This window comes from Petaurus breviceps, unplaced genomic scaffold, assembly GCF_028583685.1.
Source record: "Petaurus breviceps papuanus isolate PSGF00001 unplaced genomic scaffold, PetGlider_PUasm1.0 551, whole genome shotgun sequence".
NCBI classification, from domain to species: domain Eukaryota; kingdom Metazoa; phylum Chordata; class Mammalia; order Diprotodontia; family Petauridae; genus Petaurus; species Petaurus breviceps.
This window is the reverse complement of record NW_027186372.1, coordinates 11,379,507-11,441,912: the sequence shown is the minus strand read 5'-3', so window position 1 is coordinate 11,441,912 and position 62,406 is coordinate 11,379,507. Positions and strand designations below refer to the sequence as shown.

The 62,406-nt window shown below is 38.7% G+C and overlaps 2 protein-coding genes across 5 annotated transcripts in view; both read left to right on the top strand.

The window, feature by feature from the left end:
* The first annotated feature begins 3,140 nt into the window (after nucleotides 1-3,140).
* On the top strand, nucleotides 3,141-20,335 carry SPDL1 (spindle apparatus coiled-coil protein 1). 4 transcript variants are annotated; one of them, XM_069102396.1, is made up of 12 exons: nucleotides 3,828-4,343; nucleotides 4,926-5,100; nucleotides 6,953-7,129; nucleotides 9,217-9,411; nucleotides 11,862-12,011; nucleotides 12,099-12,197; nucleotides 12,290-12,400; nucleotides 13,702-13,842; nucleotides 14,211-14,314; nucleotides 14,940-15,127; nucleotides 16,292-16,622; nucleotides 19,330-20,335. In XM_069102396.1, the coding sequence occupies exons 1-12, from the start codon at nucleotides 4,330-4,332 to the stop codon at nucleotides 19,475-19,477; spliced, it is 1,833 nt and encodes a 610-aa protein (XP_068958497.1). In that variant the 5' UTR covers nucleotides 3,828-4,329; the 3' UTR covers nucleotides 19,478-20,335. The 4 variants fall into 4 exon arrangements, with proteins under 4 accessions (XP_068958496.1, XP_068958495.1, XP_068958497.1 ...); XM_069102397.1 differs by lacking the exon at nucleotides 19,330-20,335 and adding an exon at nucleotides 18,875-19,320 and having other exon boundaries at nucleotides 3,831-4,343; XM_069102395.1 differs by lacking the exons at nucleotides 3,828-4,343; nucleotides 19,330-20,335 and adding an exon at nucleotides 3,141-3,296 and having other exon boundaries at nucleotides 16,292-18,850.
* A 25,246-nt stretch (nucleotides 20,336-45,581) lies between these two features.
* Nucleotides 45,582-62,406, top strand: part of DOCK2 (dedicator of cytokinesis 2) — a 500,381-nt gene continuing 483,556 nt past the window's right edge. Inside the window, exon 1 of the mRNA XM_069102392.1 lies at nucleotides 45,582-45,881. Coding sequence (XP_068958493.1) covers nucleotides 45,839-45,881 — 43 coding nt within the window. The 5' untranslated portion in view covers nucleotides 45,582-45,838. The remainder of the gene's footprint in view (nucleotides 45,882-62,406) is intronic.

Genomic DNA, 62,406 nt, shown 5'->3' with positions numbered 1-62,406 from the left:
AAAAGATCCCAAAAAGAAAACTCCTAGGAATATTATAGCCAGGTTCCAGAATTCCCAGATTAAGGAGAGAATATTACAAGCAGCCAGGAAGAAACAATTTGAATATTGTGGAAACAATCAGGATAACCCAGGATCTGGCAGCTTCTACACTGAGGGATCGAAGGGCTTGGAATATGATATTCCAGAGGTCCAAGGAACTGGGATTAAAACCGAGAGTCACCTACCCAGCAAAACAGTATTATGTTTCAGGGGAAAATATGGTCATTCAGTGGAATAGAGGACTTTCAAACATTCTTGTTGAAAAAACCAGAGTTGAATAGAAAATTTGACATTCAGATACAAGAAGCAAGAGAAGCATGAGAAGGTAAACAGGGAAAAGAAATCATAAGGAACTTATCAAAGTTGAACTATTAACATTCCTACATGGAAAAACAATAATTGTAACTTATGAAACCTTTCTCAGCAGTTGAAGGGAATGGAAATATATATATGAGGGTTTATGGGCATGTTTACAGGTATACATAGATAGAGGGCACAGGACCAATTTAACAGGAAGGGATGATACTTAAAAGGTGAAATTAAGAGGTGAGAGGGGAATATAATGAGAGGAGATGGGGAGAGACAGAATGGGGTAAACTATCTCATAAGGAAGAGGCAAGGGAAAGTGGTTACAATGGAGGGGAAGAATAGGAAGGCAAAAGGGAATGGGTCAACCTTATTCTCACTGAATTTGGCTTGGGGAAGGAATGAAATATACACTAAATAGGGTATCTCACCCTACAGGAGAGAAGGGGAGGAAGGGGATGAGAGGGAGGATGATGGAAGGGAGGGCAGGCTAGGGGGGAGGGAAGTTGGAAGCACCCACTTCTGAAAAGGGACAGGATCAAAGTAGAGAACAAAACAAGTGGGAGGTGGGATAGGAGGGAGGGAAATATAGTCCATCTTTTACCCTATATCTACTATGTTATTGTTTTGCATTAGCTACATATGTACAACCTATATTGAACTGCTCATCTACCCAGTAAGGGTGGGTGACAAGGGAGGAAGGGAATGAATCTGGAATTCAAAGTTTTAAAATAAAATGTTTAAATATATATATACTATTCTTAATACTATTTTACATGTAATTGAGAAATAAGATATACAAGCTCTGGGGCATAGAGATCCACCATGCCCCACTGGAAAAGTCAAAAGGGGTATGGGAGAGGGAAGATTGGAGGAGGGGACATCCTGTGGGACTGCTATTTTGGGGCGGTGGGTAGTGGAAAAAGGGAAAGAAAATTTGTAACTCAAGATCTGGTAGAAATGAATGATATAAATCAGAAGTTAATAAAGCATTGGAAAAATGAAGAAAAAAAGAATTTCTCAAGATGAGATGCCATAAAGGGGTTATGATCCACCTTGGCAAAGGAAATATACCTAGTCTCCCACTGAATTTTCTTGGTTCATGCAATCTCAGCTTATCAAAATCCTACCTATGTTTGAAGATCTTGCTCAAAAGCCCTAATTGTTGCTGCTGAGTCATTTCAATTGTGTCTGACTCTGTGTGACCCTATCTGGGGTTTTCTTGACAAGATACTAGAGTAACTTGCCATTTCTTTTTCCAGTTCATTTTACAGATGAGGAACTAAGACAGAGTTAAATGACTTGCCCAGGATCACACAGCTAGAAAGTGTCTGGGGCCAAATTTGAATTTAGGTACCCCTGACTAGAGATGGTGCTCTATCCTGTGCCACCTAGCTGCTCCCAAATCCCTGGCAGAAATGAGTTTTCCGTACTCTGAATCTGTACAATATTCTGCTCATACTACTGATATGCCATGTTAGAGAGAGAGAGACTCATTCTGCTGGTTCCCATAAATGCAAGCCCCACAAGGACAAGAACCATGTATAGCTCTTAATGCTTTGCACACAGTATATTGATACAGTCCCTAGATCTTACCCAGAAACATCCCAAGTGAGAATGCTTAGTTAATGGGGGGGGGGGGGGGAAATACTGTCATAGCATGTCAGAGCTGAAAAAGCGCTTAGGATCACCTAGTCCAATGTCCCAATTTTACAGGACAGAAAACAGTCCAAAGACAGGAAATGACTGGCCTAAGGAGAAAAGGGATTAGAAATAGAAGATTAAGAGTTCACTTAATCCAACCTTCTCATTTTACACTATGCTTTTCCTTTTTAAGAGGCTTTATAACACATTGCATCCAGTGCTGGGCTTGGAATTAGATCTGAATCCAAATTCTGCCTAAGATACCTACTAGAAACTGCCTGTGGATCACTGAGTCAGTAAACATTATAAAGCACCTACTATATGTCAATCACATGGCCCCTCAGGGCTTGGGTTCTTCCATCTGTAGAATGGGGATATTTACTACATACACTTGGAAAAAAAAAGTGCTACCTAGACATTATTATTGCAGACGTGAAAACTGAAGTCCAGAGACTGAGCCCAGGGTACAAGGGTGGTAATACAACTGGCATTCAAAGACAGGTTTTTGAATTCCCTATCCATGGTTCACTCCACCACAAGAAGCGGGATGAAATTACAGGGGGATTCAGTAGCTCTCTGCACCACAACCCAGGTGTCCTGACTCCCAGTCCAGTACTGACTCATTTCTGAATGGATGGGTTAAAATTCCATTTGGCGAAGTGTGCCAACTCAATCTGACCACCCAAATAATTGTAGCAAGACCTGGCGGCTGCTTTTGATTGGGGACGATTACACACATCAACACTGATTATATGAGAAACGGCGGATAGAATCCTCGGAGTCAGGCGGCACGCGGCTCAAGCCCGGTCTGAGTCACGCGGAGGATGCCGTGGATACGTCTGGGCCTGGAGTCACGTAGACCTGGGTTCCCATTCTGCTTCGAGTGCTTACTAGATGAGTGATCCTGAGCGAGTCACTTCACCTCGGCTCGCCTGAGTGTCCTCCTATGGGGACCAGCACCTACCCCCCAAGGCTGTGGCGGGGGTCGCTAATCGGAAGGCACTTACTCCTGCGCCCGGAGTGTTAGATGCTGTCATCAATACAGTTCCGAGTCTTTAAGTAAAAAAACCAAGAGGAAACGGAGACCGGCACCGCCCGGCCCTCCCAGACGAGCGGCAGACGGCGGCGCAGGCGCAGCACGCCCACAGCGGCGGTTCCTCGGAGGTGTCTGGGCCCCACTGCGCTTGCGCAGTCTCGCGGCGACTTCCGGCAGCCGGGGCTCTCGCGAGAAAGGCGAGTCATCACGGGAGCTGAATTCAAATAGACTTGGCGGTGTCCCAACGGTGGCTTGCAGGGGCGGCTGCTAGGTGAGTCCGGAGCGGAGCGGGGGGGCCGGACACCTCCCGCCTTAGCTGGGGGGGCTGTGATGGCGGTGATGGGGCGCAGGCGGGGAGGAGGAGGGGGCCTGCGTGGGGAGGGGTCGAGGTTAAGGGGGCGCTAGCTAAGAGGCGAGCGCGGGGGGGCGGGCCGCTTTACAGCCGGAGGCCCCTCCCAGGCCGCCGGGCTCCACCCCTTCCTTTTACAGATGGGGAAACTGAGGCTCAGAAAGATAAAAATGATTTGCTGAGTCGTCGTTCGGCGTCACGGGTGGTCCTTAAAATCCTGATCCAGCTGTGGGGGTGGGGGGGGAAGCCTTTTTTTTAAGAGTCTCCAGGCCTTAGGGTTGGACGGTGCAGTGGGTGGAGCCTCGGACCCGGGAGTGCGGAGGACCTGGGTTCCGATGCCGCCGCCCTGTGACCTTGGGCAAGTCACTTAGCCCTGCCTCAGTGTCTCCCTCTGTAAAATGAGTCGTCTTCCCTCCAGGCCCCTTGGATGAGTTCAACCCAATCTTGGAGGGTTCTCAAGGACGGCGAAGACCGACTTAGTGCGCGGTCACCCGCCCCGACCCCCTGGAGACTCTTGGTGAAGGCAGGGGGTCCGCATCCCCGCTTTAGCCCCGCGCTGCTCCCCGACACCTCAGGACAATTGCTGTCTCCCCCGCCCCCCAAAAAGACACTCACAGAGGCCTCAGAAGTCACCCGGACATTGTGCACCCGAAGAAAAAGAGGTTTTACCGGGAGGACCCAGGACGGGCGCACACCAGAGAATCAGCTGGAGCGTCTTCACTCAAGCCTACTCAGGCAGTTTCTGTCTAGCTGGGAGCCAAGCCTCTCAAGCAGTATGTCAGGAGGCTATGCATTTCCTTGGCCCAGTCCTGAGAACGAACGTTTTAGAGCCTCGTGGGCAGACTTGAAACCTAGAAAAGCAAACGGGGGAGGGAAGGGGAGTTTATTTGGTGATCTGCACCCTTTGCTCCAAAGCAAAAGCTGCCCAGCGGTTACAGTTTTTAAAACATAGCGAATGAAATTTGAAAGGTGAGAGACTTCCAAGTTGAAACAACATTTAATAAATAAAGATGTAAGCTTAAACCTTAGACAGAGCTGTGCTGCCATTCCCTAAATAGGTTATGTACCTCTTTCATAAAATCTTTTTTTGGAAGGATCTAACCCTCTAGTGGTTCTGTTTTTAATGAAGTAAACTTATACTTCTGGAAAGTTAACATTTTATGTTCTGAAACTATTAAGAGTATAAGGTTTCTTGAGTTACAATGTAAATTGTTTTCAAATTAAGTAGCAAGTTCTCTATTTTAATATGAAAGTTTTTTGATTCTCATTGTTTCCTCCTTAATTATGTTACTTAATGAATGTAATAACATCTAATCAGCTTTTCTTATTAAATTTTGTAAGACCACTTTCAAGTTTATTCAGCTAATTTAAGCTTGAATTTGAGCCCAAATCACAAGTAATAAAAACTAATTTTGGGGGGTAAAGGAACTAAATTTGATTACTAACAGTTGAGAAAATGATATCTTCAGTTTTTACATGGAAACTATAATTTCACATTGCCATTTTTTTTTGTATGAGCTCTAACTTTTTGTGCTTGTTTTCTCCTTATAGACTGAAAGCAGAGACAATGGAGTCTGAGTTAGTTTTGAATCTTCGACGTCAGCTCAAAGAGGCAGAAGAAGAACGAATGAAAGCAGCACAGTATGGTTTACTGCTATTAGATAGCCAAAATAAGCTGCAGAACCAGTTGGATAAAATGAGAAGTGAAAAAATGATCACCACAGAGGTAGGAGTCTTTCCTTGAACCACCTCGCCCCTGAGGTCCTTTCCAGCTGTGAAAGTCTGTGATTTACAAGAAAGACTTTTGCTGGGAAAGATTTTATTTCCTGGTAATGAAATTAGTTGTTGGTTTTTACCTTTAAAGATTAATTTCGTTTTTATGATAGGACCATTCCACTTAGGAAAACTCAGACAGAAAAGGACAGAGTTAAAAAATGAACTTTGAAAAGTGCCTGCATAGGGGGCGGCCAGGTGACAGTGGATACCGCACCAGCCCTGGAGTCACAAGGACCTGAGTTCAAATCCTACCCCAGACACTTAACATTAGCAGTGTGATCCTGGGCAAGTCATTTAACCCCAATTGTCTTGTGAAAAATCAGAACAAACAAACAAAAAACCCCAAAATACCTGTACTTAGGTTGGAAGTTTGAATCAGATTTAGAGTTTTTTACACGTGTAGTTTGGTTTCTTATATTAAAAAATTCAATTTTCAGACTGCTGTTTAAATAGCTCCATTATTTCTAGTCATTTATTGAGGTTTATTCTTTTTTAAGGGAAAGTGATTACCTTTTTCCCTGTCATTTGGGAAATTAATCCAGGTAGAAAGGAGAGATGAGTGTACAAGTGAGTGAAGTGAAAAATGGGAATTACGACAAGGTCTTTCCTGATTTCCTATTCTTTTTCTCAGTCTGTAACTGTTGGTATTTACCAAAATTAGGTCCTTGGCCCTGTGCTGTTCTATTTCTACAATTTTTTTCATTAACCAGGTGCTTTGTTACAATGTCACCTACTTTCCTTTCTGTCTTCCTGCAGTTTTTTTGTTTTGTTTTGTTTTGTTTTGTTTTTGGAGGGGTGGGATAAAATACTGGTCCTGTGGGGTTTTTTTATTTTTGTTTTTGTTGTAGGTGATCACCATAGAAAACTCTCTCTAGGAATTCAGATTAGCAGCTGCTCTATCACTTAGAGAGTTAGAGTTACTTGGGGTACTGAGAAGTCAAGTGACTCGCCTGCCTATTGTGAAAGCAGTAATGGGAGAGATGGCTCTTAAACCCAGGTTGGCATGACTGTGGCTGACCCTCCAAGTCCTACTGCCTCTCACATCTTTATCTCTAGTTCAGGTCTTTTGCCATCTCTCACATTCTGAATGTCTGAGAACATAACTTCTTATTTACCCAGTTAGGTAGAGGGTCTGCATTCCAGTCCCATTATTGATTTTACTTCATGTGTGACCTGACTTTCATTAGGAAGAAAGGACATTACACTGAGTGATTGCTGAGTGCCTTTGTAACTCTCAATGTTTACCTCTCACATTCTATGAATCAAATTTGAGAAGTCCAAAATGAAATTAGTTTGCCTTTCCAGGTCTAAATTGATGATTTTTCCTCTATTTCCTGCGTAAGTCAGCGATGCTGCCATCTTTTAGTCACAGACATTTTTTTCTTGATTTTTTTTTTTTTGCAGAACACTTTTCTTTCCCTCGTTTTCTGTTCTTTTGTCACTAACCTTATCTAGGTTCTCATAGACTCACACCTCACCTATCATAATAGCCGGCATCTTCTATAGATAGAGCTTTACAACTTAGACAATGCTTAACATACATTGTATTCCATCCTTAAAACAATTCTGGTGAGGCAAATGATGCAAATACCATTTTTATCCCACAGATGAGAAAATTGAGGCATAGCAAAGTAGAGTAATTTGTAACAGCCAGAATTTGAACCTAGGTCCTATTTACTATATAAAACTGCATCCTAATTGGTTTTGCAATTACTGAGCAGTGACTGTAGGTGAGAAATATATCTATGTGATAACTTAAATTAGTTTGACTGTATTTGTATTGTAATTGAATCTTTCCCTAGAATTATGAACAAGAAAAATTTACTCTTCAGCGAGAAGTTGAACTTAAAAACCGAATGTTGGAAAGTTTGAACTCTGAATGTGATGCCATTAGACAGCAGCAAAAATTTCAGCTGGATAAACTGGAAGAACAGCTATCAAGGAGTCATGGACAAGAAGTGAATGAACTTAAAAACAAGGTTTGGGGTGTCGTTTTTTTTCAGACTTTTATTTTTATCTTGATATATCACATTCATTTCCAAGTTTATCCCTCTCTTCCCATTTGCATCCCGCTGTGCCTTCCTTGTAACAAGAAGAGAGAAAGAGAAAAAAAGCTCCTCAGAAAAACTAATAAACACAACAGCTGACTGACTGTATATACAATGTTCCTTACCTATTGTCTTATACCTCTGTGCAAAGAAGGAAGGGAGGTATATGAGGTACATTCATCCTTGTCTGGAGGCCAGCTTTGGTCATTATAATTAAATGGTGTTTAGGGTTTTGGTTTTTTTCTTGTTCTTTACATTTTTTTTTTGAAGTTCTTGTGCATGTTATTTTCCTGTTTCTAACTTTACTCTGCATCAGTTCATGTCTTCAAACTTCCCAGAATTTTTCATATTCATTGTTTCTTATGGATGCAATAATAATGTGCCACAATTTGTTTTGCCATTCTCGAGTTGATTTTTTTTTTTTTTGCAGAACACTTTTCTTTCCCTCGTTTTCTGTTCTTTTGTCACTAACCTTATCTAGGTTCTCATAGACTCATACCTCACCTATCATAATGGCCGGCATCTTCTATAGATAGAGCTTTACAACTTAGACAATGCTTAACATACATTATATTCCATCCTTAAAACAACTCTGGTGAGGTGAATGATGCAAATACCATTTTTATCCCACAGATGAGAAAATTGAGGCATATTGACTTTGCTTGCAGTTTTTTATTACTACAAAACATGTTGCTTAGGAATGTTTTGATGTGCATGGGACCCTTCAGTTGTGGCCCTCTGTGGATGTTTGCATCACTTTTTAACATAATTTCGAAATACTTTCCATAATGGTTGTATCGATTTGCAGCTCCACCGTTAGTATTAGTGCACCTGTCTTTCCATACCTCATGTAACATTGACTTATTTCCGTTTTTTATCATTTCAAGCTTGCTGGGTGTGAAGTGAAACCTTAAGAGTTATTTTTATTTGTATTTCTATTGTAGTCATTTGGGTCTATCTTTCACTTGGTTTTTAGTATTTTGCCATTTTTCTTTTGAGAATTGTTTGGGGGTCAGATTTTTTAAAACAACAACAAAATGCTTTATGTTTATGCGTTGTTTAAAGCAAGTAATAACAAGGCTATAAAGGAGCATATGTCATTTAACATAACACAATCAACATAATATAACATAGTCTTTTTCTCTTGGGGGAAAAATCATCTAAATGATTATGTTTGATTGACTCAGCTATTGGTCAGACTATCCTCTTACCCTACACTTTGCAGAAGAAATCTGTAGCCATTCTGGGAAGCAGTTAGTGACCCAAAATGTCACTAAACTGTATATGCCCTTTGACCCAGTGAATACCTCTATTAGGCTATCCCCCAAAGACATCAAGGAAATAGATTAAAGACTTATGTGTAAAAAATAACTGTAGCAGCTTTTTTTGTAGTGTTAAAGAATTGTAAACAAAAGGGACACCCCTCAGTTGGGGAGTGGCAGAACATATTATGGTATATAAATGTGATGGAATGAAGGGGATAGTTTCACAGAATCCTGGACAGACTTGTATGAACTGGTACATAGTGAAATGAGCAGAACCAGGAGAAATTTATGCAATAATACTATAAGGACAAACTACTCTGAGAACTCTTATCAATTCATTGACCAAACATGATTCCAGAGGACTCATGATGGAACATCCTATTTACCTCTTGATGGAAATGGTGGACTCAGGGTATAGAATTGTTTTTTGGCATGGCCAGTGTAGAGATTTGTTTAGCTTGACTATGCATATTTGATATAAGAGTCGTTTCCCCAAATTGGGAGAGAATAGGAGGGAGAGAAAACAGATTTTTGTTAATTGAAAAAAATTAAATTTAAAAAATGTTAAATTATGTCCAGTGCATTCTCTTTCCTAAAACTTGCAATTGTGTGATATATTTTGGAAGGATTTCATTCCAAAATTATTACATTAATCTTTAACTATCTAGATATAATGCTTTTCCCACTATAGATCCCCACAATTACCTATAGTGACTTGGTTACTTTTTATATCAATTGTGTATTTTTTTTAAGCTGGAAAAGTTGAAAGCTGAGTTAGATGAAGCCCGACTAAGTGAAAAACAATTGAAACACAAAATAGAACATCAGAAGGAAATCTTGTCTGCTAAATCTGAGGAATTACGGATAATGTCTGAGCGTGTACATGAAACCATGTCTTCAGAAATGCTGAGTCTTCAAATTGAGATAACTGAGTTGGAAAGTGTAAAGGTATGGATTTATAGCATACAATTTCCTGATTCTTTGTTTGAGTTATCTTTTATAGTATGATAGTTCTTTTCTCTTAAAGTAAATGAGCTAGCTTTCAAGATGAAATGGTTATTGATCTCACTTTTATTAATCTTGTTAGAAAATGCTGTATCATCTTTTTAGAGATGTAGGGCATATTTTAATTTTAAATTTAATGCAGTGCTTATGCTATAGTGGCTAGTCCCTCATGAAATAATACAGAGTTATTTAATACTGGTAGATGATGAATATTATGACAAAGATTAGATTCATATTTCCAGTCTAAAACAGAAATTGAAAACTGTTCTGCATAAAGTTTGCATTCCTATGATCCTACCCTGTGATTTGTTACCAGCAGGAAACCTAAACTTTCAGGGAGACAAAATGCATAGAATGTCTGTGAGTTAACCCACTAACACATGTGCAAGATTTATGTACCTACAGCTATAAAATACTTTACAGAAATAAAGAGAGACTTTAGTAATTGGAGAGCAATTCATGGTTGGGGCTATGCCAATATTAAAATGACTTTTCTACTTAAATTAACTTGTAGAACTGGACAAAATAAAATTCATCTAAAACAAAAGGCCTAAAATCTCAAGTGTAATATTGAAAAAAAGCATAAAGGAGAAATAATATTAACAGGCTTCAAATTGTATTATAAAGTAGCCATCATCAAAACTACTTTGGTAGAACTGGGGAAAATTGAGAGGATTTTGATAGACATTAAGTTTAGACCAATATCTTATACTAAAATGGTTACATAAACCAAAATAAGAAGTCACACAGCAAAAATAAATAATAAGATCAGGTTCCTCTCACACTTTTTTTTTTTTAAGCAATTGGGTTTAAGTAACTTGCTCAAGGTTATGTGGCCAGTTATTTCTGGGTGTGGTGCTAAGTATCTGCACCTGGATTTGATCCCCAGGTCATCCCGACACTGGGGCTGGTGCTCTTACTCGCTGAGCCACCTGGCTGCCCCTAGCCTCTCACACTTTTTAAAATTCTCTTTAAAATTTTATTGTTTTTGCATTTTTTTAAAACATCGCTTTCACTTATGAACCTATCTTTTCCCCTTTACTCTTTCTCAGTAAGCCATCCCCAATAAAAAAGAAATAAGATCACGGTGGCCAGGTGGCTCAGCGAGTAAGAGCACCAGCTCCAGTGTCGGGATGACCTGGGGATCAAATCCGGGCTCAGATACTTAGCACCCACCCAGAAATAACTGGCCATGTAACCTTGAGCAAGTTACTTAACCCTGATTGCTTAAAAAAAAAAAAATGATACTCCAGAACAACCCATATCAGTGCCAGATTTGATATATTTCACACTACTAAACTGAGAAATTTTTAAGCAAGAGAGAGGTGATCAATAAAAAAATAAATCATTTTTGACCACATAAAATTAAACTGCTTTTGTGCAAATCATTTGCAGAGATAGAGTGAGGAAAAATATTTTTATCTTATATCTTTGATAAAATTCTGATAGTTAATATATTGAGTATTGACAAAAATCTATTATCACTAGGAACCAATCCCAAATAGAAAAGTGGTCAAAGGATATGAACAAGCAATTTTAAAAGAAAACTGAAAAATATAAATGACTGTTTGGAAACATACTCCAAATCACTGCTGTAAGAGAAATGTGAATTAAAATAGCTATGAGGTTTTACCTTATACCCAGGAAATCAGGAAAGATGACAAATGCTAGCGTAGAACCAAGAGAACCTAGAACACAATGGCTACAATAACGTATAAATGAAAGGATCTCTTAAAAAATCAGTTGTAATCTGAGTAACTGACAGTGCTGAAGAACAAAGAAATCTCTCCCAACAGTGACAGAGAGGAGGGTAATATCTAAGACAGTAGATTGTATTAAATTACCATTATATCAGATGTTATTGCCTAATTATTCTTTGTCAGAAGGTAAGGTCCAGTGCGGGGGTGGGGGGGGAAGGGTCTTGAATTGACTCTGATATAATAAAAGGTATCAATAAAACTTGTTTGTTTTGTAAAAGGAAAAACAAAGTCTCAGACGACCTACCATTGGTTTCCAGCCAGGAAATTAACCTGCTTTTGGTCACATACATTATATATTTTCCTTTTCGTATCTTCATATAATCGTCAGTTTAGCGATGGAAGAGACCTTCTAGAGGCCATTGAGTCCAACTTCTTTATTTCACAGATGAGGAAACTGAAGCTGCGAGAGATTAAAGGACTTATTCAGTGTCACAGAGCTATTAAGTGTCTGAAGTATGATTGGAATGAGGTCTTCATGGATCTGAACCCATCGGTCTATCCATGTTCCCTTGTAGCCCCATGTGTGTATTTTTTTAAAGAAATGTTACAGGGATAATCTGAGGAGCAGCGAACTGACGAGTTCTTTATGGAAGTGGCTTTATATGTGTTTGGGTTTTTTTCCATTTTGAACAGGCTGGTCTTGAAGAAAGAGTGAATGAGCTGCAGTATAGACAAGAACAACTAGAACTTATTAATAACAACTTACAGCACCAACTAGAATGTGTTCAAGGGGAAAAAGAAGACAGAGAGAAAGAAGCTGTTTCATACTTTAATGCATTAGAGGTATTATATTTTCACTGATCTATATCTCTAGCTTTTGGTTGTTTTTTGAAATTACAGATACTATTTAGGTTTTCTTCTTTAATTTAGAAAGCTCGTGTAACTAATCAGGATCTACAAACACAATTGGACCATGCATTGCAGCAGGCCTTGGACCCCAACAGTAAAGGCAACTCTTTGTTTGCAGAGGTACTTAAAATTTGAATAGTGAGCTAACAAACAGAGAATTATTACATCTTTTCTGCTACTTAATAAAGTATTTAAAAAGTTATGTTTTCTAGGTGGAAGATCGAAGGGCAGAAATGGAGCGACAGTTGATCAGTATGAAAGTCAAGTATCAATCTCTTCAAAAACAACACTTATTTAATAGAGAACAGATGCAGCAAATGAAGGTCTGGAATAATTGTCAAGCATTTATTTGTAATTGTGCATGGTGCTGATGTAGAGAAATTTAAACAAATATACTCTCTCAAGAAAAAAGGCCCCAAACTGTAGGTCATCACATAGAAAACATATATCACACCTCTTCCCTCTCATCCTCCCTCCCCCCACCCCCATTCAGGAAATTTCTAACTTTTAAATGAGTAGCATTCCAAAGTTTTAACACAATGTTAAATTTATTTATGAAATTGTATATAGTTGTTGTACTCCTGAAGCTGATCAGCAAAAGTCTGTTTAGCCATTATTATTCTTCATTTATAATATGTATAGCCCAGTAGGAACTAGTAGTATACATATACATACATGTGTGGGGGTAGTCATTTATGATGCAATATGCTGGTGTTTACAATACAAGTCTTCATGGCGCATAACTATTTTTGATAAATCAGATTGCAAGTGTTAAACTAAAGACTCATGGTTAGATGGATGGCAGTATACAGGTATATAATGTTCAAATAGCCTGAGATGCCTTGATCCTGTTCTTGTTCGGGGATCTTATCATCCCTACCTGTTGATTAATGACTCTTGAAACTCTTCTTTTTTAAAGTAGTACTGACTCCCGGGGCCTGGGGCAGAAGAGGAAGAGTAGGAACAGGGGAAAGGGAGTAGGTAAGAACTTGTAGAGGGCAAAATAGATATTCTTACCAACCTAGACCAGCCCACATTATCCCTGGGGTTACTCAAATCTTATGGATGCTTTAAAAAAATTTCTTTTGAGGGGCGGCCAGGTGGCGCAGTGAGTAAGAGCACCGGCCCTGGCGTCAGGAGACCCTGGATCGGTTCTGGCCTCAGATACTTGGCACCCACACAAAATAACTGGCCGTGTAACCTTGAGCAAGTTACTTAACCCCAATTGCTTTAAAAAAATTTTCTTTTGATAGAATAACTTAGTTTCTATGTGATAGCTCACCTTTAATTAAAATTTTAATAATTTCTTAAGTCATTAGCCTTATTTGCTTAAAAAAAGAGAAAAATGGCACATTGACATGAAAATACTATGGATTCCTTTGCTCTGTTTTCCTTTCCATTTTAAATATGTTTTTTGTCTTTTAGGCATATTTTAAAACAAAAGATGTTGGCAGATGCATTTTATATTAAACCACAAACATATGATATGCTACTGTAGTCACTTTCACAAATGAACTGAAGCAATGCCATTAGAACAAATATATGTGCCAATAAGTCCTGGTTATCCAATTCTTTTTTCTGGATTTTTTTTATTTAGCTTATGAAGACTATTTCATTTTTCTAGTTACAAATTGCCACACTGCTACAGATGAAAGGGTCACAAACAGAATTTGAGCAGTTGGAACGTTTGCAGGCTATGTTAGAGCAGAAGAATGGTGAAATAGAATATCTTTTACTGAAAATAAAGCAGTTAGAAAAATTTAAGGTATGTATAACCTTTTGAATAGTTTTCTATAGCTGAAAAATGTTAAAATATTTTGATCTTTTACATATAAAGCTTTAATGTAGAAATTTATTGGCTTGGAATATTTTCACATGGTTTCAACTAAGTATTTGCATTAATTCTACAATAACCTTTTAATCATCAGATGAAATTAATTCAGTTTTTAAAATCATGCAAGTTCTTTTCTACTTCTAATTATTCCATGTGTGTGTACCATGAAGAAAAAAAAATCAAAATCCCTAAAACATATTTCTATCCAATTTTAGAAACATGTTTTTGTCTAATTTTAGAAGTCAGCATTGCAAATTATTTGTTGTATGTTTTATGGTGATTGTAATTCTTTTCTTCAGCATTTATATGAAAACATGGAATCCAAGCCCTCTAACAACTCATACACTCCTGAGGATAATACCTATTATATTGATTTACTTCAAATGAAGCTGCAAAACTCAAAGTAAGTATTAGAGGTAGGTAGGATATAGAGAAATAACAATTTTTTTTCATTTGTTTCTGTAAAGTGTATTTCATTACAATTTTTTTTCCTGATGTTGACAGTTTAAAATTAAGAATGAAAGTTGTAAAAAAAAAAAAAAAGGTAAACAGTAATACGATCAAAGTAATGTTTTTGTTTCTCTACATCAGTTTTATAAATTTATGTCACAATGAAATATACTTTAATTTTCATATATAGAATATCAAAAACATCTTTCTAAATTATTTTATGTTTCCCAAAGGGTAACTTTACTTCATTCTAAACCTCAAGGAATTTACAGAGTAAAAATAGATATGACACATTGTGTCTTCCCCTTCTCTGCTCCCAGTTTTGATTTTAAGCAGTGTTTCTTACTAAGAAATTTTCATGAGGACTCTTGCAATTTAAGTTTATTTGACTTCTAATGATATTTTATTAAGTACTCTGTGGAAAAGTAGCAGCTGTTTTAATGAGGAGTTAAAGTAAACTAATTTTTTTAATGGCACATAATTTGATGCTGTGTGACATTTGTTATTTTAAAACATTGGGTGCATTCCCTAAAAACACTGACTTGTTTTAACAGCAATTAGTCATTTTTTTCCCATAGCAAAGAGATTGAAAAGCTTAGAGATGAACTATCCTTACAGCGAATGAAGGCATTATATGAGAGCCAGCGAGTCTTGGAGGTAGAGAGAAAGCTTTTTGCAAATGAAAGGCATCTCCAGCTTTTCCAAAGTGAAAATATGAACCTGAGAGTTAAACTAGATGAACTGAAAATGAAATATGAACCTGAAGGTATGTAAATCATAAAATTTAAAAGAAACTATATACACTGAGTAGACTTGAAAATACTGATTTTTAACTATAGCCCTACTAATGACTATGTGAACACTTTTACACAAATTAGACTACATAGAGTTGATACAGTTTTGTAAGACTGTGATCAGAAGGTACTCATTTAAAAATGTCTTTACTTTTTTTTTTGTTTCTCTTACTATAGTCTCCTTATAAGGTTATGCTTTAAATTAAGTTTATTTTAAAACAAGCACATGCCATTGCATCAAGGACTTAGAGATTTTATGTGAATTCTTTGATGATGAATTTATTGTATAGTGGTATATGGTTATTTGTTAAAAACTGTAGTGAAGAAGCATGGGAATAATTCTACTTCTCTGAATTTTTGAATTATATTCAGATTTTTCCAAAGACTTTCATTATTTTCAAAAGGCATTTTCCTTTAAAAAGCCATACTACATTACTTTTCAAGTTCACACAAATTGGATATGTATTTAAAAACAAAATAGCTATTTCTTCTGATATGTCAGCTTCTTTGTTCTGCCTGTAATTTTAACAGGTGGCTCACCGGGTATACTGGTAGCTTTCTTCAAGATCTCTTAGCACTGTTTAGATACCTGTGACATATGTAGCTGTTTATTGGTTATTCCTCACTCTCACTTTATGACTGGCCTGTTTCTATTTTCAGCTATACATATCTCTGATACGGTTTTTGCCACTTTTGTACAGTTCTTTACTAGTCTATCTGATGTCGTCTTCATGCTTACCCTGCATACATTTTTTCCTTCCCTTTTGATTTGCTTTAATTAACCTGAAGATGTGGTATTCCTTCTCTGGGAGTTAGGTTACAGCATACCCAGAAAGTTAGCACTTGGAACAGATCTAAGAAATCAGAATTTGAAGCCATGGAAAAAGGCAACAAGATGATGAAGTTCTCTTTCAGACTCTGCACTCTCTACAGGGGGATTGTGATGTTTGTAAGGCTTTGAGGGTAGGAATTATGTCACACTTGTCTTTGTATCGTCCCAGTGCCCATCTCAGAGCTTAACTCATAGTAGGTTTTTAATAAACATAGTGAGAATACTAGAAAAAATGCACATTCGTGGTGTCTGGCACTTTTTTAAGCTTGTTATTTTAACCTGTTTGAAATCTTTTTCTTCTCAGAAACAGTTGAAATGCCTATACATAAAATAAAGCGTGAGAAGTTGCCCCTGGATGTACCTCTTTCTAAAGATGAAGCTGCTGCCAGAACTGTCCTAAAAGACCCTTCTGATTTAACTTCCAACAGTGAGACCAACCACTCTGCCAGTAGTCTAGGAGGAGAAAACCAAATCCCAGAGAATTCTGGGAACTCAGATGTGACTCTCTCTCTCCCCCAAAGCCCACGTGTGAATAACCAACCTCTGAAGGAAAAGAAGTATGTGAAAATTCTTGGCGTTCCATCCAGCCCCAAAGCCTTATGTGGAAGAAATGGCAACGCAGCTAATCCTTCCAGGTCAGTGGCCTCTCTAGTGTCTCCTCAAGGCAGTGGGCAGGCACATCTGTCTGTTTTCTTTCGCTGCATGACCTGTACTGTTCGTTTCTTTGTCTGTTTTCTTAGTATTGCATGCGGCGTGATCCTTCAGCTTCACCTGCCTCCCTTCAACTTTCCCAGAACTCTAAAAAAGACTAAAATGATCTCAGATAGAAAGGACTCATAAGCAGTGGAGCTCTGCTCTCATAAACTTAGAATTGCCTTTTTCATGTGGCGAGAGTATTTTGTCTCTAAAACAGAAATGTCACAGTGAATTTACTGACCTGTTCTTTGAATGAATATGCTACTTTTCCTAGTTCAGTAGTAGTCACGAGAGGAAATCTGGCTTCTTTCTACAAGAGCATGGTCTCAGAAACCAGGAGAAAATTGTTTTAGCCTTTGATTTGATCCTGAATAAGTTGTCAGTTTTTGAAGCTTAAGAGCCTTCAAGAATATACTTTGATAGATATGTATTCTGATTCTACCAATCAAAGCCAGTCTGCTTTAGTTTTATCATTTAAAATTGTCCCTGTAAAGCATTTAGGCTTTACATAATTAAATGTGGGTGTTACTGTGGCATTACAACATGTATGTGAAGGAAATATCTTTTTAAGGGCCTAGTTACCTTAAGAGGCAAAAAGAGATTGGCTTGGGTAAAGGAGTTTCTGAAAAGAAGTAAGAACAACTTAGTGGAAGGAGTTGATAGCATAAAATAGTGAACTAAGGAAGTTTGGATGATCGAGTCTGTGTGAGCAGAGAAGAATAGAAGTGTCAAATTAGCGGAAAGGAACTGTGTCCGACAGAGGCCATTGACTTCTATAGTTTGACCTGTGGTGTGAAAGTTAGGCTCTGCCTAAGGCTGGACCAAGGTGTAACCCAGAAGAAAAAGGAGAGACTTAATGGAAGGAAACAAGAGAAGAAGGGATTATGGAAGGAGAAGAAAAGGGAGAAAAGGTTTATAATGAGGAAATGGTAGAGTTGACTTTGCTACACGGTTACCTATTCAGGAATTTTAAAGTATTTTATAAAAGTGAAATAAGACACTCCACCTGGTAGTAAGGGCTACTTTATACACTTAGCCTTCATCTTCTTTTAATTAGCAGGCAGTGTCTATTGAATATAGAGTAGGATAGATCCCAACACTGTAGGAAAGAGAAGGTAAAAATTAGGCTGTCTTTGGCTTCAATAAAAAAAAAAAATCTAAAGTTATTTATTTTGCCATGAAATTAGTTTAATGTTAAAGGATAGAAAACACAACATAAATTTAGCAGTTTTGAAACACATGACCAATGCTTCATTGTTCTGCAACTGTGTAATCTCAGGGTTAGTAATTTTTTTATTAGTATGTCTCTTATTACATTTACAAGATGAAGTGTTGTAATATTAATTCCTTTCTCAGAATGTTTCACAAAGCACGTACAAGTTGCTTTACTGGCAATGTTACCTATAAGGTGCATAATTTGTAACTTTGACAATTGCCAAGCCAGAATTTTAAGAAACAATATCTGAGATGTCATGTTCTAGATATTGCTAAAGTCAAGTCATTGAATTACGTTTAACTTTTCTGTGTCTGTGCTTCATTGTATAAGTATGCTTGGTTTCTGTATGTTTGTGTTGGGGTCTCTTAGAATTGAATAATGCAATCTTTACTGTTTTTCCTTATTGCTTTTTTTGTCAATCCTTTATGAGTTTGGTAAATTTATTTAAGCAAATAGCTGCTTAACGTTAGATGGGCTGCATATTTATGTAGCACACTAACATTTTTCAAGTTCACAAAAAATTCCAAAATACTACCATTTGGGGGAGCACTCGCCAAATTAGGACTTTCTCAGGTCTTTTAAAACGATTATTATACTTAACATGATAATAAAGCAATTTCAGTGCATTTTAAATCAATATAAAATTTGGGTTTATTTGATATTTCTTGTCTTGCATGCTTGACTCATAAAATTGGCAAACTTGTTAAAAAGAATCAATATGGTGCTAATGGTGTTTATAATCTACAAATTCTAAAATCCACTAATCATGGCTTTCTTTGCATGTATATATAATTGTCAGAAGCTTTTATCTGTATACTCAGTGCTATTCATTGGTCACATAGCACAGAGGTTTAACATTTCTGTCATTCTTGGCTTTTTTGCTTAGTGAATAAGCATTTAAATCTCTTCTGTACAGTGTATTATTGTGAATATCCTTATCATTAAGATATTTTCCTTTTTTGTTGTTCTTTACAGCCTGATTCTTAGACTTGTTCATGGCTGATAAATTATTGGTTTATAAAAAGGAAATAATGCTGGATTTGAAATCAGAGGACCTGGGTTTGAATCCTGACTTTGCTACCTGATGGTTTTGTGGCCTTATGGCTCATTTAACTTGTAGGGCTTCCTTTCCTCATCTGTAAAATTAGTGGATTGAGTTAAGTAACTTCTAAAGAGGTCCCTTTCAGCTTTCTATCTAGTATGATATCTAAAATAAAAAAGCTAATAGCCTTTTAAATGAGAAGTATAAATGTGAAAATGTTCCTGTAAGTGAAACAATGACTGTACCTTTTTAATGGTCTGAGAATACTTTTTTATTTGTGAGGGGGTATATCGGCTGAGTCATCGCAGTCCTTTATAGTAGAATTTTTATTTCAAACTTTCTTTTCATCAATAATTGGAATTTAGAATGGATGCTTTGCTGCCTGTAGGTTATTAGCTGCTGAATCGAAGTTCCAAACAGAAGCTAAAGAGGGGAAAGAAACTGCAAGCAAACCTGAGAGAAAAACTTTTAAGAAAACATACACTACTCTTTATGTGTCTTCCAAACCAACTCAGACACAGTGTCCTCAACAATAAAGCTGTTTTGTTTGCTCAGTAATAATAAAGTACAATTTGCAACCTCCCCCCAAGACAGGCTGTTGAGCACTGCCATTATTTCTGATAAGCATCAGTTTGTGGATGGAATATGATTCATTGTGCCATTACTTCATTTATACTTCTGTGACAGAATAGTCCATAATTACTTTTGGCATTTAGACTTTGACACTATTAATTCCATGAGTAATTCTAGGTATTCCAAAAGTTTTAATGAATTTTTTTTTTGGTTTTTTGTTGTTTTTTTTTTTTTTAAAGCAATAGGGGTTAAGTAACTTGCTCAAGGTTACACGGCCAGTTATTTCTGAGTGTGGTGCTAAGTGTCTGAGCCCAGATTCGATTCCCAGGTCATCCCGACACTGGAGCCGGTGCTCTTACTCGCTGAGCCACCTGGCTGCCCCTTTAATGATGTTTTAAGGCTTAATAACTTAAAACTGCACTGAAATTTTGGTACACTCAGTACTTCAAAGACTTGTAATTGTTATAACTTAAGCTGCCATAATAACACAAAGTATTGATGAATGTACATATACATATAGTTCCAGTTGTGTGTATTTTTTTTTGTTTGTGAAATTAGTGTGGGCAACACATTGAAATATGGGAACCCTTTGTAAAGAAAGTAATGTCTGTTTTTGCAGTAACTTGTGTTTTGGATTCACATGTGTATACATTATATTTTTTCAAATGCATTTTGAGTAGATGCTTTTGAAATCTGTAAAGTATGCAGATATGTGGGGAAATTTTTTGTTTCATTTTTAAACAGCATGGGGTAGATATTAATCATGTAAAAAATCAAGAAATTTTTGTATTAATATTATGATTAAACTTTTGAATTATTGATCTAGTGTGCAACTTATTTTTATGTGTTTGCTTTTGGAAGTCACCCTGTTTAGATAAACTACCAGCTAAAATTTACCATGTAACAATGACTACATTTTCCTCACTTTCAGCCTCTGACTGAACAAATGAGAAATGTTAATCTGAGCATATAGAGGATTTGAGGGATCAGAGATAATTTACAACCTGAGAAGCTCATTAATTGTCAAGTCCTGTAGGTTTCATGAAGTCATTTTGATTAATAAGTAGTGTCCATTATGTGCAAAGCACTCTGATAGGCATTGAGGTGGGGTAAATATATATATATATATATATATATATATATATATTTATATCAATCACTTCTGACTGAGCTTTTGGTGGAAGGTTCCTTGAACAGAATCACAGAATCTCTGAGTTAGAATAGCCCTCAGAATTTCCTCATATTAAGTGCCTTCCTTCTTGACCTCTTGATTGCTCTGTCATCCTGGATGATCACTCCTCTGGGTTTTCGTGACAATGCTCTCTTGGTCTTCCTGAATTCCCTTTCTCAGTCTCCTTTACTGGGGCAAGTCCAGTAAAATTAATAAGCATTTATTAAGCCCCTACTATGTGCCAGGTACAATACTAATTGCTGGAAATACAAAGACCAAAAAAAATTTCTTTTCTGTCCCTACAGAGTTTATAATGTAGTGGAGGAGACAATGTATAAACCAGAGAGGTAAGTAGATAGAGAGATAGATCATATACATATGATAAATTGTGGATAATTCCATTGGGAAGGCATTAACATTAAGGGGGAAATTGGGAAAGGTTTCTTGCAGAAAATGGAATTTTGGATGAAATTTAAAACTAGGAGGTGAAGGTGAGGAGGGAGAGCATTCCAGGTACAGAGGATGCCCTGTGAAATTGCTGAACTGGGACATAGAATGACCTGTGTGAGGAGGCCAGTGTCATCTAAATCAAAGAGTTTGTGTAGAGGAGTAAGGTGAAAGAAGATTGGAAAGGTAGGAAGGGGCTGCATTATGAAGGACCTTAAACAAGCAAGATTTTATATTTGATTTTGGGAACAGTAGTGAGCCATAAGAGTTTATAGAATGGGGGTGTAGGTGAAGTGGTGAGACCTGTGCTTTAGAAAGATCATTTTGACAGCTGTGTGGAGGATGGACTAGAGAGGAGAGAGATGAGAACAAGGAGAAGGCTGTTGAAATAGTCCAAACATGAGATGAGGGCCTGCACCAAGGTGATTGTAAAATTAGAGGAAAGGAGGAATATATGAAATATATTGAGGAGGTAGAAGAATGAGCAGTTTAGGATGATAGGTTTTGAGCCTTTGTGCATTTGAAGGCATTGGAGTCCTTGACAGTAAAAGGGAAATTAGGAAGAAAGGGTTTTGGAGGGAAAATAATGAGTTTTCTTTTTGACATAGTGAGTTTAAATTGCCTATGGAACATCCAGTTAGAGATGTGCAATTGGTAGTGGGAAATGAAAGACTAGAGGTCGAGTGAGAGGTTAGGACTGGATCAATAGATCAGAGAATCATCTGCATAGAGATGACAGTTGAAGCTGGGAACTGATGAGATCGAGCAAATCAGTATAAGGGAGACATGGCCTCAGACAGAACCTTGGGAGCAGTCCCATGGTTAGCTTGTTACAACCTGGATGAAGACCGGGCAAAAGAGACTGAAAAGAAGCTGTCTGATAGGCAGGAGGAGAATCAGGAGAGAGAAGTATCATCAAAAACATAAAGAGAAAATAATATTAAGGTGAAGGTGATTGAGTCAAAGGCTATAGAAGTCTAGAAGATGAAGATTGAGAAAAGGCCATTATATTTGGCAATTAATAGATTTGTTGCTAACCTTGAGGATAGCAGTTTCAGTTGAATGATGAATTACTAGTTACTCCCTATTCTAGAATCAAATACAAATTCCTGAGGCATTTAAAACTTTTTGCAACCTGTCCCCAACCTCAGAGTTGTTTTAATTTGCATTTCTCTATTCAGTAGTGATTTAGAGTATTTTTAGATGACTATAGATAGATTCAAAAACAATATATTAATAACCATATGAAAGAATGCTCCAAACTACTAATAATAAAATAAATGCAAATTAAAACAATTCTGAGACTTCAGTTCACACCCTTCAAGTTAGCCAAGATGACAAACAATGGGAATAGTATCAGGAGTTGTAAGAAGAGAGGCACACTGGTGTACTTTTGGAGCTATGAATCAATGCAACCACTTTGGAGAGCAATTATGCAAATAAAGTGACTGAAACGGCCATGCCCCTCAATGCAGAGATTCTGCTTCTAGGCATGTGCCCCAGAGAGGTCATTAATAAGAAGAAAGTCCTCACATATACCCAAATAGAATAGCTCTTTTTGTGGTAGCAAAGAATTGAAAACAAAGTTGATGCCCATCATATAGTGAATGGCTAAACAAATTATGGCATGTGAATGTAGTGGAATAAATATCAGACAGCTAGGTGACACAGTGGATAGATAACAGCACCGGGCCTGCAGTCCTTCCAGAGTTCAAATCTGACCTCAGATAATTACTAGCCGTGTGACCCTGGGCAAGTCACTTAACCCTATTTGCCTCAGTTTTCTCATCTATAAAATGAGCTGGAGAAGGAAATGGCAAACCCCTCCAGTATGTCTGCCAAGAAAACCCCAAATGGCGTCTCAACTAGTTAGACATGACTGAATCGACTTAACAACTAATGAACACAGAGGAGCAAGGAGAGCTTTACACAGTCTGATGCAAAGTAAAGTACGTAAAGCCAAGAAAACAATATACACAATTACTACAACAATATAAATGGGAAGAACAACCACAAAACCATTAAAAGTGAATGTTGCAAATTGCAGAAAAAGAGCATGACTCCAAAGAAGAGATGTGATAAGATGTGAGAAACCCCATCCCATTCCTTTGCAGAGGATAGAGGGGCCACAGAAATGCTACATTGCAAGTAATTTTAGATTTTTTAAATTCGTTTTGCTGATTTTTTTCCCTTTGTTTTCTTAAAAAAATATTTGTTATATGGGATGGCTTTCTGGAAAGGGGAGGGAAGAATGATATGGAGAGAAATTTTGGTGATATAAGAAATAAGACATCAATAAAAATGATTTTTAAAATATTCCTCTCAAATAATATAATGCTTTAGATATGGTCTGTCCAGGGCATAGCACAGAGAGACTCTCACTTCAGTAATTTTAGACACTGTGCCTGTGTGCTGTTTGCACTGCTAAATCATATTTGAACTTACAGTTCACAGTAACCCTAGCCATCCAGCCAAGCCTTCTCATACTGAACACGGGCAATTGAATTCTGGGGACTTAGTTTTTATGGATTGAGATTTGGGAGGAGGGGGGTCTATTTTACATTGGTAGAATGGTGTAAGCAAAGGCATGGGGATGGGAGAGCAATAATGTCACTCGTGCATATCAAGTGTCATATGTGAAAGATCAAAAAGGTAAATTTTTGAGTACTTCATTTTCCAGGCCTGTTCTGCAAGGAATGGGAGGAAGGCACTAGAGGTTTTTTAATGTAAAGATGTGATCAGAGCTGTGAAATTGGAAGATTAATCTGATAATGGTAGGCAGGGGTGTACAGGCTTGACAGAGCCAATTGTTAAATTTTCAGTGTGAGCATTTATAATTTAGAAATTGACAAATGCTACAAATTAGGCTTGATTTATTGTTTTATTGGCTTCTAGACTTAAGGAAGTGACATAGAAAATGTTAGTAATGCAGATTTAATTTTAAAATGTGTTCTATAATTATTTTGGGTGGTGAGAGGTGGCTGTCAAACACTATCATACTATTGTATGTAGGATGACTTAGAAGGAGTGGCATGGTAGGATGGTACAAGAGAGCACTGGTTGTAGAATCAGAGAACATTGCTTCAAATCCTGCCTCTGATTCTTACTACCTAGGTAATAATGTTGGGTAAACCAGTCAATTGAGAAGCATTTACTAAGTGCCTATCATGTGCCAAGCACTGGGGATACAAAGAAAGGTTAAAAAAAAAAGGCATTTCACTTCCCTGGACCTCAGTTTCCTCAACTATAAAATGAGGGGTTAGATAAGATTGCCTCCATGATTATTCATCTTTTGTCCTTTAATTCCAGAAAGACCAGTTAGGAATGAAGCTATTGCAGTAGCCTTTGAAAGATAATTGCCCTTTAATAAACCCTAAAGCCAACGGTCAGCTAACATTTGATCATACCTTTGGTCAAGGCAACCCATGGAACAAAAGTATAAATGGTTCTCCGTCCTGTGCATCCCCGCCTATGCCCTTCCACCTTCGCACTGACCCTGGCAATGGGTGCTAGGAGTTGTTCTATCATCTATTAACAAGAACTGTTGGTTGTCCTTTAAATGTCCTGTGACTGAATGAACATACTAGTGGAGTAAATGAATCATAGCAATTTTGACATTTTTCTTAAAAATGAAACCAGAAAATGAAAGGAAATTAATAAAAGATTTATACTCTTGTTCTCCTTGGAGAAACAAAGGAGTTGGCAAAATTGTTTTTATTGTGCATCCAAAGACAACAAGATACATTCCGTGGAATATTTGTTCATCTCTTATTATAGTGCTTATGATAAAACATTTGCAACAAGACTACCAAAAAATATAATTGTAGCCTATGTGCCAATGTTTATTGCAGAGTGTGATGTTGTAGCACCAGCGCAATATTCACAGCACCAATGGTGACTATAAATATGTCGGCATAGTTCTGAATCACAAAATATAACAGACTCTCTATATAGAAAACAGAAGCAAAAACATTTATTCAGACAGCAGAAATCCAAATCCCAAAAGAAATCTATACCCAATAACACTGCCTAGAGCAACAGCATACCTAGTTGTCTCCTTGCCTGCATCCTCTCCTCCCTCCTTTCTAACTGCTCTGACTCCCAGCTTCCTGCTTCACCTGTTCAGCTTACTCCTCCCACCACAGGCTCCATGTGAGTACATTTGGCTTATTAGGAGCAGGGAAGATCTTCAAGTTCCCATTGCCATTACAGATGTAAAGGATGACTCTTAATAAAGCCCTCCAAATTCCATAATCATTTGATACTTAGGGGTTTCATTATAAATGTGGACATAAAAGAAGACAACAAAAATATGTTGGAAAACATGGTTTAGGAGTAAGAAATATGGGACCAAGGACTCATGTTTCTTTATCGTGTGCAAACTTAATTAAGTTCCTACTATGTGTAAGGCCCTGGGGTTACAAAGGCAAAAAACGAAACAGCCCCTTCCAGAAAATTACATTTTATGTTAGAGATACTGATATGTATGTCTGTATATATTATATGAAGTATATCTATTGTATAGATATATATGTCAGTATATCCATATGTATATTTATGCAGAAATCTATACATGCATTTTGTATTTTGTATATATGTAATATATTGGGGCCACTACGTGGTGCCATAATGCACATAGTGAACTGTCCCAGAGTCAGGAAGACATCTCCCTGAGTTCAAATCCAGCCTCAGACACTTACTGTGTGACAGCAGGCAAAGTCACTTAATTCCGTTTGCCTCAATCTCCTCATCTGTAAAATGAGGTGGAGACAGAAACGGCAAACTAATATCTTTGCCAAGAAATGTCACGAAAGGTTAGACACGACTGAACAACTACAAATGTACCTAACGATGATTCTCTGGCCTCCACTGCTTGAAGATCTGATTTGTTACATTTCACCCTTTGCCTATGGTTCTTTGCTATTCTTAAGGAGTTCAGGGGGCCCTTATTCCTGCTATTGGCATAAGCCCTCACCAAATATGTTCCCCTAATTTATGGGCAACCCCAGTTCCATTCTAGCAAATTAGGGATGTTTACTTCTAAGATATAGCAAGAACAAATATTTCCCTTCAACCCTGCAGGGAGGGCCATAATCCTTTCTAGATCACCTTGGCGTCTGGGGAGGCGAGGAGTGTCATTTTCATGGCTTTAGCTCAGTTTCTATATAGCATTAGTCATGCTAAGTTCAAATCCAAAGCCCCCTCTTTGAACTTCAATTCCACTTAATCAATAAACATTTGCTGAGCACCCACTATGTGCCAGGCAATGTTCTAAGGGCTGGAGATGCAAAACAAGGCAAAAAACTCCCTGCTTTTAAGGAGCTCATAGTCTAATAGGGGAGTCAATATCAATCAATCGATCAACGTCAAATATCTTCTATGTGCCAGGGACTTTGCTAAGTACTGGGGATACAAAAAGAGGCAAAAATACCCTGCCCTCAAGGAACTTACTCTAAAGGGATGGGAAAACACGTAAGCAAATATATACAAAGTAGCCTATATGCAGGATAAATAGGACATGGTTAACAGAAGACCCCAGAACTGAGGGCTTGGGGAAGACTTCCTGTAGAAGATAGAATCTTAGTTGGCACTTAAGGAAAGGCAGAGAGGTCAGTAGGTGGAATTGAGTAGGGAGAGCTTTTCAAGAATGATGGGCAGTCAGAGAAGATGCCCTTAGCTAAGAGATAGAGTGTCTTGTTTTGGAACAGCCAAGAAGTCAGTGTCACTGGATCAAAGAGGATGTGTAGGGCACTGGAAAGGGAGGAGGCAGTTAAATTATGAAAGGTTTGAATACTAAACAGATCATTTTGAATTGTGCCTAGAGGCAATAGAGAACCACTGGAATTTTATTTTATTTTTTGTCCTTTATCAGTCCTTTATTTTTCCCCCAATTACATAGTTTTCAACATTCACTTTTATAAGATTGTGTTCTAAATTTTTTCTCCCTACCCCTGCTTCCTCCTGACAGCAAGCATTCTGATTTAGGCTATTGTGCAATCATATCAAGCATATTTCCACATTAGTCATGGTGTAAAAGAAGAATCAGAACAAAAGGTAAAAGCCATGAGAATGAAAAAACCAAAAAAGAGAGAAAAAATAGTCTTCTTCAATCTGCATTCAGACTCCATAGCTCTTTCTCTGGATATAGATAGCATTTTCCATCATGAATCTTTTGGAATTGTCATAGATCACTGTATTTCTGAGAAGAACTAAATATATCAAAGTCAGTCATCACACACTGTGGCTTTTACTGTGTACAATGTTCCCCTGGTTCTGTTTACTTCACTCAGCGTCAGTTCATATAAGTGTTGCCAGGTTTTTCTGAAATCCTCATGTTCATCATTTTTTATAGAACATTAGCATTCCATTACATACATATACCACAGCCTGTTCAGCCATTCTGCTTTAGGAAAATCACTTTAGTGACTGAATGGAGAATGGTTTGAAGTGGGGAGAGACTTGAGGCAGGCTGACCCACCAGCAGGCTATTGCAATAATCCAGGCACGAGGTGATGAAGGCCTGCATCAGAGAGGTGGCAGTGTCAGAGGAGAAAAGGGGAAGTATTCAAGAGATGTTGCAAAGGTGAAATCAAAAGGTCTTGGCAACAACTTGGATATGGGGAGTGAGAGATAATGAGGAGCCCAGGATGACACCTATGTTGTGAGCCTGGGGGATTAGGAGAATGGTGCTACTCTCTATAGTAACAGGGAAGGTAGGAGTCGGGAAGACCTAATGGGAAAGATAATATTGAACTTAAGATATCTACTAGACATTCAGTTTGAGATGTTTGAAAGGCAATTGGAAATGTGAGACTGGAAATCAGCAGAGAGATTGAGATAGAAAAGGTGGATTTGAGAATCATCAGCACAGATGTGGTAATTAAATCCATGGGAGCTGCTGAGATCACCAAGTGAAATAATATAGAAGGAAAAGAGAAGAGGACCCAGAACAGAAGCCTGAGGGGCACCCACCATTATAGGATATTATCAGGAAGAGGATCCAGTGAAGGACACCGAGGAGTGATCAGATAGGTAGGAGGAGAACCGGAAGTGAATGGTGTCTCAAAAACCTAGAGAGAAGAGAACATCGAGGAGAGACTGATCCACAGTGCCAAAAGCTACAGAGAGGTCAAAAAGAAAGAAGATTGTAAAAAGGTAGTTGAATTTGGCAACGAAGAGATCATTTGTAATTTTGGAGAGAGCAGTTTTGGTGGAATGAAGAGGTCAGAAGCCAGATTGTAAAGGATTAAGAAGAGATGAGAGAAAGTGCAGACATCTATGGTAGACAGTCTTTTTTGAGAAATTAGTTACAAAGGGCAGAAAAAAATATAGTGTGATTGTAGGGATGGAAGAATCAAGTGAGAGTCTTTTTCAGGATGGGGGAGACATGGGTATGTTTGTATGAAGTAGAAAATGAGCCAGTGAAAATGAAGATTGAGATTGAAAAATGAGATTGAAAATAAGGGAAAGAGTGAGGACAGAGGGAACAATCTGGTGGAGAAGATAGGATGGAATGGGAACCCTTGAAAAGGAAGATGGGTTAGACTTGATAAGGAGTAAAGGAGTTTGCCATGGGAGGTTTGAAGAGGGATGAAAAGTGTTGGAAGAGTCACTGAGGAGAGTGGGATAGTGAGTTGATAAGGGAGGTAGAGTAGGATTGCCTAACAACAGTGAGGACCCAGTTGAGGTTGTGTAACATAATTCTGTAGTGAACCCAGTCACACAAGCCAAAATGGTTGTGTGATTTTCCCCACCTTTATTCAACAGTACATGTTTAAGAGCTTAGGTGATGAATGGTGAGAGTGATCCAAGGATGAGGCTTGGTTGGGTGTAATCAGCAGTATGATAAGGGGGCTAGGGATTCAAGGGAGAAGGGCTGTATAGAGCTGAATTGGTTTATTGAAGAGTCAAGATGGGTGGCTAATGTTGGGGAGATTGACTGGAAGAGAACTGAGAGGTCTAGGAATTGAAAGTCACAGTATGAATAAAAAGTAGGGTAATGGAAGGGAAGATAGAGGGAAGGGTGAAAAACCAATAGATTATAGTTGGACAGTGGGATTTCACAATTCTTGAACATAGACATGGTACATCTGTGGGTGTTGGCAAGATCAAGGGTAAGACCATCTTTAGGTGTGGCTGAAGTGGGGTGGAGGAATAACTCATGGGAGGAAAATAGGTCGAGGAAATGTGTGGTTAGGGTGTTTAAGGGAGAATCATTATGTATCTCTATTATAAGTCCTCTAGTATGAGAACAGGGATTTGGGATAAAAGAAAGATTGTAGGCGCAGTATCTAACTTATTGAGGAAGAAAGGAGAGTGATGTGGGGAGGTCTGCAGATAACAGCCAGAGTTTTGATTGGGTGGTAGATATGAATATCATGAACCTCAGGGGAGGTACTACTGAGTGATGGAGGAAAGCGAAGAACCTGGAAGTGGCAATGGGGAACAAGGATTATTCCAACACCTTGCCTTGACCAATGAACTGAAAAGAATGAGTGAAGTACAGCCAGTTCAAGGGGTGGCTAGGTGGTGTAGTGAATAGAACACCAGCCCTGGAGTCAGGAGGACCTGAGTTCAAATCCAGCCTCAGACACTTAACACAAAAACTATCCGTGTGACCTTGGGCAAGTCACTTAACCCCACTTGCCCTACCTCCAAAAAGCAAAAAAAAGTGCCGCCATTTCTAAAAAGAGTGACCAGGGTAGGCTGTATCTTCAAGAAGAAACAAAGTTTCAGTGCAAATAACTATGCATAAACAAGCTATATATAGGGCAAATTGGAAGGCACTAGAATTAAAGATGATTAGGAAAGGCTTCTTGGAGAAGGTGAGGTTTTAGCTGGGACTTGAAAGAAGTCAGGGAACCCAGGAGGTAGAGTTGAGGGGGAAGAGCATTCCAAATATGGGGGGCACCCAGTGAAAATTCTGTCAGGAGATGGAGTGGTTAGTTCTAGAAATAGCAAGAAGGCCGGTGTCATTAGACTGAAGAGTATGTTGTGGGGGAGAAGAGGAAGAAATAAAACCAGAAGGGGGAAGGTAGGGTAGGTTATGAAGAGCTTTGAATGACAAATCTGATCTTCTCAGAACTCCTCTGCCCCCATGGCTGGAGCTATTAGATTGGGTCTCCACTTCCTGCACCTTGAATTGAAATGGACAAACAAAACAGACCAAAATTCCAAGCCTGTTTCTTGGGCACAGACCCTGGGGTTGTGAGGGAGGCAGAAAGGGGACAGAAAGATAGCCCTCAGATCCTTACCCCTTACTGCATGGTGTCCATTCTGTACCTCCTGTGAGTGATTTACCTCTGTACACTGCATGAAAGACAGAGCAACTGTGACTCTATCAGGTAGATTTAAAGCACAGACATTCTGGATATCTTGTCAATGGAAACAGGCTGCTTTCAGCCCCAGGGTAGGATGATTTACAGTGTCTGTGCCTGAACCAATCTTCCTCTCAGAAATAGGCCTCTAGTCTCCCATATGGATTCTTCCATCTTAGATAATGTGAGTAGGCGCTAAACACCTGTTACTCTCTCCCTTGTTTGTAAAACTTACCACTGCTGACAAATAAGCAGAAATACATTTTGAACACAGTCCTTGTCCCCAATTTGTACAAGTTCTCTGGGGTTTTTGGGAAAGCATGAACATTGTCTTTTCACTTGCTTCTCTAGTATCATACAACAAAAATTCTCAAAACGGTCTATGTTGCATGGTCATGTATAGTCCCACGTGTACAAAACTCACAATTATCCTCAAATATAAACCTTTGCAGATTCAACAAAAAAGGAACATTTCACGAGGCAAGTAATCTTATCAAAGATTACTGCTTGCTAAGTACTTATCAGGAACCTTAATTGGTGCTCAAATGACCTTTCTCAGCTCACAAAGGTAAAGAAAAATGGCTTCTTGTTCGTGGTTGAAAACCTGATTCACCCAGACTGATCTTTCCAAACTACATTTAATCTCCCAAAAGGGATTTAGGATTTGGGGTCAACTAGGTATTATCCTTTCAGCTGAGAAAATTAACCCAGGTGGAAACCCTCCCATGACTCCCTCAGTGCATTGGCCATCCAAGTAGGGTCTGGACAAAATTTTCAAGCATTCTTATATCTATGGGGCACATCAAATCCTCTAGGGGACCCTGTACATAGTTAACTGATCCTCTTAGAGATCTAAGCAAATTTCCTCTGGGACTTTATTCCAAAGAGCATTTGAAATTCCTTCAAAGGATTTCTATCACTGCAAGGGTAAATCAATAGAGTTGCAAACTCACCTTATAAGAAAAGAAGTATCAGACACAGTCAACTACTGTAGTTTCTAAACCTAGGTAACCTTATCATAGGCTGCAAGATATATTACTCTCACAATAAGGCATACAGTCTAGGTTGGTTTAAATGCATAAAAGAACAAAATCAATATTTCTACTAAGCAGCAGCATTCTAGCGATACAAACTCTACATTTCTTACATTAAACTCAATGTCAATATTTATAAGGATTTGATTATACGGAAAGTATAAGTACCTTAAATACTCAAAGAATCAACAAATGAAAATTTTGCAAAAGTACATCAATGTAACTCGTTTGTTCTGGAGCACACACTGGAAAAAAAACTATACAATAATAATCTTAATTTTTTGACCCATTATGTATATGTTTTATTGTTCTAAGTTAGAACAAAAAAGATGTGATTAGTCAGAAAATAAAGAACTGGAGGATTCCTTAGAAATCATCTTCCAAACCATCTTGTTTTACAAATGAGGAAGCCCAAGGCCATACAGGTGAAGTGAATTACTCAAAGTTACCCAAGTAGTAAGCAGCAGCAGAACTATGTGAGCCAAGGTCCTCTAGCTCCAAATACCATGCTTTTTATGCCCTACCATGCTGCCTCATGTTTATCTCAGCTATGAAGATGAATTATCTTTCTCTTGTGGCATAAATGCATTCACAAAATAGAAAAGGCATAAAAGAAAATAATAGACTGGGAAAATTTTTGCACTAAATATATATGATAAAAAAAATCTTGACATTGAGAATCTATAAGGAGCTAATAGAAATTTATGAAGGATCACTGAATGAATACCTAAATAATCCAAGAACATTTAAAGACATTTGATAGGGAATATTATAAATCTGAAAGCTGTTCAACCTCACTTGTAATCAGATAGAAATTTAAATAACCATAAGGTAATAATAATTGCTCTTAAGTTTATATAGCACTTTAAGTTTTAGAAAGTACTTTCTTAGCAATAATCCTATAAAGTAAGAGGTACACATATAAGTATGCTTAAAATCTGCAAAGTCCTAGGTTTTTCTGACTCTCTTGTGGGACCGGAACAGCAGGAGATACGAGGTAGGAGACCAATCTGGAGTCAGTTTCAATAATTGAGGCAAGAGGTGATGAGGGCATGAACTATGGCTGTAGTTGTGAGATTAGAAAGGAGACATGTGAGAGATATCATAGAGATAGAAATCACAAGATTTGACATTTATTGGATTTATAGGGTGAGGGAGAGTGGAAAGTTGAGTATGAAGTTGAGATTACCATCCTGAGACATTGGAAGAAGAATGGTGGTGCTTTTATTAGAAAGAAGAAGGCTTTGAAGAGGAAATGGTTTTAGATGAAAGATAATGAGTTTACTTTGGGGTATGCTGAGTTTGAGACATCTCTGAAACAAATAACTTGAAATGTCCAATGGGCAAAAGTGATGATGTAAGATAGAAGCTCCAGGGAGAGTGCCTAGGACTGGATATATAGATCAGTGAGTATATAAGGTCAATCATGACAGCTCTCCTGAAGACTGCTGCTGTCAATAATTTTAAAGGTCTAATCACATAGTATAATGAATTTTCTATTTATTCAGCAAAAAAACTGAAGTATAACATTCCCAACAACATAACATAACAACTTATTACTAAGGTGGTTACATAGTCTTAAACAAAACATATCATTTAGTATATCTTATAGTCTTTAAGGGGTAGCAGAAAACACAAGCACCATACACCCTTAGGTCACAGTAAGTTACAAATCTTATCAGTCAATACAGAGTCCAAAGTAAAGTCCTCTTTTATCTTGACTGGAGGCTCCTGGAGACCAATGGCTCCTCCTCCATGGGCTGACCACTCCCAACTCTTGACTGTATTCACACATAGGCAGCTCTCTGCTCCTGTTCCATATCTCAGCTCACAGGGACTGCTCCTTTCCAAGCTCTTCATGGTTTCTGTTTCTAGGAAAATAAAGCTTAACAGGGCTACAACAATATTTACACACATTACCAGTGGCATCATCTCAATTCACTTTCTGTCTGACAAACCAATACAGGACAATAGACATGACTTCTCTCTGGGGAGTTAACATAGATCAACAGAGAGGGCTTCTGTCTGAGAAACCAACACAGAACAACAAACAGAGGGCTGACATCCCAAACGTTTTCTCTCTCAGTTCTTTCTGCTCCTAGCTCTGCTTTGCTCTTATCTGCTCCTTCCTGTTCCTCCCTTTTTACAGTGGGCTCCCATGTGATTACATTCAGCCTATTAAGGGTCAGGGAAGATCTTCAAACTCCCTTAGGCCTATTAAAGGCAATACAATGTATATTGTTTCCAATCAAAGACTCTTAATACAATCAAAGGCAAGGCTCAAAGATACTTGATTAGCTAAAACTCAATCCAGAAAAACAGTAAAAAATCCTATTTTGCTCACCATTACAGTGAATCATTTACTTAAAGGTGTTAGGTAAACCCGTGGTAGCTGATTAAGTTACAAAGAAAGTATAAAGAGAGAAGGGAAAAGAGCTAGAACAGAAACTTGAGGTCCACCCACAGTTAGATATGTATGAGATGGATGATGAGACAGGTGTGAGGAGAACCAGGGGTGAACAGTAGAGTCAGGAAAACCTAGAAAAGAGAGAGTATCCAGGAAGAGAGGGTGATGAACAGTGTCAAATGCAGCAGAGACTGAGAAAGAAAGACTGAAAAATGGCAATCAGTTTGGCCATTAAGAGATTGTTGGTAGCTTAGTTGATGAGGTCATAAGTCAAATTGTAAAGGGTTGAGGGGTGAGTGGAAGTGAAAGTAGTAAGGATCTATAGTGACTCTTTTTGGAGGGTGAGGGAGGGAGTTTGGTTGAGAGAGAGGAGAGATGTAGGATGATAGTCTGAGGGAATAGTAGGATCTAGAGAAGGTTTTAAAAAAAATTCTTATTTTATTCTGAACTTAAGTAATAAAATAAGCATTTCCATAACTGGAAAAAAATATGATTGTACATGAAACTGCAAATCTATTTTGTACAAATTGCTATTCCTTTTAAATTTATAATGAAGTTTATCATGTAACTTTCTTTTCTTTCTTCCCTCCCCCCTAACCTAGAGATGGCTACCATTAGACACAAATACCGTGTTTCCCCAATAATAAGACCTATCCCGAAAATAAGCCCTCCCCTTACTGTGTAAGATTCCTCTAAAATAAGCCCTCCCCCGAAAATAAGCCCTATTGAGATTGCTACTGTAGTGAAGGTGATCCCCTGCACTACACGCTACATTACTGATACCCTCTGTATGCACCGTCCCCCTCCCCCGCCCCTGAAATGCATGCCGCGATCCAAGCTGCATCCAATCAGAGCTGCAGCAGTGAGCGCGTCATCCTGTTCTTCCCCAGTGATTTGCTTATTGAATAAAGGTACAATTTTTTGTTCACATTTACCTGTTTATTAAAATTGCTGTCAATGTTCATTAAAATAAGCCCTCCCCTGAAAATAAGCCCTCTGGTGTTTTTCTGTCCAAAAAAAATATTAAGACAGTGTCTTATTATCGGGGAAACACGGTATGTGTATATGTGTAAAACTGTTCTATGTATACTTCTCTATATTTGTTCTTTTTCTGATACACATAACATCTTCCTTCATATGTCCTTTGTAGTTAATTTGGGTAGTGAAGGTTTTTTAAGGATTCTGGAGACTTGGATACATTTGACAACAGTGAGGAATGAAATAGTAAGTAGAGAGAGGTTGAATATTCATGAGACAAAGGGGATGATTGAGGTTAAGTTCTGCTGGAGAAGACAGTGGGGGTGGGATCAAGCATATATAGAGAGAAATAGGTTTTGGCAAGGAGAAGGACCACTTTGTCAGAGGCAAGAGGAAAAGAGGAAAGATGGGAAAGAGAGATGATGTAAAGGGGTTTTGAGACAAAGATAAAGGAAGAAGAGCAAACTCACAAAGTAATCATATGATCAAATAAAACAATAATCATGCAAATAATAAAACAGGTGTATAGAGCTTTCCAAAAAGTAGAACATTATTACATTGCTGGTATAATTGGAAACTGATACAATATTTTTAAAGAATAATTTGTCAGTGCACAAGAATTAAAAATTGATCATTTTTTTGACCTTGTGATTATTCTATTTGGACTAGATCCTACTGATACACTTATAAAGAATTCAAAAGATATATTTGTTTTTTTTCTATTTTAAAAAATTTAAAAAAAATTGGAAATAGGCCATCAGTCAAGTGTTTGGAGAATAACTTAATAAATTCCAGGTATCTCATTATTATACAATGCCCTTGTTTTATGATGAATAATTGGACTATAGAAAGAAATGAAGAAAGGCATAAAGCAATGCAAAATGAAGAAAACAGAGCCAGAACAGTATATGAATTAGATTTGTCTACTTGTATGGGAAGAGGAAGGGGAAGGAGAAACTTTGTGCAAATACAAAATTATGAAGGGCACTAAAGACAAGTTGTTAATATTTCTATTAAAATAATTTTGATTATATGGCTACAATGGAATTTAAAGCTTCATTTTTGTTTTTTTTTTTAAATTGAGAATGAAGAATATAATTGCAAATTAAACTAAAGACTCTTACCATCTTGAATTTTCAGTTTATATTTATGGAAGCACTATTTCACCTCCTCTAATTCTACTACTCTGATCTGTTTAGTCTTTACAAAGGACACTTTGATATGTAGAGAGAGAAAGCATTTATTAAGAGTTTACTACATTCCAAGAACTGTGCTAAGTGTTGAGGATTCAAATACAATAAAAAATCAATGATCCTACCCTAGAGGAGTTTGTATTCCATTAGGGGAAGAAGACATAAAAAAGAACTAGATGGTGGAGTGAGAAAAGAAGTCCAGAGTGGGAAGTGCAGAGTGGCCAGGGTACCTCCTGAAAATGAGGTCCAGGTCAGAAACTCACCAATCAAAAAATGAAAGCATCTGCTCCTAAGGCAGAGATATCTCCAACAGAAGGCTGCTGGGAAGGAGGTATAAAAGTCCAGAGACTGAAGAATAGAAGAAATTTATGAATATGTGTAGTAAAAAGACTGATGCAAAAAGGTATTTAAAGTAACAGCTGAATGAAATGAACTTCAAAGTAGCTATTCACATGTTGGGCCTTAGTTGTTGTTATGAAGTTTGGCAATTATTTTTTTAAAAATCAACAACACTAAATAAAAAAAAAGGAGACAAGAGATATAGGGAGTACCAGATAACATAATAAAAATGAAACTGATTATTTTTAACCCCCAGGAAATGGCTCATTCCTGTTGTGGGAGTCATTCTTTGGAATCAACTGTCTTGTCAGAGTGATAATCAAAACAATATAAAACTAGGAAACTAAAAGTAAGGGGGAAATAGCATATAATAAAAATAATTTCAACCTGATTTAAACAAGCTCCAGATGACAAAAAAATAATAAATTAATAAGAAGACTGACACAATCTATCACCATTTCCTAAGGATGTTAACCAGTGCAAATTAATCATCAAAATGAGACCAAAAGATCTTTAAAACTTCCTCAGAAAACAAACATTTGATCTCTTTATCAAACAGTAAGATATGACAGCCAAGGGCAACACTAGTTTAGAATATAAACTTGTTTGTAAAATATAACACAAAATAATAGTGGAAGTTTATGAGGAATATATGAATAAGAAAGGCAATATATATTTATAGAAGACTTGGTGAGAGATGCAGTTAAGCCAGACCATAGAAAAAGGAACAAACTGGAAGTACAATAAACAGACAACATATGGGGAAAACTTCTACAACAAATTATTTTATCCAGTAATGTTGGGGGCCATCTCCAGGCATCCCAATCTATATCTTGCTACTAGACCTGGATGGCTCCAGAGAAAGTGGGACTGGTGGCCTTGCCACTGCCTTTCCTCACTTAAATCCAATTCACTTGCAAGTCAAGGTATCACCTTCCTTATGTCATGATCCTCTTTGAGAAGGAAAGACAGACACCAACAGCTATTAATGACAATGGAGTCGTAAAATTTGGAATCTTAACAACTTGATTTCTAATGTGTTGCATAAGGAAGTACAAATTACATTGGAAAAACAAAACAAACAAAAAAGCCAGGAAGAATAACTGGACTAGATCTACAACACAAAGGAATTCTATGTTAGAGATGGTACAATTTTGAGAGTTTTGAGGAGTCAATTCTCAAAATATCTGAAAGAGATGAGGAAATAAAATGCTTGAAAAAAAATCAAAACCTTGATATTACAAAAAGCAAAGCAATTGCAAAAAATATTGATAACTAGTCATCTATGTCTAGGTACATATCAAGGACATTTTTTTTTATTTTTATGGTTTTTTTTTTAAAGCAATTGGGGTTAAGTAACTTGCTCAAGGTTACACGGGGTTATTTTGAGTGGGTGCCAAATATCTGAGGCCGGAACCGATCCTGGGTCTCCCAACACCGGGGCCAGAGCTCTTACTCACTGTGCCACCTGGCTGCCCCTCAAGGACATTTTTGATGAAAGTTTGAGAAGAGCAGCTGGGGGGGCAGAGCCAAGATGGAAGAGTAAAAACAGGGACTTGCTTGAGATCTCTCCCAAAATCCCTCCAAATACCTGTAAAAAATGATTCTAAACAAATTCTAGCACTGCAGAGCTCACAAAATGACAGAGTGAAACAAATCTCCAGCCCAAGACAGACTGAAAGGTTGACAGGAAGGGCCTATCACACCAGGCTATGAGCAGAGCATAGTCCAGCATGGGTCATGCTGGCTAGAACAGGCCTCAGGGGACTGAATCAATGGCAGCTGTGGCTGTTTCCAAATTTTTTGGCCCACAAACACCAAAGATAGTATAGGTTAGTAGGAAAACTCTGTCACACCTGGGTGAGAGAGGAGTGTGGTCTGGGACCAGCCCCAGGGTGGCTGAGATGGTGGTGGTGGCTGTGGAGGCAGCAGCATTAGCAGCAGCTGCTTCAGGAGCTCTGAACCCACAACTGAACAGAGGGGGATTGCAAGGATCTCTTTGCTGGAGCTGAGGCAGGATTCTCTTGCTTTGAACTGCTTGGATCTGGGTTGTAGTTCTGGGTGGTGGTCCTAGGGTGAGGAGGAGAGCTGGTGTGGAAGAACTTGTGGCTGTGGTGGAGGGAATCCTCCTCACATTTCCAAGGCAGAAAAGAGTGCTTGGGATCACTCACAGACCAGGTCACAGGCCAGGAGAGGAGTAAACACCTCTCCTTTGATCATACCACCTTGGAAGAACTGAAAACTTACAGTTCCCTAGAAGTATCTCTGAAAACAGATGCACAAAAACCCTGAAGGTTGGGATGGTACGCCCACCCCCACCTGCACTTGAAGCAGAGTCAAAGGATTAGAAAGTCAAGTATTTGGCTGGGAAAATGAGCGAACAGTTTTAAAAAAATTCAAACTACAAAATCTTACTTTGGTGACAAAGAAGATCAGAACATACAACCAGAAGGAGACAACAAAGTCAAAGCTCTTACATGAAAAGTCTCCAAGAAAAATATGAATTGGTCACAAGTCATGGAAGAGCTCAAAAGGATTTTGAAAATCAAGTAAGAGAAGTGGAAGAAAAATTGGGAAGAGAAAGAGAATGATGCAAGAGAATCATGAAAAACAAGCCAACAGCCTGCTAAAGGAGACCCCCCCCCAAATACTGAAGAAAATAACATCTTAAAAAATGGACTAATCCAAATGGCTGACGAGGTTCAAAAAGCCAATTAGGGGAAGAATGCCTGAAAAAATAGAACTGGCCAAATGGAAAAAGAGGTCCAAAATCTCACTGAAGAAAATAATTCCTTAAAAATTAGAATGGAGCAAAGGGAAGCTAATTACTTTATAAGAAATCAAGAAATTATAAAATGGAACCAAAAAACTGGGGGGAAAATAGAAGATAATGTGAAATATCTCATTGGAAAAACCACTGACCTGGAAAATAGAGCCAGGAAAGATAATTTAAAAATTATTGGGCTACCTGAAAGTCATGATAAAAAAAAAAGAGCCTAGACATCATCTTTCAAGAGATTATCAAGGAAAACTGCCTTGAACCAGAGGGGAAGATAGAAATTGAAAGAATCCACTGATTGTCTCTTGAAAAAGATGGCAAAAGCAAAACTCCTAGGAATACTGTAGCCAAATTTCAGAATTCCCAAGTCAAGGAGAAAATATTGCAAGCAGCTAGAAAGAAACATTTGAATATTGTGTAAACACAGTCAGGATAACACAATGTCTAGCAGCTTCTACATGAAAGAATCAGAGGTCTTAGAATATGATATTTCAGGAAGTTAAAGGAGCTAGGATTAAAACCAAGAATCACCTGCCCAGCAAAACTGAATATAATACTTCAGGAGAAAAAGTAGATATTCAATGAAATAGAAGACTTTCAAGCATTGTTGATTGAAAAGACCAGAGCTGAATAGAAAATTTGACTTTCAAATACAAGAATCAAAAGAAGCAACAAAATGTAAACAGGAAAGAGAAATCATAATGAACTTATTAAAGTTGAACTCTTTACATTCTTATATGGAAGATGATATTTGTAACTCATGAGACCTTTCTCAGTATTAGAGTAGTTCGACATATAGATGGAGAGTACAGGGTGAACTGAATATGAAGGGATGATATTTAAAAAATAAAATTAAGTGGTGAGAAAGGAATATATTGAGAGAAGGAGAAATGGAGAGATAGAATGGGGTAAATTATCTTGCATAAAAGAGGCAAGAAAAAGTCTTTACAATGAAGGGGAAGGGGGGGAGGTGAGAGGGAATGAGTGAACATTACTCTCATCAGACATGGCTTAAGGAGGGAATAATTTACACACGTAGTTGGGTATCTTGCTCAATAGAAAAGTAGGGGGTAAGGGGATAAGAAGGAGGGATGTTAGAAGGGAGGGCAGATTGGGGGAGGGGGTAGTCAGAAGCAAATGCTTTTGAAAAGAGATAGGTTCAAAGGAGAAAATAGAATAAATGGGGAGGGGGATAGAATGGAGGGAATTATAGTTAGTCTTTCACAGCAAGACTATTATGGAAGTGTGTTTTTCACAACTACACATGTATAACCTGTATTGAATTGTTTGCTTTCTCAATAAGGATGGGTGGGGAGGGAAGAAGGGAGAGAATTTGAAACTCAAAGTTTTAAAAACAAATGTTAAAAATTGTTTTTACATGCAACTGGGAAATAAGATCTACAGGCAATGGGATATAGAAATCTATCTTGTCCTACAAGAATGTAAGGGGGAAGGGAATAAGAAGGAGGGAGTGATAGAAGGGAGGGCAGACTGGAGGAAGGGGTAATCAGTGTGCTTGCCATCTTGGGGAGGGGGAAAGAGAGAGATGGGGAGAAAATTTGGAACTCAAAATCTTGTGGAAATGAAGGCTGAAAACTAAAAAGAAAGAAAGAAAAAAGAAGATGCAGATTTTCACAGTGTTCTTTCAGAATCACTATCTTTACTGTGACATGAAAAGTATAGATATTATAAAATCTCACTGTACTTATTATATATATATATATATATATATATATATTTACCAATCATATGGGCCAACTTCTGAAAGAAGAAACTTTTTAAAAAATTTCCTTAAAATTATAGATGTAATTTAGTGAATTTAATTTATTATAATTTCTATTCCCCAGGAAAGGTAAGAGGAAGATGAAAGCAGAATTTTAATAGAAATGCATTTGCAAACTGGAATCATGAATTTTTGAATGACCATAATGTATATTTCTAACTATTCTTCAGATATTTCCATATTTGAGGCTAGTTTGGAAACTCTCTTAAATGTTCATTACCTTTATGTTAAACCTTGAAAAGCAATTTTCTTTCCAGAGCCTGGAGATGAGTAATTTTCAAAATATATTTTAAAATTGTATTTATGTCTTCTATGTTTATGTCACAATTCCTTCTAGCAAAAACAATTCTCCCCTTTTTCTAGACTTAGCCTTTTTCCCCCCTTTTTTTGGAGGGGGGAAGGCTGTGCAGTTGGGGCTAAGTGAGTTGCCCAAGGTCACATGGCTAGTAAGTGTTAAATGTCTGAGGTTAGATTTGAACTCAGGTCCTCCTAACTCCAGGGCTGATATTCTATTCACTGTGCCACCTAGCCGTGCCTAATCTTTCTTTTAAAAAGCAAAAACAACTAAGCAAAAACATTCAGCAAAGTGACTACACCTGATAATGTATATAGCATTATATCTCAATAGTCTTCTGCCTTTCTGCCATGAGGAGGGAGCAGTATTTCATAATTTGTTTTCTAGAACCATTGTGGATTTGCGTTCACTCAAAATCCAGTTTCCTTTATTAATTCTTTAATTTACATTGCTGTATTAATTGTGTATATTATTCCTTTGCATTACTTCATACAATTCCTCCCCAATTCTTCATATTTTGTTATTTTTTACTGCATTATAATATTTTCCTCATTCATATATAATAGGGTTTTTAGTCATTCCCAAATAAATGGGTTCCCTCTTTGTCATCACATTTTAAATTATCTTCCCTATGTTGAGAACTTCTGTTTTTACATTCCCATCCCCAGCCTCTTTCCTGAGCTTCAGTGTACATCTTAGATTTGACATATCCAAAGTTGAACTCCTATCCATCCCCTGCTTCTACTATCAACCCATCCAACCCATTCCAAACTTCCCTGTTTCTGTTGAGGACATCACTTCAAGTCACCAGGTTAACATTCTTGGTGTCATTCTTGACTCTTCACTCTCAACCTACCTAGACAGTCATTAAAATCTTGTTTTCATCATGACAGCTCTTGTATCTGTCCTCTTCTCTCCGCTCACATAGCTATTATCCTAATTCAGGTCCCCTTTACCCCTCACTTGGATTATTACAATGTCCTCTAGATTAGATTCCCTACCTCAAGGCTTTCCCCACTCCCCAATCCATCCTTCACTGGACTGTTAAACTGATCTTCCCAAAACACAGGTCTGGCCATATCACTCCCCACCTCAATACACGTTAGCAGATCTCTTATTTTCTTCAGGATCAATTCTAAACTTCTGTTTGGCATTTAAACCCTTTACAACCTGTATCCAACCTATTATTCCTGGCGTATCGTACAGTTCTCTCCTCCATTCACACTACAGTTAAGATAAACTGGCTTTTTGTTCTTCTTCATACATGGACCTCCATCTTCTATCTCTGTGCCTTTGTGCTTACTGTTCCCCAGCAACTGAAATTAATTTACTTCTTACTGCTGTCTCTGAGTATCCCTACTTTCCTTTCAGGTTTAGCTCAAGTGCTGCTTTCTCCATGAGAGCTTTTTTGATTCTTCAAAACATCCCTATCCACCTTGTATGTTCACATAGATACACACACAGACACACACATACACACACATTTTCCTCTGGCTAGGCTGTAAGCTTTTCAAGAAGAACTATTTTCATTTTTGTCTTTGCATCTTCAGTACTTTGCCTAGAGCCTAGCACATAGTAGGTACTTAATAAATGTTATTGGTTTTCTTTTCTTTACTATCAAAAAGTGATGCTGTTAATATATTAGCATGTAGTCTTTGGTTTTCTTGGGGTATGTGACCAGTAGTTGCATGCCTCGGTCTATGTGTCACTTTTCTTGCATAATTCCAAGTTGGTATACATAATGATTGATCTATTTAACTTCTCTATTGACACATGGTACATCAGTGTAGCTATCTTCTCACAGTCCTTTCAACTCCGACTTCTCATCTTTTGCCATCTTTGTCAATTTTCTTAGTGTGAGGTGACATCTTTGAGTTGCTTTAATTAGCATATCATTTATGAGTTGTGATCTGGTCTGCTTCTAAATGGTCTTTTACACACTACAATTCTTCCTTCGAAAATTATTTGTTCATATCCTTGATAATTTATTATACATTTTAGTTACTAAACTATTGAATTTATCATGTTTAGTATTATGCTACCAAAGCTATTAGTATATTACATTATATCTGAAAAAAAGTTAGGTTTTTACTTTTGCATTTGACACATGGAATCAATCAAATGTTTTGAAACCTATTAAGTCTATCAAGTTCTTCTCTTAGATATAATTATATTAGAAAAAACATCTCCATCTGTAATGGGAATGTAAATTTTCAAGATCTTCCCTGCTCCTAGGCTAAAGTGCACCTGGAGCCTGGGGTGGGAGGCTTGTTTTTCAGTAGATACTTCTTGATTGGCCAGTGGGTCCAAAAGGTTGTTACATTCTCTGAGCCAGGAGAAGGTTATATAAGCCCTGATGCGTAACTTTGTTTTGGGGCTCACTTTGAGAAGTGTTCTGTGATTTGATATGGATTCTAGGAAGCCGTTGTCCAGAGCCCCCCGGCTTTGAAAAAAACCCAGATGTTGAAACCCAGATGTTGACTGGGTATGGATGTAATGATTGGACAGTTTGAAATCTGTCTACTAGATCTGTTTCTGTCTTGATAATTCTGTCTGTGTACTTTGAAGTTCGGGGTGCCGACCTTTTCCCCTGAACAAGGTAAACGATATATGTCTGACTGATTAAAGTAAGCTTGTTAACCCATTTTGAGTTGCTTTCCTTTATCAAAGCAGATCCAAGAACCTGTGTGGGCAGCAAACCCTGAGGACGCTTGGGGTGCTTGCTGCGACACCATCTTAGAGGTAATGAAGTAAAGTGGAAAAAGCACTAGATTTGACATGAGAATATTCAGGATCATACTCTAGCTTTGCTGTTTACTACCTCTGGGACCTTAGGCAAGTCATTTCACTTTTTCTGAGCCTTAGCTTCCTCATATGAAAAAGGAAAGTATTGGAGTAAATGATCTCTAGTGTCCCTTCCAGTTCTAAACTCCATTTTCCTACATCATCCAAACATTATTTTAGTTACTTCTCACAGCATGAAATCTATAGTTTCTAGATACTGTCTTACTTAGAGAAAAATTAATCTTTATCCCAAATATCCTCCTTACAAATTCTGGCTCAACTGACAACACATAGACAATTTCACACCTTGGAAGATTTACTGTTAGCAGGTACAATTTATGGAACACAGATTCACAATTCATTTAAGCCACCAGCTGCAGGCAGGAGAAATTTACTCTTTGGAAGTTTGAACAGTTTAATCACAACTCCAACTAGAACAGTGTCCTAGACTCTAGGACTTAGAGTGTCCTCTAAAAAGTAACCCAGACCTTTTAAATATTCTTGGTATTAGTAACCAGAACACTTGTATTTGCCAATGCCCTCTAGAGAAAATATACCCAGTTTAGAGCTCATATCAATTACCAGATTATCTGACTATGGGTATATAAAGGCTACTTATTGGATGTGTTGTAGAAGAGATTATTGGTTAGGTACCAAGTGAACTAGATGACCTTTCTAGAGAGCTTAGATTCTGTGATCTCCTGGACTATTGTGTATTGACCTTGTTTTTTAAATAGCGTATTCCAAAACAGATACTTGACTGCATTACCAGAAAACTGAAAAGGACATGGTTGTAGATAAAATAAAATTACTATTTCCTCATAACCACTTGTCAACCTCAATATTTCTTTATCTATTTTATTGATTTTTTTTTCTAGTGCAAAGCAAAAAAGTGGTTAGAGATCAAAGAAATTCACTATGCTATACACTTGTATTTTTTCATGGGCAGGAAAATGGAATTTTAGTCTTTACTAAATTCTGGTCTTTTGAGGAAAACTCTTTTCATCAACATGGCCCCCCCATCAAAAGGAGTAAGAGAGGAAGGGGTGGGGAACCGTCTCCCAAGACAAGACCCTCTTTTCTAAACATCCCTTGTTTTCTCTAAAGCCCATCCTTGCAAGTTGTATCACCTTTCAGCTGCTTATGAGCTCCTTGGACAAGGTTGGGGGAGGAGAAGGGGAATGTGCTGTTTTCCACATCATCTTTCTACCTCCAGCGCCTAGCACAGTGCCCTGCCCTTTAGTACATTATGCGTAATAAACACTTGTCATTTGACTGGATTGAGAAAGTTCAAGGAATCTTCCCTGTGCTTTTTCTGCAAAATTCTGGATGATGTAAGGGGATTCCTGCCTGCTGAGGGAGGTCAGACTCCTTCACCTCTAGGGTTCTTGCCATCTCTAACTTTGCTCTCTCCTTAGTTCCCTTGTCAGAGCCCTGGTCCTGGCTCCCTTCACCCCACTGCCGTGGGGGAGAGAGGCCAAGCTGAGGGAGGCTGCCGTTCCCTTTGCCCACTCCCCTCTTTCGGAAAAGGCTGCCCGAAAGGAAGAGCGAAAGGAAGAAAGAGCGCAGAGCAGCTAGGGCCCCGCGCCCCGCACCCCTCTGCCCAACAGGTGTCTGCCCTTCTCCCGGTACCACCTTACCAACTAGCTCACAGTCCGGGGGAGGGAGCGGGGAGCCCCAAAGAGGCGAGGGCGGGCCCTGAGAGGGAGTTTGAAAAGAGGAAGGAAGTGGGGCCCGTCTGAGAGCACAACTACCCCTTGGACTGTCTTCGGAGCCAGCAGCCCCAAGGCCCCGGACATGGCTCCCTGGCGCAAAACTGACAAGGAGCGTCAAGGCGTGGGTAGGTGTGCTGGCTGTTGTAAGGGAACCGGCAACAGCGGGGACCCTAAGCCCTGGAGCGCAGGGAAGGGATGGCAGCGCTCAGCAGGGATGCTGAGGAGGGAGCCCTTTCCCCCAACCCCCCTCCCCCACGCCACCCTTGATCCCCTGGAGCCTCCTTCAGCTCCACCTTTACCTCCAGGCCCCGAATTTTCCTATTCACCCTCTATGAGGACAAAAAAGGAGGTGGTGGTGGAGGTGGGCATGTGTTCCCACCCTCTGAGCTGCTGCTCCTGACCAGTTAGCCCGCGCCCAGCCGCTGCCGCTGCTGTGCCTATCTAGCAACTTCTGCATTTCTAGAGGTTGAGTACAGACGCCCTGAGCTGCAGGGCGGGAGCCAAGGGTTAGGCTCCCAGCTGGTCACCTCTGGCTTCTTGCCCCTTAGCCTGGCTCCTGGCCCTGGAGGGTGGGGACGATGCTGCGTTGGTCAACCACGCACTTTCCACTACTTTCTTCCCGCTTTCTGTACCCCCCCTCTTGCTCCTCCCCAAACGGTTCCCTTCCACTGAAGGTTCTTCTGAGGTCAGATGAGCCTGAGATTTGTTGAGTTAGGCCAGAGGGGACTGTTAGGCCTTGAACTGAAAGGGTGTTAGGAGCATGCTCAATTTGGAGATATTGAGATATATTGTATTTGACTCCCCCTGAGTATTTTTCTTGGGAGAGGAGAGACAGACAGACAGAGAGAGAGAGAGAGAGAGAGAGAGAGAGAGAGAGAGAGAGAGAGATTCCCTTCTGCTCTTTTGGTCCAGGCTCGCAGAGTTCTACTAGGATTACTGGTGAGAGAAACATTTGGTGTAGAGTTTAAATTTTTCTCATTACTACTATGGTGCAGTCCTGCTACAGGGTTTTGCTGCAATGTGGTTGGGGGAAAGGAAGGGTTGGCTATCTAGATCAGATCAGTAACCACCCTGGAAGTGGGGGAAGGGGGAGAATAAATACACCCAGACATTTAAGGTAACACCCTTAAGAAACTTATATTGATAAAAGACAAAAGAAAGTTAGGCTTCAGCCTAGAGTAACTTAAGTTGTCCTGGGGACCTTGTGATGTGTTATTCAACACAACTTTAGCATCTGCTGATGAAAATTCACTTGATCTTGGTGCAGAGGGCTCAAATTATGATTTTAAGGAATCTGTTGGCCCAATAAAGTCTTCAAACTCTACAAAGGAATTCTATCTGTCCTTTGCTGAATTTCTGAACCATTACAAATAACATAAAACTGTATCTGTGTCTTTATCTCTTTGTCTCTCATTCTGTGTGTGTGTGTCTCTCCATCTTTTTGTGTCTATGTCTGTCTCTCTGATTCTCTCTGTAAAAGGGGAAGGGAATTTCCACATAGGACTATGTGGTCTAGTGGAAAAAAAGCATTAAACTAGGAGTCCCTCTGTTTCCCTGTCCCTAACACTGAATCAAGAGATTCAGTTTCTTGTCTGTTACTGACTCGTATGTGAACTGTTTTAGGGCTTCCTCATTTCTAAAATGGAGGGGAAATATCTGCCTCATATGGTTGCTGTGGAGACCATATGAGACACTAGAAGAGGAAAGTACTTTAAAAGTAGCTGTGGTATGTGGAAAGGAATCTGGATTTGGAATTAGAAGACCTAGGCTCAAATCTCAACCCAAGTTCTGCTACTTGCTACCCATGTGACCTTAAGCCAGTCATGTGGCTTCTCCAGTTCTCACTGTCTTCATCTGTAAAAGGGGGTTGGACTAGACAGATTCTAGGGACCCTTTTAGTTCTAAATCTATGACCCTTTGGTTCTAAAATATTCTTGACAAATAAAAAGTATTAAATAATTCTTTGTATCATTTCTGAGTTACTGGATGGGGCTGTTTCACTGCAGACTAATGTATTAACCTTTAGGTGGAGAGGTTGGCATTTACTACCCAGGACTAGAGACCTTAACACTTTTTACATCAAGGCTGTCAGGGGCCTTCCTTGTTTAGATACATCTTATTTAGTGCCTAGTAGGATATTCACAATCTATAATAAACTGGAGGGCCTCCAGAGGAGGGCAGCCAGAATGATGAAGGGCCTCTAGGCCATGCTGTATGAGAATCAGTTACAAAAACCATGAATGTTTGGCTTGGAAAAGAGAAGACTCAGGGGGTGGGACATGATGTCTTCCAGTGCTGTTTCATGGAAGAAGGATTAGACTTGTTCTGTCTGGCCTCAGAGGGCATAATTAGGAACAGTGGTAGAAAGTACAAAAAAGCAAAATTAGATTTGATGTCTAGAAAAACTTCCCAACCATGAGAAGGATCCCAAGTTGGGATAAGCTATCTTGGGGGGTAGGGGTGGGAAGAGTAATGAGTTCTTCCTCACTAAAGGGTTTGGCCACTTGAAAGGTATTTTGTAGTGAGAATTATTTTTTGGGTGTGGGTTAGGTGGCTTTGGAGGCCCCTTTCAACTCTGAAATTATGTAATTCTGTGATTCACAGGACACAGTACTAGGCACTTAGGGATACAAAGAAATATTTTATAAGACCTGTCTTAAAGTATGGTAAGAGATTCAAGCCATATATATATATGTATTATGTATAACACACACCTATCTATCTATCTAGCTAGCTAGCTAGCTAGCTATATCTGTATATATAAAAAGTAATTCACACGAGAAGTTTAGAGTCACATATACTAATATGCTAACTGTAATGTGAGTATTAGGAATAGTAAATGCTATAGGAGTTAAGAGGAGAGGGCAGTAATGGAGTGTTAGGAGTGAAGTAAGGGTTAATTAATAAGATGTGACTTGAACTGGGCTTTGATGGAAGAAGCAAGTATGGAGAAGTGGAGAAAAAGTGAAGCAGACCTGTGTGAGGACACAAAGGGAGAGCTCTACGTGATGTTGAGGGAATGATAAGTAAACTACTTTGGCTTTAGCATCAGAACTTTATTAAAAGTTTGATAATTTCTTTTGACATCACCGGTTTTGAGGAACCCTACATGTTACTAGTTGTACTACTAGTATCCATTGGTTAAGAAAATATATGATCACAAAAAACTACTATGAATTCAGTGATGCCTTTAAATGGATGTGTAAGAAGGTACATTGTATTCATGTAAGGGAATTTAGGAACCAGAGAGGGGAAGTATGGTGCTGAGCATTTGGGTACTATCATCAAAATAAATGCCCAAGGCTTGAACAGATGGAATAAATGACTGTAAACTGAAAGGGGAAGGATGTAGCAGTGATGAGGCACTTCAGTTATCTGGATGTCTATTGGAGTGCTTTGTCTCTGCCCAAAGCAGAGCAACTAATGATTTCTTGCCTTCTCTTAATGATTATTTCATCCTTCAAAAGGTAGAGGAAGCAATGAGGGAACATCTGGATATTCTGGATATGGTTCTGATTAATGAGGTGGAATTTTTTGCATAATTAGAAATGATAGAAACTTTAGTCAACATAGGAGTAAGGGTGGAGGTGGCAAGAAATGACCACGCCATCCTAGATATTGTGATAGTGAAGGAATAGAATGTCAGTATCAATCACACAGCCTTATTTTTGGAAAATCAGATTTAAAAGGGTTCAGAGAAAGGATAGATAGGATCCCATAGACTAAAATCTACTGGGGAAGGCATTCCAGGGGAGAAGGGAAGCTCTCAAGAATGAAATTCAAAGACATAATGGACATTGCTAGACTTGGACCTAGGAAGATTTAGGTTTAAATCCTATCTCTGACTCTTACTGTCTGTGTGATTCTGGTCAATCACTTAACCTCTTTTCCCATTAGATGACCTTTAAGGTTCTTTCTAGCTCAAAATCCATGATATATGAAATATTCCAATGGGAAGAAAAGGGAGAGTTGTCTAAAGAAACAGCTGGATATTCACAGAGGATTCATTGACTAAATTAAATCCAAATAATATATATATAGAAGACAGCAGGAAGGGCAGGCAATTAAGGATGAATATGAAAGTATGTATGGTAAGGTGTCATTATAAAAATGTTAAAAATACTAAAACTCAAATTGATCTGAGGACTGAAAGATGCTAAGGACAACAAAACCATTTAAAAATATTGGAGAAAAAAGGAAGTTCAAAGAAGGGATGGTACCACTTGAGGTAGACTGGTAACATTATCTACTCACCCAACTTCCTGTTACCTAGGTTTGTGAGTTAGTTGTGGCCTACAGACATTAAGCTAAAGGCAAATATGAGAAAATAAAAATTGGAAGTTTACCTTTTCCTATAATGTAGCCTGAGCTTCCCTTCTATTCAGTATGCTATTCCTGTTTGGGATGTGTATAGAGATCCCATTAATTGTTCTGAGCTCATTTGTAACCCATTTGTTCAAGTCCTAATTCTGACTTAGTAGGTGCTTCATTGATAAGTGGTCATTCTGCTATTGCCTGACATAATGCCAGTACCTCCACAAATGGTACTGTGCACATAGTAAGTGGTTAATAAATGCTTGTTGACTGATGTTTTTCCATTTTTTGCTACCTTCTTTTCAAAACTATAGTGTGGTGCTTTATTCAGGACAACATATATTATTCGCTATGCTGGGGGAGGTGTAAAATTTGGATAATACACAGTCCTTGTCCTCATGGAACTTACAGTCTAGAAGGGGTATTAAAAATCTTTCACAAATAAGAGAAGTTCAAGGATGGGGAGAAAGGGCATTACCAACTTGGGGGGAAGTTACATTGAGATGGATAGAATCAGAGCCACAACTATGATGGGTTTTTCAGGGTTTTGTCCCAGAAAAGGAAATTTAAGGAGCCATTGATAGAGCTTCCCTTCCTTTAAGAAAGAAGGCATATACTGTCCAAGAGTTATTGTGGAGAAAAATACTGGAGGGGATGTGGGAAAATAGGTATACCAAACGCTGTTAGAGTTGTGAACTAGTCCAACCTTTTCAGAGAAAAATTTGGAACTGTGCCCAATGAATTACAAAACTGTATTACCTTTGATCCAGCAATACTCTACTACTAGAACTATATTCCAAGGAGATAAAAGAAAAAGGAAAAGACCCAAATGCACAAAAATATGTATAGCAGTTCATTTCATGGCAGCAAAGGATTCGAAACTGAATGGATATCCATCAGTTGGGGAATGGCTGAACAAGTTGATTTATGGTGTGATTGAATACTATTGTACTATAAAAATGATGAAAGGGATATAGTTTCAGAAAATCCCTGGAAGGCCATATGAACTGAAGCAAAGTGAAGTTTTAAGAACAAGGGGAACAATCTACATAGTAGCAGAAATATTATAAGACTATATATATCAACTGTTACACTCAGTAACTTTGATTAATAGAATGATCCACCACAACTCTAAAGGATTCATGATATAAAATTCTATCCATTTCCAAACAGAAAACAGACTCAGAGTACAGATTAAACTTCCCTTCCCTCCCCTTCCTCACCCCTCCTTCCCCCCTTCCCTCCCCTCTCTCTTTCTTGGCTAATTCAGAAATATGTTTTGCATGACTATATATGTATAATGTATATATCATTTCTTGCTTTCTCAATGGGTAAGGGTGGGGTAGAAGGGAGGGAGAGAATGTGGAACTGAAAATAAAAATTTTAAAAATAGTTATTGTGGAATAAAATAAACTCCAAGTATAATCTGCTCCCAGCAGAGATGGGGTTGGGGGTGGGATGAAGAGAGTGTCTTCAGGTGAGTCAAAACACAGGAAGGAACTAGTTCCTGAGTCTTGACTAGAAGACTAAGCCTTCTTATAGAGATCTCTGTATCCTGAAGACCTATCTGTAAGAGCCTGTGTGGGTGAATTTGAGGCCAGAATGAATCTGAAAGGGAGCTGCCCTCCCTGTTCAGCTGTTTCTCCTGAGTTTAGAGAAAAAGGGGAATACTCCCTGCTCTGGAAGGGCCATGACCCCTAAAAGAGGCCAAATTTCAATAACATGGTTTACAAAACTCTTTACTAGCAGTCAGGAGACTGCTGGTTTCAAGTCCCTGCCCCAGCACTGCTTACTCTGGGCCTTTGGCTTCCTTTTCAGCAAAATGAGGAGATTGGCCAAGGTCATCTCTAAGGTACGCCACCCTGTGCCTCTGTAAGATTTAGGTTTAAGTTGACCTAAGCTCAGATTTGGTTTTCATTAAGAGCTGAATGAGCCTTCCTCTGTGACCTTGCACAAGTCACTTCCTTTACTAGCTGTGGGACCCTCCGCATGTCACTTAACCTCAGTTTCAGTTTTTTCACTGTAAAATGTGGAAAGTAATAGCAAATCTTTTTTTTATGGTTGTTGTGAGCATCAAATGAGATTAATATTGATAAAAGCACTTAGCACAGTGTCTGGTACATAGCAGTCACTATATAAATGCTTATTTCCTACTTTCATGTGGCCTCATTTTCTTTTGCTGTATAATACAGGAGTTGGACCAGATGATCTCTAAGGTTCCTTCCAGCTCTAACATGACATATTGAAGGGACTTTTTGTGTGTGTATAGAGCAGATGGGGATTGGATTTAAGACTTCCCCTAAGGCATATATCTATTTGCTGTAAGTCAAGGGTTCTTAACCTGATTTTAAAATATATATATATATATAAACTATGTCTCAATATAATTTGTTTCTTTTGTAATCCTAAGTATTTAATTTTATGCATTGAAAATCATTATTCTGATAAGGGGTCCATGGAATTCATTAGACTGTCAGTTACTTAAAAGGTGAAGAACTCTTGCTATAAGCTTTTCACTCCTCCCTTCCTCTCTAAAAAGTGATCAGATTTCTTGTAAGTCAAGTGTGAATAAATAACTGACCTAACAAAAATAATTACTTAAAATGGTTAGCAGATGGCCAGCCTTCTCAGGGTTGGTAACCTTCCCAGAAGCCAATGGCTTCATGGGGAGCTTGGGATCTTTATCTCCCCCAAAGAGTGGGGATCTGTCTCTCCTCCTTCCCCCATGCACAAATGAGAGCATCTCTCCTATGGCTTGCCCTGGGCACCATTTGTGGCGCTTAGTCCAGGCACTAAAAGTCTCTGGAAATGTGGCAATTGTTATGGTACACTCAATTCTAGACTTTTGGACCTACTTTAAAAGTGTCTAAAACCCATGAGTTTAGTATTCAGTTACATGTGAACATTCAGTGACATTTTCTATGAAGCCTACGATATTGTGCTCTACCCTATTCTAGAGAAGTTTTTCTCTTGAAAAACCAAATATATTTTTTTCACCTAGCCTCCCCCCTTAATCAATTTTTATAAATCGAAAGGAAATGAAACTGAATCTGTAATATTCCTTTAGACTTTAGTTTGTCCTAGAAGAAAAGAACCAAGAACAAAACAAACTTTGCAGTAGATGCTCAGGCTGAATTGGGTTTTTGTTTTGTTTTTTTTTAGGTTTGTAGAATCATGATTTTAGACTGAATTTGGAGAGACTTTAGAGAACATCTAGAGCAGTGCTGTCAAACTCAAATAGAAAGGAGAGTCACTAAACCATCCATACATTTTGCTGTGGTTTTCATTCTGACTTAGAAAGTCATGCAAGTTTACATATTTCTTTTTTTAAAAAAATGAATACATCAACATATTAAAATCAGATAGGGATTGTGTTTTAATATGGTCCAGGCCCCCCCTCAGGAGTGGTATGCTTGATACTTCTGATTGGCCCCATCCCCATCACCTGATTTTCATTGTACAGAAGAGATGGGGCCCAGAGGATTAAAGTGAGTCATTCCAAATCTTGTAGCTAGTTAATGGTAGAACCAAGCTCTCCAAAAAGTTTTCCCTTTCACTGTGCTGCCTAAAAGTTCTGCAGAAAGTAGGAAGGCTAGATTTCAATTTTGGTGATTTTCAGGAAGTTTCTCCTTTCATTTTCTGGCAGCACATCCATGCAGAGTTCTATCCGTAGAAGGTATAATTTCCTTGACAAATAACAGAGCCATAGAAGGCAGAATGAATGAATGAATGAATGAATGAATTGAAAAGCCACATGTGGGCCAAGCACTATGTTAGGCACTAGAGATACAAATAGAAAAATGATATAGTCCCTTTTTTAACTGGGGAGACAACAGTTTTAGCTGCAATTCAGATAGAAAGGCTTCATGGTCCTTAGGGTTCAGTGGCAACACAGAAGGCAAACCATGGTCTTTAGTATCACTTCCATTGATAAGATCACATCTGTTTCTAAGGTGGAACCATTTGACAATATCAAAGACTTTGGAGTTGAGAATGATGCTTTCTAAGTCTTCAATAGCTGTGGCTGCTGAGGAGTTGGGTGCCATAGCATTAATAAAGGCAGCTGTTCAGTCTCCATGAGGGGTGCTTTCTTGGACAATGACTGAGGGCCAGGTCTTGAAAAGGTCTAGTAATGTGGGACTGGAGGAAGTGCTATTATTTCTCAGACTCTCACAGTCCAGGTGGGTCCTGAGCTGTCACCACCCACATCTGAGGGAAGATGGTGGTGGTAGTGGTGGATTGTCTTGCCTGGCTCATTCTACCTCCTGTCTCTCCCTCAGGATGCCTTGTTTCTTGGGATAAGCTGGCTTGTTTGCCCCATCAATGGCAGTTCTTAGTCCATTTATGGTGATTGAGGATGGCAGACCTCTTCTTGACAGGGTTTATTGTTTTGAATAATAACTTTAGCAATCAGAAGGTAAGGTGTGAACTAGGAGAGAGTGCTATTCTTGGGCCCTTCAAAAGTTTACATGTTCTTTGGTGGCAGTTGATTGGTAGGTACTTGGTGTTGGTGGTAGCAGGAATCATGGTCCCCTTCTTCACGAGGTATCAAACTCTTGCTGATGTTCGTAGGGGCAGGGATGAAAGAAGGACTGGTGGTTTGTGTTTCAGTGGTGTTCCTGAGGCTTTTGGGCTCAGGATTCTATTCTATTCTACCTGGGTCTGAGGGAAGATGGAGGTGGAAAAGTACCAGATTTGAAGAATTCTGGCCTGAGTAGTCAAGTCTGGGTATTCTCCTGGGTGTTCCCTTCTCCAGGGTGTGGTAGAGGGAACGCCCACTGCTAACTTGACCCCAACAAGGGAAGGGAAAGAGGACCTTGAGCCTGTAGAAGGGAAGATAACTTGTTCCCTTGCCCCCCAATTTTCTGCTGCTCCTCACATGGACTGTCACTTTTTGAAAGAAGTCAAAGAATTCTCTTCCCTTTCAGTAATGGATGGGAAGACATCAGACCCTCAGGTAGGCAAGGTTTGGCTTTGGGAACTCTCGTACTCACTAAATTCCCTTGTGCCCTTCCACTATATTCCCAAATCCAATTATTCAGGAATCCTTTCTACCATATTGGGATGGAGTGTTTTGAGTTGTCCTATTTCTTGAGGGATCAAAGTAATCATTAACACCTGCTGGCCTTTTAATGGGATAGAACATTCTCCTGATCTTTCCTCCCTCCCAGACAAGTAATATACAGAAAAGGACTCCTGAAGAAATGGCTGAGTACAGTGAGAATTTTAAACTGTGTATAAGCAGAAATAATCAACAAAACCTTAGAATGCACTCAGCAAAACTGCTGTTTATGAATGAGATTGTGAGGAACAGTTTTAGGTCTACAGATTTTTTGGCATTTTTGATTTAGACTTGTGGTTTTTCTGTATGAGAACTCCCTTCACCCATGTGGACTGGAGAATCAAACTTAGAGAATCTTAGAGAACTGGACAGGGACATTTCGAATTCAGTGACTTTTCAATGTCACATAGTATGTGTCAGAGCGTCTTGATTTTCAGGGAGGGGCTCTATCTATTGTGACAGGCTGCCACTCTCAAGGAACATTGTGAATACTAAAATCCTTAAATTGAAAGTAAATAACAATATTCCCATTTCACAAATTGGGGCATGGTAGAGTTGAGGGAAGGCGCAGAAACAGAATTGCTTTCTCTTTTTAATTCATAGAACTAGTTGTGTGGCTGTGGGAAGAGATTAGAAATTTTCCAATGGTCTTGCAGTCTCAACAGCTTCAAACGGTCCCGGTTTCCCCATTTTGTCATCATTATTTCAACCCCAGTTTCATTTTGAAATCTCATTAAGTAGGACAGCTGTTATATCAAAGCATTATAGTCATCTCTGATTTTCTCTTGGAAACTTCCCAAACTATTCCAACTCTAATTAATTATTCTTCTCTTTATTTCTCCTAGAGTCTATACCACACTTCAGCACCTAATTAAATTTTGTGCAGTGCACTTAAATTGTTTGTGATTTCATATGGTTTAATTTTGTCTTCTCCACTGGATTATAAACTTATCAAGGACAATTTTCTCCCCAATTCCTATGGTATACAACCCATAGTAATGATTTAATGGATTAAGGATATGTGAGTTCACTGGTGTTGGTGCTGTTATGGATTTGATCAATACTTTAAGGATTTATGAGTTTGCTAGTGTTGATGCTATTATGGATTTGGTCAAGAGACTATAAGCCCTTTGAGGGCAGAGACCATATAATTTTTTGTGTTGGTATCCTCAGTGTCTTGCCCAGTGCCTAGCATACAGTTAGCACTTAATGAATGCTTGTTGAATGAATGGATGACTGAGTGAGTTTCAGTGGCGCCCTTCTCTCCTCCCCTCTCCCCACTTTTAAATGTGCTAGCCAACCCTCTTGTCATGAACATTTTTGTTCCTAAATTTGAAGCCTTCCCATCATAGTGGGACCTGATAGAGCTTGTGCTCTGCTGACATAGTCATTAAAGGCCCAGGGTCACCGTGAAGAATTAGGGTAGGAACATAGAGACGTGTGTGCAAAAGGCATTTAATAAATGCTTATTTAATTTAATGGGACTGGAGTTAAGGCTTCATGCAAGAAAGTGCATTTGGTTAATCCTCTTCATAATAACAGCTAGCTCTTTTCAATATGGCTTTAAGGTCTGGAAAGCTGCTTTCCATAGAAAACCCTATGAGATAGGCTTCGTTATTCTTCTCATTTTGCAAATGGAGGAATGGAGGCACCAAGAAGTTAAACGGTTTGCCCAGGGTTGCATACCTGTTACATGGCTTAGAGAGATTTGAGCTCAGATTCGAGCATGGCTCTTGGAATCAAGAAATCCTAAATTCTGATGCTATCTCAGACATTCTTAGCGCTGGGTGATGCTGGGCAAGTCCCTGAACCTCTCTGTGCCTCAGTTTCTTCATCTATAAGGATACCGACCTACCTCACAGACTCTGAGGATCAAATGGGTTAACTTCAGTAAAGTGCCTTGCAAACTTTGGAGAGACACAGAAATTCTAGTTAGCAGCCAGCTGTTATCTTCCTGACTCCAGATCCAGCATCCTGTCCCCAGCCATGCCTAGAGACCTCATAACTATGGAGGTAGGGGGCGGCTAAGAAGCGCAATGAATAGAGCATGGGCCCTGCAGTCAGGAGGACCTAAGTTCAAATCCTGCCTCAGACACTGAACATAAAACTAGCCATGTGACCTTGGGCAAGTCACTTAACCCCAATTGCCCTGTCCTCCCCTTGCCCCCCCCCCAAAAAAGCAAAAATAAATAAACAAACAGATAAATAAATAACTATGAAGATAACAATCCAAACCTTATACTTATAGAGTTAGGGGTCCACCCATACATGAAGTCTGAGCCTTACCCCAACCTCAAGAAGTAGGTTGCATCATTTTGTTATTTCCATTTAAAAGAGAGTAATAGCTGGCATTTTGGTAACACTTGAAGGTTTGCAAAGTGCTTTATAAACACTATCTGATTGCGTCCCCCCAACCACTCAGTGAGGTAGATGCTATTTATTATTCCCATTTTACAGATCAGAAAACTGAGGCAGACAGAGGTTAAGAGAGTTCCTAGAGTCACACAGATAGTAAGTACTAAAGGAAGATTTGAGCTCAAGTCCAGTGTTCTATCCGCTGTACCACGCAGCTGCCTTGAACCCTAGGAACTGAGGAAAGAAGGTTCTCAAGCTAGCCTATGTTGGATTTGAAGCTATGGTGAAGGCCTTTGATTTCTAAACCAGTGCTCTCTCTGATGCTTCATACTGCCTGAAGTTCCCTGCCACAAATATCTGGGTGATTATAGTATCACTTAGCTACTTTGTCTTTGAAGCTCCAAAAATCCTGAATTGGAAAATTCCTTCCAGGTGATGGTTCTGAAAGACCCTCTTCCCTTTCCAGTCCTTCTGTTACCTAAACACTTTTGCCCACCTCACCTTCTCTTAGCCAGGGTTTTTTTTGCCTTATCATTGTAATACAGCTCATGTCCTGATGCAAAGTCAGGTTTTGGTTGCTTTGGAGCTGAGGCTGTGGCAGGGGCTGTCAGCTCCAAGCCTGGAGACTTGCTGGGGGCCATTTTTATTGGAAAATTACTGAGGCAGGCCTGTTTCTCTTTATTTCATGCTACATCTCCCACTGGAGCTGATCCCCTCTTGAAGCGCTACCCCAGTCCCTGAAAAGCATCACTCGGATCATTTTTGTTTGTTTGTTTCATTACTGTTGCTGTTTGGGTTCCATGGTCGCTTGCCCAGATGCTATTAATTCTAGAGATTTGCTGAAGCCCTTCATTTTCAAATTTGTCAGCAAATAACAAGATCCCAAGTGAGGTGTGTACACACCCAGGAATATAGGAGTCTTTTTTCTAGTCACAATTAAAATAGAAGGCCTAGCTAGGTCAGCATTTCTTGAAGCAATCGAGGGAAATGCTAGTTGAAGTATGTTCTAAATTTTGTGGCAGAGAAGGGACAGGGTTGTGGTAGAAGGTAACCCTCACCTGGAGCCCTAAGATCTGACTTCAGATTTGGGATCTGACACGAACCCACCTGCTCTTGGCCTCAGTTTTCTCATCAGCAAAATGGGAATATAATATTTACATTTCCTATCTCAAATTATTGTTGTAAGGAAAATCACTTTGTAAACACTAAACGATTTATGCAGATGTCAGTTTGTGTTATTTTTAGAGATAGTATTATTTATGTGGAATAAATGGGTTATTGAGTAGTAGAAAATTTTCTCAAAGTTCTTGTCCGTTCAATATCTAGATGAACTCAAGCAAATCAATTCACTTGCTGGGCCTCAGTTTCCTCATCTGTAACAAAGAAAATTCCACACAATACCAACTTAATTTACCTTACTAGGAAGTTGTTCCTACTAAAAAAAAAGACAATGCATAACTCAGTTACTTTGATGATATATAAATGAGATAATATGGTAGAGTAAAAAGAGACCTGAATCTAGCATCAGAAGAGCCAGGTTCAAATTCTGCCTCTGCTCCTATGTACCGTGCCACTCTGAGCGTGTCATCAAACCTCTCTGGCCCTCAGTTTTGTCTCTAAAATGAAGGCTGGAACTACATGCCCTCTAAACTCTGTTCTGTTTTATGCCTTTCTATAGTTTGAAAAGACAAATGCAGTGAAATAACACATCTGTGTGGCATTCAGCAGTTTGCAACGTGTTTTCACCACAGTTTTCCTATGGGGTAGGCAGTATAAGTATCGTTCCACAGAGAAGGAAACTGAGGCTCAAGGAGGTTACATAACCTGCCTGTTTCCTCACACAGCAAGTAACAAAGGCAGGATTTAAACTGGGCTTTTGGCTCCAAATTCTACTGAATTCTCATTGTGTTATTCCGAGTAGCAGCTATGTTTTAGTTTTACTTACTCTTTTATCTTCCTTAGCACCTAATATTTTATTTTGTAATTAAATTCAATAGACATTATGAAACACCTTCAATGGGCAGTCCCTGTGCTGCATACTGGGAATACAAAGCAAATAAGTAAGTGAATGAATGAATGTATGAAAAAAGAAGGAAAGAGAGGAGAGAGAAAAGAAGGAATCAAAAGAAATAAGGAAAGAAAGGAATGGAGAAAATGGAGAAAAGAAGAGAGGAAGAAGGAATAAGGGAATGAAGAAAGAGAAAGCAAGAAAGAAAGTAAGGAAGGAAGAAAGGAAAAGAAATTCTTTGGTTTTGAGCTGTTTTCAGTCTTGTAGGGGTAGGGAATGGGGAGAGAGGGAGCATTGCAGGTGCTTAATAAGTGTTAAATTAAATAGGAGAAGAAATAAAGAGTATCTTTGGAAGTTTAGAAGGAAGCTCACAAAAGTTCCAAGATACCTGAGTTGTGACTATCAGCCATACAAGCTTTACCACTAGCACTAACTTTATTGCTAATTTAAGATTCTAACCTGAATCTTGCTTCAGTCCATATAAGGACTCCAGCTTCATATACTGAGGTCTCTTGTGATTCAGGAGAAAGGATGCTGTTTGGAGTCAGAGGATATAGAGTTTTGAGCCTTGACTTTGCTACTTCCCAGTTGTGGAACTGGAAAAGTCACTTAACTTTTCTGGACCTAAAGTTTCTTGTCAGTAAAAAGAAGGAGCTGGACTAGGAAATCTCTAAGGTCTTTTCCAACTTTGAACCAATAATCTCAATCCTATTGGCAGGACAGATAGCTCCCTTTTGGGTTTATACTTTTTTCATCCAAAAGTTTAGGATGGGGTTAGGGCTTTAAAAAGTGTGAGGAAGGAGAAAACCTATTATCTCACTGGTCAGAAACACACTACAGCAGCAATCAGAGATAAGCAAGCAAAACTCAGCAAAGAGCCATTTTGGCATTGTTTCCTGTTACTCATTTTGAAAAGTTAGCTGAATTTGGTACTGGTATGCAAAGCCACTTCCTCTGCTGGTACATTTGAAATGCTGAAAATGAAGGTACTTAGGTACGCAAAGGCAAAAAGTAAGTTTGTAAATTAAACTGTCATCTTAGATGTTTGCCTTCTGAGTTCATTTTCCTTTTAGACCAATACCTTCAAGTATTATTATTATTCAATGCAGATCTTAAAATTTAGCACAATGTTTGAGGCTATGTATCAGAGATCTCCTCTTTCACCCAGGACATTTCAGAGAATGGGAAAAATATGGACTTCATCCTAGGTTAGATCCTCTGGGCTTTCATGATGTTCAGTGATGAAAGGGACTAGAACATTTGATTTTGCAATATAGGCATAACCCAAATCCACAGAATCACAAAATCACAGCCTTTCAGAGTTAGAAATCAATGGAGAGTCATATAATTCAAACTATACCACAGAAAGAATGTTCTCTAAAACATACTTAGCAATCTAGCCTCTGTGTGAAGACCTCCAGCAAGGGTGGGTGGGGGGTGGGGGGACACCTACTTTCCTTAGGTAGCCTCTTCCATTTTTGGACATCTCTTTAATTGTTAAGATTTTTCTGACATCAAGCTTAAATTACAACTTCCACATTGTTCCTCATTCTGTTTTCTGAGGTCAAACATGGTAAGTCATCCATTTTTTTATACACTACAGACTTTCAGATATTGCAGTCAGTCATAAGCGTTTTACTAAGCAACTAATATGTGCCAGGCACTGTGTTAAAGTGTTGGGGATACAAAGAACAGCAGACAGACATACAGACAGACAGACGCAAACACACAGAAAATGAAAAAAAAAAACCAGTCTCCACCTTCAAGGAGCTCTAACAGGGAAAATAATATGCAAATAACTATGTACAAATGAGATACATTCAGGCCACTGGAGGTAATCAATGGAGGGAAGACAGTAGTATTAAAACAGCTACTATGTTCCCTCTTGAGTCTTTTCTTCTCCAGACTATATGTGCCAGTGTATCAACTGATTCTTTCATTCTTTTCACTGGAGAGCCTTTGCTGTTACTCTGGCAGCTCTCTTCAGATCAGCAACCTGGGAGCTGCAGAAACTAAACATTCTTTTGCTTCAGAAAAGTCAAAGCATTAAAGAAATGTGAGTTCCTGTTCATCCAAGTATCTAGCACTGGACCTTGGGTTGTACAAAAGTCAGTGCTTTAGACGTGTTTGTTGAATTGAATCTAGTAACCTCAACTATTCCTGTAACTTTGGTTAGCATGAAGTCAAACCAAGACTCAGAGCAAGGATTTAGCTCCAATTCATACACAGCCTGGATTCTAGTCAAATCTCTACCTTGATTGTCAACTTGTTAGTGGTTGGTTTCTTAGTGAGAATAGACCCTTTGGACTATTCCTGACTCAGTGTCCAGGATTCTTTCCCATTGGGCCTCATCTACTTCTTCATGCATAGTAGCAGATGGCTTGAAAAAAAGCGATTCATATTCAAGGACTGCGCAGGCTTTTAAAACATGCAAACAGCTTTGGTTTGAGTTTTCGTCCCCAAAATGACTCATATGGAAATATGTTTTACATATATGTATAACCTATATCAGATTGCTTACCGTTGGGAGGGGGAAAGAAGGGATAGAATTTGGAACTCAAAACTTAAAAAAAATAATGTTAAAATTGTTTTTATATTTCATTGGATAAAAAGCCAAAATATTATTTTAAAAAATGCAAACAGTTTCCTACTTATTGGGAAGTATCTTGGATGCAATGAACATGTCTGAATACCCGAAGAAGGGATGGAACATCTGTGCTTCTTGCAGGAAGGTAAGATCTCTGTAGATCAGCCAAGAGATCACTAACATGGTGTGATCTGAGTTGTGCTTGGAAAGTTCCTCTCACCCCAAAGATCTCTCTCATGCTTACACCTGCTCTCTACAGTTAGGGTTTCATTCCTTTTATTAAAGGGATTGTTGCTCTGGAAGGGATTACAGATCAGGTCATTA

Coding starts and splice junctions, on each gene's coding strand:
- SPDL1 (XM_069102394.1), top strand. Junction 12,198..12,289: donor GCAACTCTTTGTTTGCAGAG/GTACTTAAAATT, acceptor TATGTTTTCTAG/GTGGAAGATCGAAGGGCAGA. Junction 15,128..16,291: donor AATGAAATATGAACCTGAAG/GTATGTAAATCA, acceptor TTTTCTTCTCAG/AAACAGTTGAAATGCCTATA.